The sequence below is a fragment of the Hevea brasiliensis genome, chromosome 11, assembly GCF_030052815.1.
Source record: "Hevea brasiliensis isolate MT/VB/25A 57/8 chromosome 11, ASM3005281v1, whole genome shotgun sequence".
NCBI classification, from domain to species: domain Eukaryota; kingdom Viridiplantae; phylum Streptophyta; class Magnoliopsida; order Malpighiales; family Euphorbiaceae; genus Hevea; species Hevea brasiliensis.
Window position 1 is genome coordinate 76,329,016 of NC_079503.1, and position 54,889 is coordinate 76,383,904.

At 36.4% G+C, this 54,889-nt stretch overlaps 1 protein-coding gene across 1 annotated transcript; it reads right to left on the reverse strand.

Annotated features, from left to right (window-relative positions):
- Window positions 1-44,446: 44,446 nt before the first annotated feature.
- LOC110631904 (probable LRR receptor-like serine/threonine-protein kinase At3g47570) lies at window positions 44,447-49,794 on the reverse strand. The gene is made up of 3 exons (XM_058129348.1): window positions 48,888-49,794; window positions 44,942-46,948; window positions 44,447-44,837 (listed from the first exon to the last, which is right to left on the reverse strand). Exons 1-3 carry the CDS (start codon window positions 49,792-49,794, stop codon window positions 44,473-44,475), a joined length of 3,279 nt encoding a protein of 1,092 aa, XP_057985331.1. The 3' UTR covers window positions 44,447-44,472.
- Window positions 49,795-54,889: the final 5,095 nt, after the last annotated feature.

Genomic DNA, 54,889 nt, shown 5'->3' on the forward strand with positions numbered 1-54,889 from the left:
TTCCATGTTCTGTTCCTGATTCCTAAGCAGAGTAATTATGTTTAAAGATGCAAAATTACTGCGTCCCCATAAATTTCCAACTATGGATTTATCTTATTGCTCTGCTTGAAATTGTGGGTCTGTCTTAATTAGTTCCCCTTCTGCGTTGGCCCATAATGCTTGTTCCTTAGACTTATCAGCAGTGTGGTTAGTGTTATAGTGGGCCAAGTTTGCATTAGAAGCTAATTTGGCCTTAAGGAGTTAGCCCATAATTGAGAACTTGTGAGAAACCAAATCAACCATTTTGTCCAATAGGCATTTGCTTTTCTCTTTATCCTCTTTCATAATCCATTTAGCAAGCAGAGATGCCAATGTTATCTACAAGTGTCCAAGGAGAAAAGGGAAATCTGCAAAAAAAATTTCTGTGTCAACGCCTTTGATCCCTACCATATTGAGGTAATTATTAAACAAATGGGGTATTTGAGCTTGCAATATAATAAGATCTAAGATTGAACTGCCCAATGAGTCTCTTGTCTTCATTATCTTTGTATCCCAAAAATGGTAAATTTCCTTTAACTTTCCTTTCTCTTTCTATTTGTTATTCAAAAGTGGTTGAGTGGGTGTTATAATGGCAACTTAGGATTTGAATTATTCAAAATGTATTCAAATACAAACTCCACCTTATCTATACCTTCCCATATTTTGTGTAACTAATGTAGATACCTTTACAGTTTGATGATGTATATTTAAACACTTCCATCACAATGAAATATACAACTTCTGTCCAACTCTTATATGGTGTCAGAGCCACTATTGGCCATCAATGGCATCAAACACCATCGTTCCTACCTCTCCCTTTTCCTCAATTCCAAATGTTTCTCAACTCTTATCAGTCAAGCTCACCTCCATAAATTATCTTATGTGGAAAGCACAAATTATTCCACTACTTAATGGATATAATCTTACCTCTCACATATCTGCCTCTGTTGCTGCTCCTCCTTCAACCCTTGATGATGGACAACCCAACCCAGAGTATGAATGATGGTACTGCCAAGATCAGTTACTCCTAACCTGGCTATATGCCTCTATCTCCAAACTGCTTATAGCAAAGGTTTTTTGCGGTCGCCTGGACGAGTTCTCATCGAAGTGGGAAAAGTGAGGAGTTACCACTTTAATTTTGGAGGAAATTAAAGAAAACCATTTGTAAAGGTAAATTAAGAAGAAACCACTTCAAAAATAGAGATTCTAGGTTCGAGGTCCATATACGGGTGGGGAAGGTGTTAGGCACCCCACCTCGTCCCTCAACGAGGGTAGACAGATTTAACATTATGCTCTTTATAAATTTAAATTGGCAAGTGGGGGGTTGGAGTGGCGATGTTAATCCTTCATAAGGATAAAAGGAATATTTGATATTCCACTATTCAGGGCTGCCAAAGAACATGAGTACATGAGATGACCCTTAGTGAGTAGGTATCGGGTAGCAGATCTTTATTTAGGGGTTATTTTGTGTATTGAAATTGTGATATTTTAATTTGGATTTTAGTTAAAAGAATCCGGATAAGCAATTTCTCCCGATCCTTTGATGTATTTTGTTAAGAGTTTGAGCGGGAGATTTTGGATAAGAACTCTCCTCCAATCTCCACATATTTTATTAAGATTTTTTACTGAGAATCGGGTAAGAACTCTCCCCTGATCTCTTAAAGTATTCTGTTTAAAGTTTGAGTGAATGATCTCGGATAAGGACTCTCCTCTGATCTCCACATGTTTTATTAAGATTTTGGATGAGAATCGGGTAAGAACTCTCCTCCGATCTCTTAAAGTATTCGATTTAAAGCTTAAGTGAAGGATCTCGGATAAGGACTCTCCTCCGATCTCCACACGTTTTATTAAGATTTTGGATGAGAATCGGGTAAGAACTCTCCCCTGATCTCTTAAAGTATTCGGTTTAAAGCTTAAGTGAAGGATCTCGGATAAGAACTCTCCTCCGATCTCCACATATTTAATATTTTGGTTGAGAATCTGGTAAGAACTCTCTCTCGATCTCTTAAAGTATTCTGTTAAAAATTTAGATTGAGTTCGGGTAAGAACTCTTCCCTGAACTCTTAAGGTGTTTGTCAGAATCGCATTCTATAAGAACTACGAACTAAAGATTCTGGTGACCGATGGCGCAAAAGAAAAATGTCAAATTTTTCTTGACCCACTAAGCCTTATAACTAAAGAGTGGATGCAAAATCGAACTTCTCACTGATTTCCTATGTGATCGCCTTATCAGAATTCTTTGATTGGCGATATCCAATCCCTTTTAATCACTTAGTCAGGGATCCGATCCTATCTCGATTCCCGCTTTATTATGTTATCACCTGGGCTCGTTTCGTAGCCCGACCTTATAACTTATTTATTTGACCTACTGTTCGACCCTTTGTTACACCTATCCTTTTGTTATTTTTTATTGTAAACTCTCATATCGAAATACCCCTGCCTACGTCTTTTGAGTATTTATCAGTTACCTACGAGTTGAACGTCTACTCTTAAAGGAAATGAAAACTAAATGACAATAAATGAAATTTGCAAATGAGATAGAAGACACAAGAAATAACTATTGGCTTGAACAATCTATTTTGAAATTTTAGCACGACTGAATATAAAAGAAGTTTTAAGAATAAAAAAAAGAGAAAATAAAACACGAGTATTCGACAAAATGATAGTCTAGACACTTACCTATGAGAAGTTGAGGAGACTAATGAGCTAATTCTAGTGTCCACAAATCTTATAGAGGTAAGAGCCGACGGCCAAAAGACTAGTGCTCACTCGAAATAGCGTGAACCAGGTCGGAATGAAGTTGAGCTTTAGAGAGTAATGTACCAATGTTAGGGTGGTGAGAATGAAACTGAACAAAGAAAATGGCCTTACAGAGCAATGAACAGGCACTAAAAATAAAAATTTCAGGGTTCAAAACTCCTTCAATGCAGATACTTAAGAAAACTGATTTCTAAAGTTTCTCGAAAGCTCAGAATGGCAAAGCAGCAAGACTGAATCAAATTTCAGAGTCTTTCTGCTATAATCACCACCACCTTTTTTTATCCGTCCCCTCTACAGTATTGCATGCAGGTATTTATAAGAAATGGGTGCTCATTATGGAGGGTCAGGATCTCATCAGGGGAGACAGAGGGTTTAGATTCAAAAGGACATAATCCGATGTCTGAAAATTAAAGAGAATCAAAATGGACGGTTGGGATTCCATCCAGAATATCCGTCCTTTCTTCTTTTAATCCAACGACTTAGGGTATCGCCTTACAAGATGAATCCGAAGGCTGGGAATAAAAAGCACTAAACTTGTCGTCTGCTTTTTTATCGAAGGGCTCTAGGTCCATCCTTACAATTGCGATCATCGGTGGAGATCGAAATGTATAGGACTGCCATAACTATTTTGGCGTCTGTCAGCTAGGTAGGCGTTTCTGCAGATGAGGCGTGTGGTGAAGATTTGATCACCCCTGCAACGCTTTAACTAACTCAGCTCTGATTATGAAGAGAGTTTATTGAAAGTCATTCAATCTCTCTGATCTCTATTTCTTCCAATCTCCCTATTATGACCCTCTCCTTCTCCGATCCCTCTCATATCGGGTCTTCTCTCATTTCCCGATCTCACCCCTTCTAGATTTTTCTTCTTTATCCGATTTGCTTTGGTCAATCACAATTAATTCTTCAGTTACCGATGCATCCGCTTCAGTTTCTGTATGTAATAAATGCCCAGGCTCTATATATATGCACCAACGGGGAAATCCCCTTCAAACTTCACTTTTCTCCTTTAATTTTTTTTAATGCTCTTTTTCTCCAATTCAAAATTCTCTGGTAAAGATTCTGATTTATGGCTGCCTTGGATCTTTTCCTGACTATTTTCTTCACCCTTCACCTAAAAGTTTATGACCCTGGTGATCGGAGAACCATCAGGACATTATCCGATGTCAGTGATGGAACTGGACTAATTTACCGATCAAGATCGAAAGTGATGAATGTGCCGATCTCGAATCGGTTTACCGGTATAATCGGTGGACCGATCTCGGGCAAGAGGACTGCTAATTTCAATCTTAATATCGGTGACCGCCTTTTGAAGTTCATTTGGCCCCTCACCACATCGGGCGTCCCGACTGCAGCTTGGTTCTGGTCGATGACATCGGCGATGACTCCGCTCAATATCATTAGAGTCATAGTCACCCTATCTGAGCTGCACATCTATCCAATACTTGTATCTGGCTTTCTGATCAAACACATCTTTTGATTCAGCCACAAGACTAGGCTTTGAAATAGGCCATTATTAGGTAAGATGTAGTGCTAATCCTTAGAGATCGCCCAAATGATGTAATTCGATCTTTAAAGATTTCCCTAATGATGTAATCCAATCTCTTGAGATCGCCCAGATGATGCAATCCGATCTTTTGTGTGACACCCCTTACCCGTCTACAGTGTAGCAGAGCAAGATATGCCACACAGTGTGCCGGAGCACCATATCTTATTTCATTATAGTTTACTCTTTCTTAATTAATTTATTTATTAGTCACTAAGTGAAATTTATGCCATTTAATTTATTTATTGAAATTATGAATTAATTTAAGGTTCCAAAAATTTTTCAGAAAATCCAGCAGAGTGCCAGCTAAAAATGGAGAAAACAGTTCTTCGGAACCTGTGAAACACATTCCAATAATTGTTCAAATCACAACTCCAATTCTCACATCAATTTACAATAATTTCTTAATAATTCCTCCATTTGTCATTCATTCATTTCACATCATCATCATGCTCAAATCATAAATAAATTCACATATGTTATTTATAAACACAAAGTTACAAATACTTAAATTAATACAAAATTATATTACATATGTTTCAAATATACATGATAAATAAGAGTTTAATTATAAAACTTACAAAAATCACAAAATACAAAATGGGACCTAGTGTCCTACCAATGATATTGTAGTCTGTGAGATGACACGGATATTATGCAGAATTGTGAACGGCCTTACCCAATCTGTGGTCTACTAGCCCTCTATCCAAATCTTCAGTACCTACGCGTTGCAAAAGTGACGCACTAAGCATAAAGCTTAGTGGTGCCAATAACACAAGAAAATACAATATGCAAATAAAAATAATAATTTCCTAGTTATTATGTTAAAAAAAAAAGAATAATTACTAACTTATTGTTTAGTCGAGGCTAACTGTATTTTATAATGTTAACTTCTTCATACATTTTGTTAATTATTTTCTTGATGATTTTGAGCTTCTTTATTTTATTATAATCATTCTTGATATTTAATTTCAGTATTTTCTTTAATAATCAGTTCAATTACAATTATACTTTTTTATGCCCAAGTAACCTATACAAATTGACCGGACTAGATAAATGAGTAAACTAGCACTGGGTACCAGGTACCTCGAGTCGTCACATCATTGGTCATAATGTGTCTCCCGGTATGCAAACAGAATGGCTAATAAGCCATAAAAGCAATAAGGCATAAAGCCAAGTAAAACATCATAATCAGTATAGCCATAGGCTATCACATCACAGAATGGCAATGAAGCCATACATCATACGCAGTACTGCATCAGAACCCTATTGGCATGCCAACCTATCCAAACCAATCACATTAGGCCTACTAGGGTATATTAAAAAGTCATTTCTTGAATATTTGTACTTTACGTGTAAGGTTACTATTTATTTTATTAGTCAACTAAAATATTGACTTTTGCATTGACAATAGGTATATTGGTTTTAATATCCCCAACATACCACATTTTGCATTTTAAAGTTATTGGCATTGGTTTCCAATTCCATTTCAAAACTTAATGTTAGTTATTCACAATTTTTAGATTTCAAGCATTATGTTTACTGTTCCATTGGTCATTTGTACAGTAGGAATTTGGCAAAGTTGTCTTCATGAAAGTTGTTTCTTATTGTGTCTAGTTATATTTCTTTTTTTGAATCACTCTATTTGGAGTTTTGTAACTCAAGTTATGGCCTAAACACCATAACTTGAGTTACAAACACCATAACTGGCCGGATTGCAAATTTTTCAGATTTTCTAGATAGAACCAAATCTACAGTGTTTTGTACACTGACTGCAGGTCAGTTTTTGAGCATGTTATGATCAAAATTTGGGTTTGGTTTCTTCATGAAAGTTGTAGGTCTATGTCTCAGCTTTCTACTGGTAAAAGTTCAGATCAATTAGACCTTTCTACACTGAGTTATGATCAAATGAATGAACACTGTTCATTTGGTCATTTTGCCCAGGCAGAATGCAAGTCACCCGGATTAGGGCAATTTATAGGTCAACTTAGTTTAGTTTTCTGAGCAGGGTTTCTTCACCAAAATTGTGCCATTATGTGTTTAGTTTCATGTCCAATTGGCCTTGCACCAATTGAACCTCTACAACTCCATTTATAGCTACCCAAACTTGCCAGACTCACACTCAGTCTTGCAGGTGAGCCAAGGCAGCTCACTCAAACTCAAATACCAAGCCACAACTCACTTCATTTCCTCCTCACACACATTCAAAAGGTCACTAATTGACCATTAAAAGGTTAATAAACCATCACATGAGCAAACCCTAGAATTGTTTAAGTGTCCAATTTTTTTTCATTTCATACATACATAATTCTTGTATTTCATTTACTTAATTATGTTCAATCCCTCATCCACTACCAAAGGCTGCTCATAACCATTTTTCTACCAAGCAAAATCATCAAACCCTAGCTGCCAAAATTTGTAAGGTGCACACACACACTTGTTTGTTTTATTTTCTTATATTTCCTACACAATTCGTGCCATTGAATATGAATTAAAACAAATGGAACAAGCATTGGACACTTACCTTTGTTGGAAAGTTTTCTTACACTTGCAAATCCTCTTTGTTTCCTTTCTTTCTTTGCTGCCTCAAATCACCCAAGGTATAAGGAGTAGTTTTTGTGAAGAAGGCAAGGGATTTTATGGAGTAAGTAAGTGGTAGATGCAACTTTGGGTGAAGAAAAATGGTGGGAGGGACCTCTAATGGCGGAATCTCGGCAAAATGAAGGGAAGAAGAAGAAAGAGCAGATTTCTAATTATATTTATCTCTTTTTAATTGTTTTTTAATGGCTTGTTTAAATATGATTGGTGGGAGCACTTTTAATTACATCATATGATGTTATAATTCCCTATTTCTTTCATTTTTCTTTCCTTTTCTTTTCTACTCATTTTCAATTAAATTTTTTGCAATATTTATTCATATTTTATGTCATAATAATTATTTACTTAACTGGACAAGTTGGCCAAAAATCACCTCTGAAAGCGAATTGACCAAAATGCCCTCCGTTTGGCTTAACAGACCAAAATTGTCTGTACCGATTGAAAAATTTTTCTAAGCATTTTCTTGGCATTCTAATGTCATAGGAACCTCAATGACCCTTCTCTGGAGTCCCAAAAATTATTTTATGAATTTTTCCCCTGGTCTAGGGCTCCTAGTTGCGAGAACTGCAACTTCCTACTGAGTTACCAATCACTTGGGCACCGGCTCATTTAACTTGGTTGTATTTTATTTCTAAAATTTTTCCTAAAATTTTCTTATTAATATTTGAGTTAATTATGGTTCCTCACTTTAGTTTAAATATTTTTCCAGATGTTCTAACTATGCAGGTGACATCGTCACCGAATAAGAGAATGTACGGAGTTGCTACAGGGAGGGTGTTACAACTCTTCCCCTCTAATTTAAATTTCATCCTCGAAATTTACCTGACTTAAGTAATCGTGGAGTTGCTACCTCTTTGCTTCTTCACTTCCTTGTATCGCCTCATCAATGTCTAGGTTCGGCTCTTCCTGAGCTTCCATAGCATATACCTGTGATGCCACCCTGACTTCGGGCCTTTCAACTATCTCAGAAATAATCTTTTGTGAAATGTCAACCGTTTCTGCTCTACCCGATCTTTTACCCCTTTGAATTGTAGGGACAGGTCTATCAACTTATACTGGAGCTATTAAACCACTCCTCTAAGGGCAATCTCTTATGAAATGATCCGTAGCCCCACACTTGAAACACTCTCCAGTTAACAATCGATACTCCCCTCTGTGTCTCCTACCACAGTGCATACATTCAGACACTAGGGTAATTTCCCTTGTTACAATGCCTGGGGAGCTAGCTATAGATATTCCAATTTGGCCTCTCTGGCCCTGTGTTTGATCTTGTGAATCAGAACCTTTAAACTTCTTACTATTAGTAGGTATACTTGACTGCCCTGGTCCAAATTCCCTCTTATGCTACCTATCTTTCCTATTCTATTCACTTACTCTGACCCTTTCCACTTTCAGTGCAGCTTCAACTAATTTCATGAAGTTCATAATCCCCAAGGCAGTGATCATTATTTTAATGTTGTCATTTAGCCCTTCTTCAAACCTTCTGCACCTCTCTGCTTCTGTGGAGACTATCTCTCTTCCGTAGCGGCTTAGTCTGACAACTCCTTCTCATACTTTGCTACTGATAGCTGTTTCTGCCTCAGGTTAATGAATTCTCTCCTCCTGCCTTCTAGGTACATACTTCCCAAATATTTCTTCTTAAATTCAGCAAGAAAGAAATCCCAAGTTATCAAATCTGGCTGGACCTCACTAGATATAGTGTCCCACCACTGATAGGCATCATCTTGAAGTAGGGACACAACACTTTCTAAGTTCTGCTCTAGGGTGCAATGCAGTTGCTTCAATACCCTTATGGTGCGGTCTAGCCAATTCTCAGCCGCCACCGAGTCATCTTCTTTCTTACCAATGAAGTCCACAGCCCCAAATTTTCTCAGTTTTTCCAGATGGGATTTCTACTGTGGAGGTGATGGTGGTGGCATAACCCCAGCCATCTGTCTAAAGAATTCAGCCATTTCTTTGAAATATAGTGGAGGTCGTGCAGAACCTTCTTGGTCTTTGGTAGAGCAGGTTCTCCCTGGCCCCCAATCTCAGCTGCAGGTGGAGCACGACTCTCCACTTCCTCATCTAGTGCTCTCTGTGATGTGGGGTCCATATCCTAATCAAAATAAGAAAGACAAATAGATCTGCATTAGTGTCACCTCGACTCTTACAAATGCAATGCATGGTATGGACTCTATCTACAACCAGAAATGCCTAAACCGTGCTCTGATACCACTAAATGTGACACCCCTTACCCATCTACAGTGTAGCCGAGCAAGATATGCCACACAGTGTGTCGTAGCACTATATCTTATTTCATTACAATTTACTCTTTCTTAATTTATTTATTTATTCATTTATTAGTCACTAAGTGAAATTTATGCCATTTAATTTATTTATTGAAATTATGAATTAATTTAAGGTTCCAAAAATTTTCAGAAAATCCGGCAGAGTGCCGACTAAAAATGGAGAAAATAGTTCTTTGGAACCTATGAAAAACACTTCCAATAATTGTTCAAATCACAACTCCAATTCTCACATCAATTTACAACAATTTCTTAATAATTCATTCATTTTTCATTCATTCATTTCACATCATCATCATGCTCAAATCATAAATAAACTCACATATGTTATTTATAAACACAAAGTTACAAATACTTACATTAATACAAAATTATATTACATATGTTTCAAATATACATGATAAAAAAGAGTTTAATTATAAAACTTACAAAAATCACAAAATACAAAATGGAACCTAGTGTCCTATTAATGATACTGTAGTCTGTGAGGTGACACGGACACTATGCAGAACTGTGAACGGCCTTACCCAATCTATGGTCTACTGGCCCTCTGTCCAAATCTTCAGTACCTACACGTTGCAAAAGCGACACGCTAAGCATAAAGCTTAGTGGTGTCAATAATATAAGAAAATACAATATGCAAATAAAAATAATAATTTCCTAGTTATTATGTTATAAAAAAAAAGAATAATTACTAACTTATTGTTTAGTCGAGGCTAACTGCATTTTATGATGTTAACTTCTTCATGCATTTTTTTAATTGTTTTCTTGATGATTTTGAGCTTCTTTATTTTATTGTAATCATTCTTGATATTTAATTTCAGTATTTTCTTTAATAATCAGTTCAATTATAATTATACTTTTTCATGCCTAAGTAACCTGTACAAATTGACCGGACTGGATAAATGGGTAGACTAGCACTGGGTACCAGGTACCTCGGTCCGTCACACCATCGGTCACAATGTGTCTCCCGATGTGCAAATAGAATGGCTAATAAGCCATAAAAGCAATAAGGTATAAAGTCAAGTAAAATATCATAATCAGTATAGCCATAGGCTATCACATCACAGAATGGCAATGAAGCCATACATCATACGCAGTACTGCTATCAGAACCCTACTGGCATGCCAACCTATCCAAACCAATCACATTAGGCCTACTAGGGCATATTACAAAGTCATTTCTTGAATATTTGTACTTTATGTGTAAGGTTACTATTTATTTCATTAATCAACTAAAATATTGACTTTTGCATTGACAATAGGTATATTAGTTTTAATATCCCCAACATACCACATTTTGCATTTTAAAGTTGTTGGCATTGGTTGCCAATTCCATTTCAAAGCTTAGTGTTAGTTATTCACAATTTTCAGATTTCAAGCATTATGTTTATTGTTCCATTGGTCATTTGTATAGTAGGAATTTGGCAAAGTTGTCTTCATGAAAGTTGTTCCTTATTGTGTCTAGTTACATATTTTTTTTTGAATCACTGCATTTAGAGTTTTGTAACTCAAGTTATGGCCTAAACACCATAACTGGCCAGATTGCAAATTTTTCAGATTTTCTGGACAGAACCAAATCTACAGTGTTTTATACATTGACTGCAGGTTAGTTTTTGAGCATGTTATGATCAAAATTTGGGTTTGGTTTCTTCATGAAAGTTGTAGGTCTATGTCTCAGCTTTCTATTGGTAAAATTTCAGGTCAATTGAACCTTTCTACACTGAGTTATGACCAAATGAATGAATATTGTTCATTTGGTCATTTTGCCCAGGCAGAATGCAAGTCACCCGGATTAGAGCAATTTATAGGTTAACTTGGTTTGGTTTTCTGGGCAGGGTTTCTTCACCAAAATTATGCCATTATGTGTCTAGTTTCATGTCCAATTGGCCTTGCACTAATTGAACCTCTACAACTCTATTTATAACTGCCCAAACCTACTGGACTCACACTCAGTCTTGCAGGTCAGCCAAGGCGGCTCACCCAAACTCAAATACCAAGCCACAATTCACTTCATTTCCTCCTCACACACATTCAAATGTTCACTAATTGACCATTAAAAGGTTAATAAACCATCACATGAGCAAACCCTAGAATTGTTCAAGTGTCCAAATTTTTTTCATTTCACACATGCACAATTCTTGCATTTCATTTACTTAATTATGTTCAATCCCTCATCCACTACCAAAGGCTGCTTATAACTATTTTTCTACCAAGCAAAATCATTAAACCCTAGCTAACCCTAGCTGCCAAAATTTGTAAGGTGCACACACACACTTGTTTGTTTTATTTTCTTATATTTCCTACACAATTCATGCCATTGAACATGAATTAAAATAAATGGAACAAGAATTGGACACTAACCTTTGTTGGAAAGTTTTCTTACACTTGCATATCCTCTTTGTTTCCTTTCTTTCTTTGCTGCCTCAAATCACTCAAGGTATAAGGAGTAGTTTTTGTGAAGAAGGCAAGGAATTTTATGGAGTAAGTAAGTGGTAGATGCAACTTTGGGTGAAGGAAAATGGTGGGAGGGCCTCTAATGGTGGAATCTCGGCAAAATGAAGGAAAGAATAAGAAAGAACAGATTTCTAATTGTATTTATCTCTTTTTAATTGTTTTGTAATGGCTTGTTTAAATGTGATTGGTGGGAGCACTTTTAATGACATCATATAATGTCATAATTCCCTATTTCTTTCATTTTTTCTTTTCTTTTCTTTTCTACTCATTTTCAATTAAAGTTGTAGCAATATTTATTTATATTTTATGTCATAATAATTATTTACTTAACTAGACAAGTCGGCCAAAAATCACCTCTGAAGGCGAAATGACCAAAATACCCTCCGTTTGGCTGAACAGACCAAAATTGTCTGTATTGATTGAAAAATTTTTCTAAGTATTTTTTTGGCATTCTAATGCCATAAGAACCTTAATGACCCTTCTCTGGAGTCCCAAAAATTATTTTATGAATTTTCCCCCTGGTCTAGGGCTCCTAGTTGTTAGAACCGCAACTTCCTACTGGATTATCCATCGCTTGGGCACTGGCTCATTTAACTTGATTGTATTTTATTTCTAAAATTTTTTCTAAATTTTTCTTATTAATATTTGAGTTAATTATGGTTTCTCACTTTAGTTTAAATATTTTTTTAGACGTTCTAAATGTCCGGACCGACACTGGTCACCGGAGTAGTAGAATGTATGGAGTTGCTATAGCTTCGTGTTACATTTTGGAAATGAAATGAAATTTTATTTGAAGGTTTTTATTTTATTATTGCATTAGTTATTTTTCCTATCTCTGATATACAAGTCCGATATGATCATTAGCCGATCCATGATTTTCGGAAGTTTGTTCGATCCGAAGACCTCAGCTAACCGATCTCATTTATTAGATTTTCATTATGTTTCTAGAACCTTCTTACGACGTGTAGAGAAAGCGGCCAGTTCTGCTAACCGATGTGTCGCTTGGGACTTCACGAGCATTTAATGCTTAGACGGGTATAAATAGAGGCAAGGTGAGTCAGTCATTTCCTTATGTCATTTTCAGAACCTCTCTAGCAATCCCAGCGTCTTCTCTCATTTTCTCAAGTTTTTCCCGCACCGATCATATTTCGGTAAGGATTTTGATTCTTTTCTCGATTAATTTCTTTTGTTTTCCTGAAAATGAGCGGCGTCGAGGGTCAGAGAGCTGCGAGCCCACCTTCTGTCTATGTTTCATGGACTTTAGAAGAGGGCGATGTGATTAGGTCAGGCGGTTGGAGCAGCACGGCCATCGTTCCGGTTACTGGTTCGGCTACCAAATCGAAGCGAGGAACCTTTTCAAGGAGGGAAAACCTACTAGTTGATGAGCTACCATCCGTTCTGAGCGAAACTAATCTCTAGTCCATAAGTCGGGAGTACAACCTGCGGATCGACTCTTTCGAACTGATCAAGTGCCATGGTGACCATCGGGCCGATCACTTCTTTGATGAAGGCGATCTCCTCATAGTATATGAAGAACAGCTGAAGGCCAGACTCTGTTTTCCTTTGGACGAGTTTTACATGGCCTGTCACACCCTACTCTCCTGTAAGATGTAACATGATCCCGTAGTATACCTAATGAACTACCGTACTTCTCCTACCGATAATCCATTAAATATACTACAAGGGATTTTAAAACAATTTTCGGGAAATTTAAGTCATGGATTAAAATCTGGTGTTAAAAAAATCTTTTCAAAATTTCGGCAAAGTGCCGACTGTATTTTGAGAAAACAGTTCTTCAATCCTGCAAAAGAAAATGTTCCCAATATGTTTTCTCAAATACAACTTCAATAACTTCATTTCAATTCATAATTCAATTTTCAATAAACAATCAATTCATTTTCAAACTATTCTCATCATAAAGAAACATTTCATTGATTACAAGACTCAAAATTTATAATACAAAACTATTCAAGAAAATGAAATCTCAAATTTACATTTACAATAATTTACATTTAATTACATACCAAAATATTTTACAAGAGTTTTTATACAACTGCTCAAATAATTTACATACATATTATTACATGCATACATCAAAACCTATGTACATGGGTATACCTATGATATACCTGGAGCTGATCTGAATGTATCCTCAAAGAAATTTACTCACTGCTCTATGCTCTTCTTACCTGCGACAGCATACAAAGCTATCGCTGAGTGGTGAACTCAATGGTGCACAACTATAATTTAAAACATAATACAATATACATTGACAAAATTTACAGTAAATAATTTGGAAATTTGAATACTCATCAAATTCCACAACTCAAAATATTCATTGCTAATAATGTAAATCATTTGTCTAAATGACTTTGATCACAAAATTCAATTTATCAAATCATGACTATCCATTTAAGTAATTCCAACAAAATCAATTATACATAAACCATAATTGAAATCACAATTCCTTACCATTCAAAAGCCATTCTGTATCTCAAAAATCAATCTTTATCTCAAAAATCATTATGTATCTCAAAAATCATTATGTATCTCAAAAATCAATCTTTATCTCAAAAATCATTATGTATCTAAAAAATCATTATGTATCTCAAAAATCAATTTTTATCTCACTAACTATGCAAGACTAATCCGAAAGGGCCATATTCGATGTGATTCTAACTCCCTATGGTCGGGGAGGTCGAATCAGATTCTAACTCCCTATGGTCGGGGAGGTCGAATCATCGTGCACAGTACCATCACAATAATGAATCTTCCGCAAGGGCCATAACGATAAAATAAACTTAGATCTAACCTCAAATCAGAGGAAAATCTAAGCCTGTGCACGTACCATGGTAATCAAAACACAACTAACTTCATTGTCTTCTCAACAAATGAGAGAGACGGGTAATAACCTAGTCAAGCATCTATAGTGAGATATAAAACAATATCACAATCCTTTTAGTGAGCATAATTCACAATATAATTCGATTCAAATTCAATTTCAATATCCAATACTTTTTTTTTTTATGCTCATCAAAATTCAAATAATAAATTTACATTTTTCCATGAAAATTACCATCACAATTCAAAACATGTTCTATCACAATTTTCCAAAACATAATTTATTCAATCCATAACAATGCTTAATACTTGTGGAAATACCATTTCACAAAGCTAAATTCATACATACTATAACAATTTTCAATTATCATTGAATTAAATCCAATGCTTGTTAAACATAATACATAAGAAAAGTATGTCATTTAATCATATGAAATATTCAAACAAAATCAGTTAAAAACTAGTTGTGCACAAACCTCTGATGACTGTCTCCTAGTCTGGACTCAATGTTTCCTTCCCTTTTCCTGAGTCCTTGCTAACTGAGAAACTCAATTTGAAGTGTTTCAGTACTAAATTAATTTGTCTCTAACGATAATGTTCAATAAGTAATTCACTGAAAGTTATTATTTGCTTAATCACCTAATATACCGACCCTCGATGCGTTCTAGGTAAATTAGGTTTTAGTGTCACTAATATGTCACATTCGATAGTATTTTAGGGTTGGTACGTTTTACCAAACTCATTTCCTTGTTTAGTGCATTTTATTGCAACTTGCTGGATTCTGGGATACTAGTTTGACCTAGCCGGACGACCTAGTTCTCTCGATTTTTGGGTTTCGGTCAAAACTATAAACTTGTAGATCTATGTCTTATGGAACACGGGGCAAAATTTTAGGTCATTCTGAGTTAAGTAGACCAAGTTATGGTCATTATACTATTGCTGGTCAAATGGCATCAAATTAGGTCATTTTAGGTCAAATTTGGTCAACTTTGGTTCGGCCAGTTTTTGGACCCGAATTTGTGCAAGCTGTTTGACTTGCTTATGGTCATTTCTGGGCTTTGGTGTCCTCATAAGACTTGTAGGTATGGGTCTTAACTATTTATGGTTAAAATTTCAGGTCAATTGGACCTGTTTTTCGTGAGTTATGGCCTAAACACTAACTGCTGCCCAATTGGTCAGTTTTCAGGTTTCAATTGCACTTAATCCGAATTGGTCATTTTTCATGTCACCTTGCAAGCAGAATTTTGGTATGCTTTCTTAATAAAAGTTGGCACATTTTGTGCCTAGTTTCACCTCCAATTGGTCTCATACCAATTGAAGTTACACATTTAAAGTTATAGGCTAAAAATGCATACTGCCCTTAATTACCTTGCTTAAACATACATCAATTACACATTTACCTTACTCTAAGTTCACTTCCCTTACCAATTCTGTTTTGGTACATTACCAAAACCATATACCACTTCATTTTAAAGTCACTTTGGGTAGATTATAAACATCCTCAATACCCCAAATAAGACTCCAATTCATAAAGTCCAAATACAACCATAATTACACATAAACACTACTCATTATTTCATACAATTTCCACAACTAATTTATATACATATCCATCAATCCTCAAAGCCATAATTCTGCCAATATCTTCATGAACTCATACATTTATCAAAGAGTTCCAAGGCTGTCGAATTGTTCCACAATGCCAAAGTGTCCTACAATTCATCAATTTCCATTCCAAGTGCACAATTACCATATACATGTGGAATTAATTTACTTGGACATTAAATCACCCTAATCAATATAATTTCTCATCAAATATATGTATAAACATTTCATTAAACATATAACTCCATGGCTGTCCAAAATGGACATATCAATAACTCCTCAAACTTGAAAATTTTCTTTATAATTCAAACACCCATAACAAGTATACAAAGTTTAACAAAGCAATGTTCAAAAATACAAACTTACCTTTGGTTGGGACTTGTTAAACCTTCACTAAACTTCTTGAAATTGGTATCAAACTCTTCCTTGTGATGTGGGGACAATTTTTAATGAAGCAATCTAGGTGATTGGAGGTAAATTGAAGGAGTGCATGAAGCTTAAAGAAAAATGGCCATGGAGGTTTTGAGATCTTTTCATTCACGGCATAGATGATTCTCAAGCTTGAAGATGAAGTGTTTAGTGGAGAAATCTGCCCACTAACACATATTATAATCCTTAGTTTATTCCTTAGTGGTCCACTCACTTTAGTTTAATCATTTTATATGTTAAATGTGTTATTTACATAATTTTCACTCCACTTTTGGCTATTTACATTAGGTACCACCAAATTAATTTTTCATTTTATTTTCTAAGTGTAATATTATTTATTTTTAATGGAAATTTAGGTCAAAAGACAATTCGGGATGTCAAATGACCATAATGCCCCTGTTCAGGTTGCATTCCCGATTTTTCGGTAACACCGGGTTTTGTCCTTTTTTCGATTTCTCACTTTTCTTTGTACTAATTATTTAATTTTTCTTTGATACTTCTAATGATATTTATACTTCAATAAGGGTCTATTTAAGTTCTAAAAATATTTTCCAGGGTTCCCCGCAGTCCAGGGCTAGTCAACGGTCCACACCGTGACTTCCCAGTGCGGTCACCCATCGCTAGGGTTCCCGGCTCGCTTAACTTGGTTACATTTCTTTGCTATTATTTTTCCTTTGTTTTTCTTGTATTTTCTCTTCTTGTATTTCATTATTTTATGTCTCCTCACTCATATTGAAGTGTAGTTCTAGGCATCCTAGCTGTCCGGACAACACTGGTCACCGGAACAGTAGAACGCACTACCGAACATAGGGGTGTTACATGGCCATCCTAAAGTTCCACCACGTCTCGGTAGCTCAAGTGCATCCGAACTCTTAGCAGATTTTAATAGCTTTTCGGGGCCTCTACCGAGCTAAGGGACTGGAACCCATGGCTAAAGTTTTTGCCGAGCTACATAAGCTTGCCCGAAGGAAGGATGACGAGTTTTGGTTCTTTCAGGCCAAGCCGAACTGCTCACTCTTTACCGATCTCCCTTCTTCATTGAAGAATTGGAAGGACTGCTTTTTTATATTGAGGAGAAAGATTTCGAACGGCTTTGAGGGTATCCCATGGAGGTTGCAACACTTGGTCGCCCCGATCTCGAAGAAGATCACCTTAAATAAGGACAAAGATACCATGGTGAAAGAGTTAAAGTCTCAGGCGTCCACCTAGAAATTCTCTTGCTTAGACGCGGTGATGGCCGAACTGAAGTATTGGATGATGCGGCTGATCACTGATGAAGACTACGAGCTTCAGCTCTGTGACCTCGGCCCTGGTACTATCCATATCTCTGGCCTTTGAATCTTAGCAAACTCATTAACTTTTTTTCTGTGCAGGTATAGCGGGCGGCGACAATTCCAATGAGAGCTACAAGCGAAAGAGAGAGGTCTCCCGAAAAGTGCCGGCGATGAAGGGGGCCACCATTGCTGATGCTCAGACCCCTCGTCATGAATTGGTAGAGGTGCCGAGCTCTCCTCCCCAACCTCATGAGCAACCGATCCCAGAGGTAGAGGTCGTTGCTCCTGCTCCTTCGCAAATCGAACTTCTACCTCCCCCGCCTCCTTCGATCTCTTCCAATGTGGAAGGGGAGTCTTCGGGTCCTATGGTTAGGATGCTTTCCTAGGGCGCTCAACTCCTAGTCCAATCATTAGAAAGGAACCGCTCTGCAAGAGGAAATCCCGGCCTGGCCAAAGTCATGGGAGCTTCCATCTGCTTCCAAGAAGATCGGAACAGGTTGGCAGAGGAGAGCATCGGTGACATCTTAGCTCAGACAATGAGCTTGGGCTTGGAGGCCATCACGAATCAACACGTAATCAGAGAGAAGGCCCATGCCTTAAGGAAGGAAATCCTTAAAGCGGTCTAGGACACCTAAGCTGTACAAGCTCAACTCTGCTCTGCTAATGACTACCTTGCCAGAATGGAAGATCGAATGAAGCATTATGAGGAGAGGATAGCGGAGGTAGAGAGGGAACTTGAAAACTCCTGGGCTGGTCGATCTGCCGATCTCGATCGTTTTGCTAAAGACCTTCGGGCGAAGAAAGAGGAGCTCCGAGCCAAGGAAGAGGAGCTCCGAGCCAAGGATGAGGAGCTCCAAGCTAAGGAAGAGGAAAGCACCACAAAAGAGGTCGAGGCTTATGTGAACGCCCATAATGACCTTCTGGCCGAGCTGAGGAAGCGGTATCCTAAAGAAGACTTCTCCTGGATGAATGAGCTCGTCCCAGAGGCCGAAGAGGAGAGCGACGAGGAGCCAGAGAGAGAGAGAGAGGAAGAGAATCAGAGAGTGGAGGATGTACCTAAGGAGCAGGCTGGGGGTGACCCACCTGCTGAGTGACTTGTAAATTATTTTTCTTTGAAATGAATGAAAATCTTTTTGTTTAATTTCTTGATGAGATCGGTAAGTGTCCAAATTGTATGAGTTACTTAGTTGTTTGAACGTATTGGAACTTGAAAACAACCATTAACCCAAGTATAAGAGATCGAAAAAACATCATACGTAAGCATGAGATCTGGCTGAGTCATGACCAAACATCGGGTAAAACTTTAGAACCTTAGAATTGGAAAGACTTGAAATTGATTTGGATTCTTAAGATCGAGATCGTCATTAGATCGGATAGAACCTTAGCTTCGTTTTAGGGAATATCTGGGGCATTCAAGTGAGAATCCCGATCATAACATTAGTGAAATAAAGTTCCACAATATTTGTAAAGAGAGATCAGAGGTAGGACAGGATGGTCTGGAAACCCAACATTGATTCAAACCCATCTGATAAGAGATCGGAAAACAATTAACTAAGTGTGGGATCAGTTTATTCTATGGCCGAGCAATCGATGAGTTCGGAAAAGTCATTTGTGATTGAAGGACATCGGCTGAGAGCGGATGATAAAGTCGATTTTAAAGTCCCTTGACTTCGGAGCTCGGCCAAAATATGATGTCGATAGCTGCCCCTCTTTACATAATTTCTATTGAAGATAATGAAATTCTCTCGTATAGGAATTATGTAAAGATTCAGACCTATATTTTGGGCGGTCAGAGTATGGAAGATTAGAACGCTGAGAATCAAAATCAACTTGGATCTAGGAACCAGTGGTTGATAGCAGGAAATTAAATGCTGAAAAATTAAAATCAACTTGGATCAAGGAACCATAGGTTGATAACTGGAAATTAAATGCTGAAAATTAAAATCAACTTGGATCAAGGAACCAGAGGTTGATAACTGGAAATTAAATGATGAAAATTAAAATCAACTTGGATCAAGGAACCAGATGTTGATAACTGGAAATTAAAATGCTAAAAATTAAAATCAACTTGGATTAAGGAATCAGAGGTTAATAACTGGAAATTAAGTGCTGGAAATTAAAATCAACTTGGATCAAGGAAGTGCTAGAAATTAAAATCAACTTGGATCAAGGAACTAGAGATTGATAACTGGAAATTAAATACTGAAAAATTAAAATCAACTTGGATCAAGGAACCAGAGGTTGATAACTGGAAATTAAATGTAGGAAATTAAAATCAACTTGGGTCAAGGAACCAGAGGTTGATAACTGGAAATTAAAATGCTGGAAATTAAAATCAATTTGGATCAAGGAACCAGAGGTTGATAACTGGAAATTAAAATCAATTTGGATCAAGGAACCAGAGGTTGATAACTGGAAATTAAGTGCTGAAAAATTAAAATCAACTTGGATCAAAGAATCAGAGGTTGATAACTGGAAATTAAATGTTGGAAATTAAAATCAACTTGGGTAAAGGAACCAGAGGTTGATAACTGGAAATTAAAATGCTGGAAATTGAAATCAACTTGGATTAAGGAACTAGAGGTTGATAACTGGAAATTAAATGCTGGAAATTAAAATCAACTTGGATCAAGGAACCAGGGGTTGATAACTGGAAATTAAATGCTAGAAATTAAAATGCTGACAAAGCAAGGCAAACCTGACACACAATGCTCCTCCAATTAAAGTGTACTTAACAAGGTCTCGAAGATAGATGACTAATGGAGAAGGTCAGAATGGATCTCCTAGGTTTGGCCTGCAATTTCCGTTTCTTACTGACTTCTCAGGATGTCCCTTCTGGTTTCCCTTCCTTTCTTATTTTGCCAAAAGCGCCCTTGCGAGTTTTCACTTTCTCATCTGCATATTTTGTTAGGAGCGCCCTTTCGAGTTTTCACTCTTACATTTTTTTTTTGTTGCCCTCGTTCATTCCCTGCAAATCTCATAGCAAAGTACATGAGGTTATCAATATTGAAATCCTGATCTTATGATAAAGTTTTAGCGAATTAATAGCGCATAAAGAAAGATAAATTATAGTGAAGGGATGACTTTATTATGGTTTGAGAACAAAGGTATAGTTTCAAAGGTAAAGGGTACAAGGATAAATCTCACAAATTCCTTGTAGCTAACTTTGAACTCACTTAACTGCCATTATTTCAAGTAATCCTTCGATGAACGTTCGTGCCATGGTGACTTATTTCCTTTCCTGGTCCCGTGCTTCCTTCCTTATTTCTCCGTCTTATGGTTCTAGGGGCGCCCTTTCAGGTTTTCACCCCTAGATTTTTGTTTTTTTTTTTAATTTTTTATTTTTATCATTTTTCGCTCGCTTTTTTAGGATGCCTTTTCAGGTTTTCACCATTCACTCATTTTGCAGAAAGCACCCTTGCGAGTTTTCGCTCTCTTTCGCACATTTTGCTAGGAGCGCCCTTTCGGGTTTTCACCCCTACATTTTTTTTTAGGCATAATACCTTTTAACAGCATCTGCATTCACGGGTCTTGAGAATTCTTCACCGTCCATATGGGTCAAGATCAGTGCACCACCAGAAAATGCCTTTTTAACCATATAGGGTCCCTCATAAGTTGGTGACCATTTGCGCCGGGAATCATTTTGATTTGGGAGGATCTTTTTCAAAACTAGATCTCTCGGTTGGAATTTGCGCGGGTGAACGCCTTTGTTAAATACCCTAGCCATTCTTCTTTAGCACAATTGCACATGACACGCTGCTGCTAGGCTTTTCTCATCCAGCAAATTCAGTTAGTCCAACCTGGATTGAATCCATTCTAACTCATTGATTCCCGACTCTCTCAGAATTCTCAGGGAAGGAATTTCTACCTCGATAGGCAAAACATCCTCCATTCCATAAACCAATGAGTATGGAGTTGCCCCAGTTGATGTCCTCATGGAGGTCCGATAAGCATGAAGGGCGAAGGGAAGCATATCATACCAATCTCTATAAGTAATGGTCATCTTCCTGATTATTCTCTTGAGGTTCTTATTAGTGGCTTCTACTGCTCCGTTCATTTGGGGATGATATGGTGAAGAATTGAGATGCCGAATTTTGTACTGGTCACATAAACTCTGGATCTTTGAACCATTCAAATTTTTAGCATTGTCAGTGACAATTTCGCTAGGGAGGCCGTGTCGGCAGATGACATTATTCTTGAAAAATTTGAGGAACGTATTCTGTGTGATATGAGCATATGATGTCGCCTCAACCCATTTCGAAAAGTAGTCAATGGCAACCAAGATGAACCTATGCCCATTGGATGCCTTGGGGTTGATTGGACCGATTACATCGATGCCCCACATCGCGAAAGGCCAAGGCGAGACAAGATTAAATAACTGAAGAGGCGGGACGTTTATCGGATCAGCATATATTTGACATTTATGATACTTCCGAAAGTACTTAATGCAGTCTTTTTCCAAAGTAGTCCAGAAGTATCCTTGTCTCATGATTTGCTTAGCCATCATATGCCCATTAGCATGAGTAGCGCAATTTCCCTCATGAGTCTCAAAAAGGATCCTCCTTGCTTCTTTTGCATCCACGCATCTCAACAATTCGCCATTGGAGCCTCTTTTGTACAAAATTTCCCCACTGGGGAAGTATCCCAGTGCTAGTCTCCTGATCATTCTCCTTTTATTTTTGCTTGCCCCTGGAGGGTATTCTCTGGTCTTGATGTAGGCCCGAATATCATGATACCAGGGTTTACCATCGGTTTCTTCTTTGATCATGAAGCAATAAGCCGGCTCACTCCTTGTTTTGATTTGTAACACCTGTGTTGTCTATCCCTCTTCCATCTGAGCCATGACAACCAGAGTACCTAAGGCATCAGTAAACTGGTTCCTATCGCGATTGAGGTGAGTGAAGGAAATCTCTTCAAATTTCTTAATCAATTCTAGGAGGCACTTTTGATATGGGATTAGTTTCGGGTCTTTAGTTTGCTATTCCCCTTTGACCTAGTAAATGATCAAGGCTGAATCTCCATACACCTCCAACTTTCTAACTATCATCTCGATGGCAGCCTGTAAACCCATCACACAGGCTTCATATTCTGCAACATTGTTGGTGCAGTCGAACCTCAGCTTGATAGCTATCGGGAAGTACTTTCCATCAAGGGATACCAATACAGCTCCAATCCCATTACCAGACAAATTGACTGCTCTGTCGAAATACATTTCCCATACACCAGTTGATTATTTGCCCTCGCTGCTGACCTCATTGACATGCTCATCAGGGAATTCAAAATCTAAGGCTTCATAATCTTGGATCGGGTTTTCTGCCAGGAGGTCGGCAATCACGCTTCCTTTTACTGCCTTCCTGGTCATATAGACGATGTCATATTGAGAGAGTATGACCTGCCATTTTGCTATCCTCCCTGGCATGAATGGGCTTTCAAATACATATTTGATGGGAACCATTCGAGAAATGAGCCACGTTTTATGATTCAACATATAGTGTTTGAGTCGATTTGCTATTCAAGCTAATGTGCAATAAGTTTTCTCTAGGGATGAATACCTCGACTCGCAATCATTGAATTTCTTACTCAAATAGTAAATGGCTCTTTCCTTTCGCCCCGTGTCATCATGCTGCCCCAAAGCACAACCTATCGAATTCAGCTGAACTGCCATGTACAGAATCAACGGCCTTCCCGCAACTGGAGGAACTAATATTGGCGGGTTTGACAGGTATTACTTAATCTTTTCAAAAGCCTCTTGACAAACTCGATCTCATCGAGCGGTGTTATTCTTCCTGAGTAGCTTGAAGATGGGCTCAGCTCTAGCAGTGAGGTTGGAAATGAATCTCGAGATGTAGTTCAGCTTTCCCAGAAAACTACGCACCTCTCTTTCTGTCTTTGGGGATGGCATTTCTTGAATGGCTTGAACCTTGTCTAGATCGACTTCTATTCCCTTTTCACTTACTATGAATCCCAATAGCTTACTCGACCTGGCCCCAAACACACACTTTGCTGGGTTCAATTTTAGTTGATACTTCCTGAGCCTTTCGAATACCTTTTTCAACACTTATACATGACTTTCTCCCTCTCTAGACTTGATAATCATGTCATCCACATACACCTCCACTTCCTTGTGCATCATGTCATGAAATAATGTGACCATGACATGTTAGTAGGTAGCTCCAGCATTCTTTAATCCAAATGGCATGATTCGATACCAGAATACCCCCCACTGGGTGATAAAAGCAGTTTTGTCTTTGTCTTCATCATCCATGGGGATTTGGTTATATCCAGATGCCCCGTCAATGCATGAACATCTACCCAATCCTGCGGTGTTGTCTACCAGCACATTTATATGAGGGAGAGGGAAATCGTCCTTCAAGCTTGCTTTGTTGAGATCCTTATAATCAACACACACCCTGACTCTTCCATCCTTCTTCATTACTGGACAACGTTGGCTATCCATTTAGGGTATTTGAAGACTTTCAGGAATCCAGCATCATACTGCTTTTTGACTTCATCCCTAACTTTGAGCAGTATGTCGAGGTTCATTCTTCTTAACTTCTATTTAACTGGAATCAGAGGGATCTTGTGCATTACTATTTGAGGGTCCAATCCAGGCATATCATCATAGCTCCATGAGAATACATCGATGAATTCCTTGAGCAAGCTGACCATACTCTCAAATTCCCCATTATTTATGACTTTAAGTTCCCTCTTTATTTCTTCAGTGCCTAGATTTATGGTGTGCGTTTCATCCCCACAAGGCACCATGGAAAGCTCATCTCTTTCACTCCGTTCTTCTACAGGTTCCTCTTCAGAATCACTTGAAGTAATGGCAGTTATGGGAGTTTCAAAATTAACATAAGGAACTTCTGAGTCAATTGAATTATTAAGTGTGAGTCGGTCAATAGTCCTGAAGAAATGAAAGTGGAGTATATTAAAAGAATGGATTTTAAGGAAAAGAGAATTGGATGCAAAACGCGCTATTAATTCATTAATTCATTTATCATAAAAAAGGGTCCATTTACAGCACTATACTTGTCACCATGGACAAAATGATCAAGTGTTGATAACAAAATACACTTTACTCAAAATTGAGCACAGGAATGTCCTCTGCTACCCAATTTTCCAGTTCTTGCCCCTCAGCAATCGGTGAGATCAGTGCTTCAGATAGGGAGTCCAGTTGTATGACATCGACAGATGCTTCTTCAGGAGATTCTTCACCTTCCTTTGGATTCTCAATGGTGAAAACATTTGTGATTTTCGGGACAGTTTTCATTTTCCCAACTCTCTGGTCAAACCTTTGATCCCAGAGCGTGTTCCTCATCCAGAACCTCCCATTCATGAGAGCATCTTCCTCATATCCCAGGCCGAAGCGATCGATCTTCTGAAAAGTCGGTGTGGGTTCAACAATTCCCTACAACGCGGAGCCCAATCCCTTGCCCTTCTCGTATCCGCTCTTAAGCATCACCTTTGCAACCATAGTTGCAGCCCCTTTCATCCCTCACGGTAGTTTCTTATAACTCTAGTGCTTGGAAAGAACTTTCCAAGGACTTTTCAGTTATTTCCACATAAGGAACTGATTGCGGCTTAGTGACTAGCATGGCTTCCTCCCCTCTCACTGTGATGATTTTGCCGCCCATGATGTATTTAATTCTCTGGTGCAGGGTTGAAGGCACAGCGTTTGCCGAATGGATCCAAGGTCTCCCTAATAGCATGGTGTATGCAGGCTCGATATCCATCACTTAGAAAATGACGTTGAAGGTGCATGCTCTAATTTGCAATGGCAAATTGATGTCCCCAAGTACTTCTCTCTTGGTACCATCAAAGGCTCTTACCACCATAGCACTCTGGCGGATAGTTGATGAGTCAACAGGTAGTCTTGCCAAGGTGGCATTAGGCAAGACATTAAGAGTTGATCCTTTGTCAATCAGAACCTTAGCAACTATACATCCTTTGCATTTGACTGTCACATGTAGAGCCTTGGTGTGCTTCAAGCCAGCCGAATCTATCTCGTCTTCAGAGAAAGTAACAAAACTGGATGCCTAAATTTGTCTCACTATTTTCTCAAATTACCCCGGTGTGATATCGCGGTTCACAAAGGCCTGATCCAGAATCTTATGCAAGGCTTGGCGATGCACTTCTGAGCTCAGAATCAGTGACAGTAATGAAATCTGAGTAGGCGTCTTTCTCAATTGCTCGACAACGTCATACTCACTCTGCTTCATTATTTGTAGCAACAATTCTTCCTCTTCCTTTGGTTCAGCAGGTTCCCCTTTCTCAACTCTCACAGCCCCATCCTCCGTATTCTCTTGTGGCTCTCCCATTTTTACTTTCCCCTTCTTCTTTTCCCTTTCATCATTTCCTTAACATCTCCCACTTCGGGTTATAAATTCTACCTCTTTATCTGGTGGGGAGGAGTTAGTGGTCATGACAGGTTTTGGGTTTGATTGGGGAGTAGCATCGCTGGAGGGTCCGGCGTAAGTCATTTTAAAATGCTCGTGGGGAGCGAAGCATGGTTTAGGAGGGGTTATAGGTTGAGTATGTGTATAGTTGAGGGTAGGAGCTAAGGTGCTACTGGATGCCTCTTGAGTGAAGACTTGGAGATTGTAATTCCAAGGCACTGCATGGGTGTTTGTGACTGGGAGTTGAGGAGGGGTTCGAATGATTGTTATTGGTGGTGGTGGTGTTGGTATGCTGGGAGCAGAAAAGGTTAATCTGGGGTGGGGAGTGGAGGCATTTCGGCCAAACTTGGCTGTGTTCACTTCGCCCTCTAACCTCAGTCTCTGCTGACATCTCAGAGTTTTGAGTGACAGCATCCTTCGGACTTCCTGCCTGAACTCCTCACAGTTTTGCAGCTCATGGTTAGCCGCTCCTCTGTGGTAGGGGCATCCTGTACCACTTTTCGATTCAGACATCTGAGGGCATAGATATCCCTCTTTTACTTCCATAGTAAAAATTTTCTCTAAATGAGGAATCAGCCGATCTACCTCTAAAATTGAATTTTCATCCTGTGGCTCTATCATGTTCACGCCATTGCTCGTACCATGATTGAGCAATGGATTTGAAGTGACATTAGGGAAAGAACCATTTCCTTCAATCTTTAGCCACCCGTTTCTAATGAGGGCATGTACTCTTCCACTGAGAGCTCCACTGTTAACAGTTGAGTGCCCGAGTGCCCCGCCATGATATTCACATCGGGCATTGGCGTTATACCACCTGGGATATGGTGGCTGAATCGGGTCAAGGGGGATAGGCACTATTTGATTTATACTGAGTAAGTACCGATATATTTCACTGAGTGAAAGAGGGAGAGGTGGATCAGGGTTCCTTTATGGTCTCGGGTTGGTTTGGGGAGGAGGTGGTCTAGATTGATTTGGTTGGGCGGGTGGCCTGGGGTTGTAAGTTGCTTGTGGTGGATATTGTGGGCGAGGGTGAGAATAATTTGGGAAAGGGGGAGGAATGTTTGCTACTATCAGGCCTTGGTACGGCTGAAAATTATTTTGAGAGAATGGAGGTTGGGTTTATCAGGTGATGGAGTGCACCTCACCTTCTTTCTTCTTTCCAAAATTGGCGGTCTTCTTTGCAGAGTTCTCAGTCAACTCCTGTAGTCTCCCTAACCTAAGGTTAGCTTCAATTCTTTCTCCAGCTTAAATGATGTATGAAAAGCTGTTAGAGGTGTTTCCGATCATTAGATTGAAGTACGGACCCTTCAATGTCTCAATGAACAGAAAGCAGAGTTCATTGTCAGTAACGGGAGGATATACCTCCGCTGCTTTCTCTCTCCATCTCTGGGCATACTCTTTAAAGCTTTCCCTTTCTCTTTGCACCAGATTTTGGAGGTCTCTCCTTGTGGGGGCAACGTCAAAATTAAACTTGTACTGCTTCAGGAAAGCATCGGCCAAATCTTTCCAGGAGCGCAGTTTGCTCCTATCTAGTTGAATGCACCATCGTAGGGCTGCCCCAAAGAGACTCTCGTGGAAGAAGTGGACCAGAAGCTTGTCATCTTCTGCAAGGGCAAACATCTTGGCAGTGTAAGTGGCCAAGTGAATACGAGGGTCTGAATTCCTGATATATTTGTCGAAATCCGGAACTTTGAATTTGGGTGGTACCACTACATCTGGTACCAATATCAGTGACGACACATCTACTGAACCATACATGTTCAGACCCTCTATTGCCCTTAATCTTTCTTCTAGAGCAGTAAACTTCTCATTTTCTATTGCTCTACTTTCTCCTACTGCATGAGGCATTCCCCAGTTGGGAAATAAGTTGTAGGGTGGACAGGAGGGATCGGTATGGAAGTGTGTAACTCGATATTTGAGATAGCCAGATTATAAGGGAAAGGTAAGTTATTATTTATGAAGGTCGGATTGATAGTGATCGTAAGATCGGGGATAGGAGGTTGAAAAGTGAAAGAGGTTGAAGCTTGATGGGAATCAACTGTTGTAGGGAGTGGGGGAGGTAGTGGCAAATTTGGTTCTAATGCAGGTTTATTTTGAGATATCTCCTTCATCAGTTTCATGAGCTCTAAGACTTGGTCTCTCAATTCAGAAACTTGTCCCTGTAGATTCTGGACTTGTTCTTGGTCTTCCATTATCTTCTTTGTTCGAGACTTTGTTAAGTACACTCGTCTTGGTTAAACTGCTTGCTTGGTCAGGCTTGCTTTGCTTGGAGCAATGTTGATTTCCTGTGAGAAGAAATTTTAAATTAGTTTGAAATTCTATTAAAGTTAGGGATCCTAACTGGGCAAAGGATACGGTGGCCTATAATCGCCAAAAATGGAGTCTGTAGAAAGATAATTGTGTCAACTTTATCATGGCATTGCTCGATAGTTCAACGGTGAATGACTGGATCGAATGCATATCTATGATACTTGTTCATATGATACATTTGTCTTTTCATACAACCCTAGCGAGGATAGTTCCTACGAGAGTTATACTATTCATTCATATTTTGTTAGACAATGGTCCAAAGTGATTCATTAATCAAACAACTCATACATAACATTCTTTACAATTGCCTAGGCTCAGGGAGACTCTTTAAAACACAATGACATCTTTTGAGGTACTCATAGAGTCTTTCTTCTTGTCTGGCGGGGTTGAATATCCTCAAGGCATATTCAGATTCTAATAGGAGCTCTTGTTTCCCTTGTGCTATCATTCTTTCTAGCTAGTCAACATTTTCTCTCAGCTATTGATGAAGGGTTGCTTGTTTTTCTTTTTCTCTTCTTTCTTTAGCACACTCTTTCAACATATCATTGATAAGCTGTGCCTATTCCTTTAGTTCAAGTTTTTTCTTTTTGCTTTCTTGTTTATACTCTTCCATGAGTATCTCCTGGATTCTATTTTCTCTTGCAACTTGCCATTTCGAACTCTTGCCTCTCTTATTGCACCCTGGAGGGAAATCTTTTCTTTTTCCCATCGTGTTTCTTATTCCTCGAATTTCGCCTTTTCTGTCGTCGCTTCTTCCCTGAGCATTTTCACTTCCTTTTTCAAGATTTGCTGTTGGTCTTTCAATTGCCTTATCTGTTCTTGTAGTTATTGGTTCTCGGCATTCGAATTCTATAGAGAGTTGACCAAATGGGCATTAGTTTCTTCTGAGAGATTGTCCCGATGAGGCACGCTCCCCTTAGGTTCTGCTGGTTTAGGGACTGGGTACCCCTGATCTCTGCTTGCCCTCCATCTGAGGTAATCTTCCGTGGTACTTGGCCCTTTGGGCGATCGTTCCATCATAGTGACGCCCTCCTAAGATTTGTGTAATGCTTTCAGTTCTTCCTCTCCACTAAGTTCATGGTAGAAATGAGTTTGATGGAGTTCTTCAACATTGAGCGCGAATTGGGTTGAACCGAACTACCTCATTACTAAAGCTGGGGTGTAACTTGTGTATCTGGTCACTTCGATCAAAGGTACCAAGTGATTACTCCCCATACTGAACAAAATAGGCTGACCCACAGTCCATAACTTCCTCCAGTAGTAGTTGTGACTATTAAAACATAGAATCTATTCTTGCCATTGTAGCTCATTCTTTCGACTTATTGTCAGTCTAGCCATTTTTTCGATAAGTGGCTGGTTAGGATACCAAGTTAACCCCTTAGTTTCCAGGGGACACATGTGACTGAGGATCCAAAGATGTAGCAATTGGGAATAGCACTTGATAGATCCCTAACCTTGCCGTCTGCAGTAGGTAAGAGTTAAAAGGGTCTCTGAAAGGATTGCCGATATTGGGTTGACATTTTGCTTTTCTACTACCCAGAACATTTCTATAACGCCGCAAGTTATAATTTCCAAAGGCCCGGGAAATAAGATCAGGCCCTAAATCCCCAGAGCTAGTGCTATCGAAGCCTACTCCCATTGTTTGTTCTGAATGTGCAGATCCAAATGCTTTTTGACGTAAGTCCAATACCACCAACGTGTGGCTCCCTTGACAGTTTCCTTTTCCTTTGCTTCCTCAATAGAGACTCCCAATATATATGCGAACTGTTTCCAAGTCTGTCTATGCTCGAGGTGTAGGTAGATCCAATTCTGGGCCGCATAAGGGATTCTAGCAGCGCCTGATATTCTTCCATAGTGGGAGTCGTATCAACATCGTTGAAGGAGAACACCCCATACTTGGGATTTCAAGTCGATAGCATGGCCTTTAATGCCAGAACTTATATTCTGACCCGTATCAAGGTTGCAATCCTTCCATACTTTTCCTCAAACTTTGCCTTGACGTGATCGGGAAATGATTTCCAACTGCTGGATAGATCCTCGAGACCGGTCATTTTGATTTCAACCTTGCTTGGATCCAATGGGGGTAATAGGCCCGTATCTGCCCGAATGCCATCAATCTGAGAGGATTTTGAACTATGACGTGGTTCGGACCATTGTCTAGCATTCCGTTCCTACCTTGGAACTTCTTCTGTTGATTGACTCTAGGATGCCATATTAAAGTTTTCGTTTATCCTTTTACAGATCCTAATTTATAATGCGTGTGAGAGAAAATTTGTTAGCAGAATAAATTTAGGTAATTTTGAATTATACTGCTGGCGTGGTAATATCTATTCACCTATCTAAGTAGGAAGGTGTTTAGATCATCCTAATAGTATGATTCAAAATTACTCTCATGTTAAATTTAAAAAAATACAAACAGAATAAGGTAAAAGCAAGTATGTCCCTTTTGTCCTAGAATAGGGAGAGTCCTAGTACCGGGTAAGTACTATCTAATTGGATAGTTTTATCTTATGAGGTAGTTTACTATGGTTTTCAGCTACTATGATAGTTTAGCTCAAGGTCTAATGTTTTAAATCCACAGGTTCCCAAATCATCCCTACTGTAAGCAGTAGAGCCCCATTCCACCACCATGATACTAACGGGAGAATTCCACGGGTATCACAGTAGATGGAACAAGTTCCAATCTGAGCAGAAGCCTTCACAGATACTAACGGGGTAAAACCCACGGGTACCGCTACATGACTCTCTCCTATTTCCTAAAAGGGTAAGAAAGCCCGAGTATAGGGCTGAAGTGTGTGAGGACATTGTGTGAGTATTCAATGTGTGAAGGGACATATTTACCTCTTCCCTGTATGGGGGAATTTTTTCTTCTCCTTTTTTTAGACGAAGAGTACTGTGAGAAATAAGACAATCAAAACGGTTAGAGAGAATGACAATAATTAACACATTAAGACTTTCGAATTTTGTAAGTTAAACCCCCTAATTATGATTTTAATTTACAAGAGTACAAAATTAAATCCACTTTTGGACCTCTAAACCAGGGTCAAGGTGAAAACACCAACTCCCCAGTGGAGTCGCCAAGCTGTAGCAAAGGTTTTTTGCGGTCGCCTGGACGAGTTCTCACCAAAGTGGGAAAAGTGAGGAGTCGCCACTTTAATTTTGGGTAAAATTAAAGAAAACCATTTGTAAAGGTAGATTAAGAAGAAACCACTTTGAAAATAGAGATTCTAGGTTCGGGGTCCATATACGGGTGGGGAAGGTGTTAGGCACCCCACCTCGTCCCTCAACGAGGGTAGACAAATTTAACATTATGCTCTTTATAAATTTAAATTAGCAAGTGGGGGGTTGGAGTAGCGATGTTAATCCTTCATAAGGATAAAAGGAATATTTAATATTCCACTATTCAGGGCTGCCCAAGAACATGAGTACATGAGATGACCCTTAGTGAGTAGGTATCGGGTAGCGGATCTTTGTTTGGGGGTTATTTTGTGTATTGAAATTGTGATATTTTAATTTGGATTTTAGTTAAGAGAATCCAGGTAAGCAATTTCTCCCCATCCTTTGATGTATTTTGTTAAGAGTTTGAGCAGGAGATTTCGGATAAAAACTTTTCTCCGATTTCTACATATTTTATTAAGATTTTTTACTAAGAATCGAGTAAGAACTCTCCCCCTATCTCTTAAAGTATTATGTTTAAAGTTTGAGTGAAGGATCTCGGATAAGGACTCTCCTCCAATCTCCCCATGTTTTATTAAGATTTTGGATGAGAATCGGGTAAGAAATCTCCCCCGATCTCTTAAAGTATTTGGTTTAAAACTTAAGTGAAGGATCTCGGATAAGGACTCTCCTCCGATCTCCACACGTTTTATTAAGATTTTGGATGAGCATCGGGTAAGAACTTTCCCCTGATCTCTTAAAGTATTCGGTTTAAAGCTTAAGTGAAGGATCTTGGATAAAAACTCTCCTCCAATCTCCACATGTTTAATATTTTGGTTGAGAATCGGGTAAGAACTCTCTCTCGATCTCTTAAAGTATTCTGTTAAAAATTTAGATTGAGTTTGGGTAAGAACTCTTCCCTGAACTCTTTAGGTGTTTATCAGAATCGCATTTTATAAGAACTACGAACTAAAGATTCTGGTGACCGATGGCGCAAAAGAAAACTGTCAAACTTTTCCTGACCCACTGAGCCTTCTAACTAGATAGTGGATGCAAGACCGAACTTCTCACCGATTTCCTATGTGATCGCCTTATCAGAATTCTTTGATTAGCGATATCCAATCTCTTTTAATCACTTAGTCAGGGATCCGATCCTATCTCGATTCCCACTTTATTATGTTATCACCTGGGCTCGTTTCGTAGCCTGACTTTATAACTTATTTGTTTGACCTACTGTTCGACCCTTTGTTACACCTATCCTTTTGTTATTTTTTATTGTATACTCTCATATCGAAATACCCCTGCCTACATCTTTTGAGTATTTATAAGTTACCTGTGAGTTGAACGTTTACTCTTGAAGGAAATGAAAACTAAATGACAATAAATGAAAACTAAATGAGATAAAAGACATAGGAAATAACTATTGGCTGGAACAATCTATTTCGAAAATTTAGTGCGACTGAATATAAAAGAAGTTTTAAGAATAAAAACAGAGAAAATAAAGCACGAGTATTTGACAAAATGACAGTCTAGACACTTACCTGTGAGTAGTTGAGGAGACTAATGAGCTAATTCCAGTGTCCACAAATCTTGTAGAGGTAAGAGTCGACGGCCAAAAGACTAGTCCTCACTCGATATAGCGTGAACCAGGTCGGAATGAAGTTGAGCTTTGGAGAGTAATGTACTGATGTTAGGGCAGTGAGAATGAAACTGAACAAAGAAAATGGCCTTACAGAGTAATGAACAGGCACTGAAAATGAAAATTTCAGGGTTCAGAACTCCTTCAATGCAGATACTTAAGAAAATTGGTTTCTAAAGTTTCTCGAAATCTCAGAATGGTAAAGCAGCAAGACTAAATCAAATTTCAGAGTTTTTCCGCTATAATCACCACTACCTTTTTTTGTCCGTTCCCTCTACAGTATTGCATTCAGGTATTTATAGGGAATGGGTGCTCATCATGGAGGGTCAGGATCTCATTAAGGGAGACGGAGGGTTTAGATTCAAAAGGACATAATCTGATGTCTGAAAATTAAAGAGAATCAGAATGGAGGGTTGGGATTCCATCCAGAATATTCATCCTTTCTTCTTTTAATCCAACGGCTCAGGCTATCGCCTTACAAGATGAATCCGAAGGCTGGGAATAAAAAGCGCCGAACTTGTCGTCTGCTTTTGATCCAAGGGCTCCGAGTCCATCCTTGCAATTGCGATCATCAGTGGAGATCAAAATGTACAGGACTATCATAACTGTTTTGGCGTCTGTCAGCTAGGTAGGCATTTCAGCAGATGAGGCGTGTGGGGAAGATTTGATCACGCCTGTAACGCTTTAACTAAATTAGCTCTGATTATGAAGAGAGTTGATTGAAAGTCATTCAATCTCTCCGATCTCTATTTCTTCCGATCTCTCTATTATGACCCTCTCCTTCTCCTATCCCTCTCATATCGGGTCTTCTCTCATTTCCCGATCTCACCCCTTCTAGATTTTTCTTCTTTATCCGACTTGCTTTGGTTAATCGCAATTAATTCTTCAGTTACCGATGCATCCGCTTCGGTTTTTGCATGCAATAAATGCCCAGGCCCTATATATATGCACCAACGGGGAAATCCTCTTCACACTTCACTTTTCTCCTTCAGTTTTTTTTTTAATGCTCTTTTTCTCCAATTCAAACTTCTCCGATAAAGATTTTGATTTATGGCTGCTTTGGATCTTTTCCCGACTGTTTTATTCGCCCTTCGTCTGAAAGTTTATGACCCCAGCGATCGAAGAACCATTAGGACGTTATCCGATGTCAGTGATTGAATCAGACTAATTTACCAAACAAGATCGAAAGTGACGAACGTGGCAATCTCAAATCGGTCTACCAGTATAATCGATGGACCGATCTCGGGCAAGAGGACTGCTAATTTCAATCTTAATGTTGGTGACTACCTCTTAAAGTTCATTTGGCCCCTCACCACATCGAGCGTCCCGATTGCAGCTCGGTTCTAGTCGATGACATCGGCGATGACTCTTCTCAATATCATGAGAGTCATAGTCACCCTATCTGAGCTGCACATTTATTCAATACTTGTGGCTGGCTTTCTGATCAAACACATCTTTTGATTCAGCCACAAGACTAGGCTTTGACATAGGCTATTATTAGGTAAGATGTAGTGCTGATCTTTAGAGATCGCCTAAATAATGTAATATGATCTTTAAAGATTTCCCCAATGATGTAATCTGATCTCTTGAGATCACCCAGATGATGTAATCCGATCTTTTGGAAATGAAATGAAATTTTATTTGAATGTTTTTATTTTATTATTGCATTAGTTATTTTCTCGATCTCTGATATACATGTCCAATCTGATCATTAGCCGATCCATGATTGTCGGAAGTTTGTTCGATCCGAATACCTCGGCTAACCGATCTCATTTATTCGATTTTCATTATGTTTCTAGAACCTTCTTGCGACGTGTTGAGAAAGCGGCTGGTTCCGCTAACCAATGCGTTGCTCGGGACTTCGCGAGCATTTAATGCTCAAACAGGTATAAATAGAGGCAAGGTGAGTTAGTCATTTTCTTATTTCATTTTCAGAACCTCTCTAGCAATCCCAGCGTATTCTCTCGTTTTCTCAAGTTTTTCCGGCACCGATCACATTTCAGTAAGGATTTTGATTCTTTTCTCGGTTAATTTCTTTTGTTTTCCTGAAAATGAGTGCCGCCGAGGGTTAGAGAGCTGCGAGCCCGCCTTCTGTCCATGTTTCATGGACCTCAGAAGAGGGTGATGTGATTAGGTTAGGCGGTCGAACCAGCACGGCCATCATTCCGGTTACTAGTCCGGCTACCAAACTGAAGCGAGGAACCTCTTCGAGGAGGGAAAACCTACCAGTTGATGAGCTATCATCCATTCTGAGGGAAATAGATCTCCAGTCCATAAGTCAGGAGTACAACCTGCGGATCGACTCTTTCGAACTGATCAAGTGCCATGGTGACCATCGGGCCGATCACTTCTTTGATGAAGGTGATCTCCTCATAGTATACGACGAACAGCTGAAGGCCGGACTTCATTTTCCTTTGGACGAGTTTTACAAGGCCATCCTAAAGTTCCACCACGTCTCAGTAGCTCAAGTACATCCGAACTCTTGACGGACTTTAATAGCTTTCCGGGGCCTCTGCCGAGCTAAGGGACTGGAACCCACAGCTAAAGTTTTTGCCAAGCTACATAGGCTTTCCTGAAGGAAGGATGATGAGTTTTGGTTCTTTCAGGCCAAATCAAATTGCTCACTTTTTACCGATCTCCCTTCTTCATTAAAGAATTGGAAGGACCGCTTTTTTATATTGAGGAATAAGATTCCGAACAACTTTAAGGGTATCCCACGGAGTTGGCAACACCTGGTCACCTTAATCTCGAAGAAGATCACCTTAAATAAGGACAAATATGCCATGGTGAAAGAGTTAAAGTCTCAGGCGTCCACCCAAAAATTCTCTTGCTTAGACGCGGTGATGGCCAAACTGAAGTATTAGATGATGCGGCTTATCACTGATGAAGACTACGATCTTCAGCTCTCTGACCTCGGCCCTGGTATTATCCATATCTCTGGCCTCTGAATCTTAGCGAATTCACTTACTTCTTTTCTGTGCAGGTATAGAGGGCGGCGACACTTCCAAGGAGAGCCGCAAGCGAAAGAGGGAGGTCTCCCAAAAAGTGCGGGCGATGAAGAGGGCCACCGTTGCTAATGCTCAGACCCCTCGTCTTGAATTGGTAGAGGTGCTGAGCTCTCCTCCCCAACCTCAGGAGCAACCGATCTCAGAGGTAGAGGTCGTTGCTCTTGCTCCTCAGCAAATCAAACTTTCGCCTCCCCTACCTCCTCCGATCTCTTCCAATGTGGAAGGGGAGTCTTCGGGTCCTATGGTTAGGATGCTTTCCCGGGGTGCTCAACTCCTGGTCCAATCACTAGAAAGGAACTGCTCTACAAGAGGGAATCTCGGCCTGGCCAAAGTCATGGGAGCTTCCATTTACTTCCAAAAAGATCAGAACATGTTGGCAAAGGAGAGCATCGATGACATCTTAGCTCAGACAATGAGCTTGGGCTTGGAGGCCATCACGAATCAACATGTAATCAAAGAGAAGGCCCATGCCTTAAGGAAGTAAATCCTTAAGGTAGTCCAGGACGCCTCAGCTGCACAAGCTTAACTCTCCTCTGTTAATGACTACATTACCGGAATGGAAGATCGGATGAAGCATTATGAGGAGAGGATAGCAGAGGTAGAGTGAGAACTTAAAGACTCCCGGGCTGGTCGATCTATCGATCTCGCTCGTTTTGCTGAAGACCTTCGGGCGAAGGAAGAGGAACTCCGAGCCAAGGAGGAGGAGCTCCGAGCCAAGGATGAGGAGCTCCAAGCTAAGGAAGAGGAGAGCACCACAAAAGAGGCCGGGGCTTATGTGAATGCCCATAATGACCTTCTGGCTGAGCTGAGGAAGCGGTATCCTGAAGAAGACCTCTCCTGGATGAATGAGCTCATCCAGAGGCCGAAGAGGAGAGCGACGAGGAGCCGGAGAAAGAGAGAGAGGGAGAGAATCAATGAGTGGAGGATGTACCTAGGGAGCAGGCTGGGGGTGACCCACTTGCTGAGTGACTTGTAAATTATTTTTCTTTGAAATGAATGGAAATCTTTTTGTTTAATTTCTTGATGAGATCGGCAAGCGTCCAAATTGTATGAGTTACTTAGTTGTTTGAACATATTGGAAATTGAAAACAACCATTAACCCAAGTATAAGAGATCGGAAAAATATCATACGTAAGCATGAGATCGAGCTGAGTCATGACCAAACATCGGGTAAAACTTTAGAACCTTAGAATTGGAAAGACTTGACATTGATTTGGATTCTTAAGATCGGGATCGTCATTAGACCGGATAGAACCTTAGCTTCATTTTAGGGAATATCTGGAGTATTCAAGTGAGAAGCCCGATCATAACATTAGTGAAATGAAGTTCCACAATATTTGTAAAGAGAGATCGGAGGTAAGACAGGATGGTCCAGAGACCCAACATTAATTCGAACCCATCTGATAAGAGATCGGAAAATAATTAACTAAGTATGGGATCAATTTATTCCATGGTCGAGCAATCGATGAGTTTGGAAAAGTCATTTGTGATTGAAGGACATCGCCTGAGAGCGGATGATAAAGTAGATTTTAAAGTCCCTTGACTTCGGAGCTCGGCCAAAATATGGTGTTGACACAGCTATTGCCACAAGTAGTTGGCTCTCTCACTGTAAAGGATGCACGGGTGAAGTTGTAAACCATTTTTGCATCGAGCACGAGAACACAAGTAATTTAATTGAGGAAGCAATTGCAGCACAAGAAAGGGAATGAATTTGTTGACTCTTAAATGAGAAGGGCCAAGACAATTTTCTATCAGTTGGCTGCTTATAAAGCTCCTGTGACTGAAGACTCCTTAGTTAATGACATATTAGATAGCTTGGGTACTAAATTTTGGCCATTCACAAGAATAATTAAAGCCACTAGCACTACACTAAAATTTGATCCACTCTACGCCTTATTGCTTAATGAAGAAAGCAATCTGAAAAGGGAGACCAAATCTGTTTTATTTGTTATACCACCATTTGCACATCTTGCTACTGCCAATGCATCATAGATGCGTGGTAACAAATGAAATTTTAATAATAGATCAGCTGCCACTAGTGGACCTTTAATTTGCCACAATTGCCATATGGCTCGACATGCCCATCTTCAAGAAATCAGTTCACCTCTACCACATCATGTTCTCAAAATAACACTACTTCAACCTGTGAACCTCAAACATATTTTGTCGCAACCCCACCTTCAGATACTCAGCTGTGGACTCTGGAGCTAATTACCATGTCATTGCATCGAATGGAAATATCACCCAGCCTGAATCCTTTCTTGGTGGAGAAACAATAAGAATAGGCAATGGTAAAAATCTTTTTATCACTAGTTCTAGTAGTTCAGTCATGTCCATTAACGATACTCAATTTTAGTTTGATAACATCTTGCTTGCTCCTGACATTCACAAAAACTTACTTTCCGTTCATGCTCTAGCATCTCATAATAACATTTCTGTTGAATTCTTTGCTGATTATTTTTTGACAAAGGATATCCACATGAGTCAGTTTCTTTACCACAGCCAAAGTAAGGATGGACTATATTCTCTTCCACTTCAGCTTGTGTCTTCGGTCTCTCCTCAGGCCAATTCGGTGGAATTTAAGACTTGGCATGAATGTCTAGGTCACTTAAATAATCGTACTCTTTCTAGTGTTTTGTCTTTCGATAAGCCGTCTTATGTTGATAAAAATAAAAATACATGTCATGCTTGTTATATTAGCAAAGGACATAAGCTTCCTTTTTCTCCATCTAAATTAGTTATTTCGCAGCCATTAGAATTGATCTGTTATGATGTATGGGGACCTTCTTCTGTCCCATTAGTTGATGGATATTTATATTATGTCATTTTTTATGATCATTATATTCATTATACATGGATTTACTTTTTCAAACATAAGTCTGATGTGCTACCTGTGTTTATTCAATTTTAAAAACTAGTGGAGAAATATTTTTCATTGCCAATTAAAAATTTTCAAGCTGATTAGGGGGAGGGGGGGGGGGGGAGGAATTCCAAGCATCAACTAAACATTTACGAAATCATGAGGTTTCTCAATGAGTTTTATGTCCTTATACACCTGAACAAAATGGGTATGCTAAAAGGAAATATCGTCATATTGTTGAGACTGGTAGGGCCCTTTTACACCATGTTAGTGTTCTACCATAATACTAGATCTATGCCTTTGACACCACAGTGTATGTTATAAACTGTGTTCCATGTATTCCCACCAAAACCACTACACCACATGAAATTCTATTCAAAACACCACCTGATTATACATTTTTACGTGTCTTTGGCTCACTTTGTTACCCATGGTTGAAGCCCTACTCAAAAAATAAATTGGATGCCCTTTCCTCACAGTGTTTATTTCTTGGATACAACAAAATTCACAAAGGTTATATATGTCTTTATTTTCTAACCAAAAAGAAATTTATCTCACGACATGTGAATCTTTGTGAGCAGGTATTTCCATTTGCTAGTGACAAATCACAAGTGCAAATGTCCACAGTACCTACATCAAGTCCATTTTCCCTTTAACCTCCACCAATTATACTTTCGCAACATACTACTAGGGATAGAATTTTAGGAACTCGGCCACAACATTTGCCAACCCACACTTCATTACCTCGATCCAGTCCAAATACTGGTAGTCCACTGACTTCATGGGCTAATACTACTAGCCCACCTTCACCACCCATCTCCTCGCCTACACAATTTCCCACTCCCATATCACAAATAGGTCCCTCACTAAGAACAATTGAAGTCACCTCTCCTATTATTCACCTTGATCCTTCACCAAATCCACCCCCTCCACCAGCAAGAACCCATCCAATGACTATAAGGGCTCAAACTGGCAGCTTAAAACCCAAGGTTTAAATGGTGCAATCTCAATTACCTTCCATTATGACTTACTATTCAAAGGCCATTCTTCAAAAAGAAAGGCGCCATGCCATGGAAGATGAAATCAATGCCCTTATGAAAACAGGCATGTGGGATTAGGGATGGTAACGGGTCGAGTTTTTGCGGGTACCTGATCCGACTGAACCCTAGTATGATGGGTTTGGGTAGTATATAATCGGGTTTGGGATGGGTTCGGGTTTGAAATTTAATACCTGTGACGGGTTCTGGTTGGGTTCGGATTTTATATGTTGGGTATCCATTATCCGAACCCGTTTATATAAATATTTAATTAAATATAAAATATATATATATTTTAATAATATTTATAAATTTTATAAATTTTATTTTATATAAAATAAAATTAAAATATTTTTTGAAATTATTAAATTTTTAAAATATAAATTATTAATAAAAATAATTTTTTATATAGATTATTAATTAAATATATAAAATTAAATGGGTTCAGATATTTTTCGGATAATAACAATCAAGTTTGGAAAGGGTTCGAGTAGTTGAGAATAAATTTTAATTAAATTTGGGACGTGTTCAGATTTTAAGAATATTAATCGGATTCAGATTCGAGTAGAGTGATTTTCATGGGTATCCTACCTTTGAAATTTAGTGCCTCACGATGATGCTCAAAATGTTATCGGGTGTAAATGGGTTTTTTGAATTGAGCAAAAAGCTGATGGGTCCCTGGATAAGAACAAAGCCCGTCTTATTGCTAAAGGGTTCATGCAGCGTCTAGGAGTCGATTTTCAGGAAACTTTCTCGCTCGCTTTTAAACCGGTAGCAATCAGAGTTATTTTATCCATTGCTATTTCGCGCTCTTGGCCACTTTGTCAATTGGACGTATCCAATGCATTTTTGCATGGAGACTTGGATACAACAGTTTTTATGGAACAGCCCCCTGGCTTTTTTGATCAAGAAAGGCCTGATTATGTTTGTGAATTGCAGCGTTCGCTATATGGCCTACGACAGGCTTCCCGGCAATGGTATAAGAAGCTAGTTTTAATTCTGGTATCTTGAGGTTTTCAAGTCTCTGTCGCTGATTCATCACTCTTGCATCATCATTCCAATGGCAATCGCATGTTTTATTTAGTGTACGTGGATGATCTCATTCTAACCGGCAATAATGAGACTTGTTTAAATCAGCTCATTCACTCCTTGCATGATGACCTCATGTTGCATGACTTGGGTAAGCCTGGTTATTTCTTGGGTTTAGAAGTTCATGAAACACCTGATGGCCTTCATTTATCTCTGGGCAGGTATATTGGGGAATTGCTTGAAAAGGCTAACATAGTGGTTCCTTCTTCTTCATCCGGGAGATTACCATTTAGGCAGAATTTGCTCAAGTGTCCAACAACTTCGTAATTATAATATAGACATGGTAGTCTTTCATATTGCAAATTGATCCACTGTAGTTCCCCATTTGGTTTTTTTATTATAGAATCCAGCAAGGAATGGTTTGTTCAACTGCATGTCCACTCCGATATGCAGAAGTTACGGATAGGCTGTGACCCCTTTGTGAGATAAATCAGCTTCTAAGAATTGACCCACCAATTCCCTATGAGTTGAGCATTATTCGCATTGATTTGGCTTGGGGGGTAAGCAATAGACCTGCAACCAAAAAGGAAAGTTGTTGAAATTTATATCGTCGAAGGACATATCCAGAGGCCATTCTTGAATGTAGAGATATTGATTTTGGACTGTCCAAGGATGATTTCAAAGGATTTGCTAGCGTCCACTTCAAGATCAAATGTGAACTGAAAGGTCTTTATCCTTTTATTTGTGACTTGAAATGGAAAATGAGTGTTCCATGAATTGATCAAAATAGCTTTCATGGTGCCCACACTAAAGGCCTCGTGAGAAATCACTTTTCCCATTGGAATTCTTCTCTATCAGGAGGTGTTTTGTTCAGGTGAAGTGGTTAGTTGTAGGACCTTATCTTCATAGTTTAATTTTACAGTTTTATTTATGAGCTCAAGAACATTGTTTTCGTAGTTTAACATGACAGATGGACGACAAGAGGAAGAGAACCAAAAGATTATGATAGGCAAGGAGAGGAAGGGAGGGAATGGAAAGATTTGAGGGGACGAAAAATGAAAATAAGGACACTAGGCCTAAATGTCAAGGGTCTTTAACCCACGTGAAAGGGTTTTCCCCCATAACAATCTCTACTCTTCTAATCTCCTATAAAAAAAAAAAAATCATAACTATTTAGAAAAACTTCAATTGCAAAAACTAAACTGTAAACTTAAATTCATAATAATAATACCTATATAAATCTATAAATGCACATCTCATATTTTACAAAAATCATTTCAATTAGGAGAGGAGATGTTGAAGTGGAAATGTAAAATGTTTGAAGATCCAAGAAGAAAAGGCCCATAAGGTTAGGGTTTTAGCAGACTAGATCATAGCGTTTGTAAGCATAAGAAAGACACACACCATGGTTTTTTTTTATCAGACAGACACCATGGTTGATCTTTTGAAAAGCTGGAATTTTTGTCTCATGGGAAAGTCTTTAGCCTTAGTCCATTGTCACCCATTTTCCACGGGAGGTAAATATCACTATCCACACACCATGAAAATGACCTTCGATCACCGCTCTAACAAAAGCAGTGCAATGAAAAGCTTTTTCCTGCTAAAATTTTCTTCAATAAAAATCTGGGCCAATTTTTACCTTTCGGTCACTTTCTCTTTTCTTTCTGCTAGCAAGAAACCAACGTGTGAAAAGGGTTAGTGTTACTGTGAACATAGCCATGTGTAGGGTGGTGTTTGGGTGTTCGCATGGGCGTGGTGGGGTTGGTCTGAGTCGGGCGTAATGGTTTGTGGATGCGGCAAAGTCAGAGATGGTTAGCGTGCTCGCAGCTCTTGCTCAACTCTGATTACTTGATTAGCTCAATTGTCAGATCCTCCCTACGATGCTCGTACAGTAAGGTTATCATCACCACTAACATAGTGACACGTTTCAAGCATTTTAAATTGATTTTTTTTAATAAAAATACAGAATTTACTCATTAAATTCAAATAATATAATTAATATGGGAAGGATAATTTGATTTTAGGTATAAAAATCTGTTGCTAAATTTTATTTTTGTTATTTAATTTTAATTTATTATTAAAAATTTTAAATTTTAATTTTATTTAAAAAAATTTCTTTAACCTCTATATATATATATATATATATATATATATATATATATATATATATTTTAATTTATTATTAAAAAAATTTCTCTAACATGTTATAATGAATTTATATGTATCACATGAAAATGTAAAGAATTTAATATATATACTCATGGGTTGAGCTCATGGGTTGAATTTAATAAAAAATTCTTATGTAAAGAATTTAATATACTTTTTTAGCTAATTTCTCTAAAAGATTCAATATCTTATGGGTTGAGCTCTCAACTTGCCCAAATGTGATGTTCAGACCTATGTCTGCCTTGACTTAATGTGGGTTGCCAATTGATAAAAGACCCAATCCAATTGGATTTGGGCTCAACCTCATAAATGATCATGAGACATGAGAACAAACAAACAACTGGAACCTTCAGGTTTAAATATTCTGAAGCCTCCGCATGATCGATCCCGATGGCCAGATGGATCTATCCCAGAGGATGATGTTCTCATAGGAGAAGATGAGAAGGTGTTAGGGTAGCTTGAGTGGAGCTTCTCGTTAATGTTCTGGCGCATCTGAAAACTAATGGCCACATGATAAGGAAATTGATTCGCGTTGAAATTCAATCCCCAGAAGCACGCACAGGTAGTTTTCTACACGTTCAAATCAATTTCTTTTCCTGTGGTGGGTTGGCTACTTAAGTATATTTGCCTGCAACAACATTAATACTAGTTTCCATTTTGTTAACCATAGATGAAGTTTTCAAATACAAGCTTTTAGAAAACATCACAGATAGGGCTTGATGAAGAGCTTGTCATGAAGTTCTATAGCTTGCTCTGTGCATTTCTCTGGCTGTAACAGGAAATTTTTTTCTGAATCTTATACCATCAAACAAGCATATACTTTCTTCAGTAGGGACAGGAAATTGTCATTTGTAAGGGAAATGATGAAATTAAATAAAATTAGCTAATCCATGGTAGAAATTCTTGACAAGCTATCATACACTAGCATGCTCTATTGATATCATTATTTGTATACAATGATTATTATATATCTTTATCCTTTTTGCATACATGATGCATCAGCAATTTTATTCAGGTTATCTTTATTATCAGGGAAGCTAGTATGATGTTTTAAAATGATCAAACAAGGCCATGACGCTGTTCAGTATCTTTCAACTTCAATTGGATCTTTTTAAGGTTGGCAAGAACATCTTTCATGCCTACCCTCTCCTCTGGCGAATCTGCAGAACATTCAAGAGCCAACTTCAAAATGGAAGTTATACATTCTTTATTGGCTTCAGAACGTTCTTCATTGCCAATTAGTAAGTGAACATCAGCAACTTGAGTGAGTGCATCAGGTAAAGATTGCTTGACCCAATTCTTCAAGTTCATTTCCCCGGAAAACATTTCATCTGTAGGCTTTTTCCTTGTAAAAGTCTCCATCAACAGTATTCCATAGCTGTAAACATCACATCTTACTGATACAATTCCTTTTGATCCAAACTCTGCATTTTAAATTTTAATTCATAGTTTGATAATATTGTTTTGAATTTCAATAATAATCAATTCATATGGACATATGTATAAGAAATTAAAATATGAACATTACCTGGTGCCATATAGCCGATAGTGGCTAGAGTCATGGTTTGTGTCATTGAATCCCCCTCACCAAGAAGCTTTGCAATGCCAAAATCACCTACATGTGCAACCATATCTTCATTTAAAAGGACATTGCTGGGCTTTAAATCACAATGGACCACAGGCATAATGTAGCCATGATGGAGATATTCTAGTGCTGATGCAACATCTATCATGATGTTTAACCTCTGAAGGATATCCAGAAAATAGTTGTGAGAATATAACCACTTCTCTAAGCTCCAATTAGGCATGAACTCGAGTACCAAGGCCTTAAAATCAAGGTTACAACAACTAGTAATGATCTTGACAAGATTTCGATGACGAAGATTTCCTAGCAATTCACACTCAGTTTCAAAACTCTTGAATGCATCTTCGATTTGCAAATTGAAAACCTTTACTGCAATTGTTAATCCATCTGATAAAGTCACTTTGAACACTGACCCAAAACTCCCTTTACCAAGCAAGTAGCTTTCTTCAAATCCATCTGTGGCAAGCTCGAGTTCTCGGTATGAAACTCTTCTCCATTCTTGCAAAGGTAGCAAATATCCTTGAACGGAAGACTTTGCCTTCTGTTTATAGCGTCTTATGAAGATGATAATAGTGGCAAGCAACAATATTGAAAAAGCAGTTGTGGGAAATATATATTTGAATAGAAAGATTCCTGATCTCTTGGATCGCTGATAACTGTTGCTACCTCTGCATGGTGGGACTTGCATTTGAGCTGAACCACACAATGCTTCATTTCCCATGAAAGATTGAGGTGAGAAGTTTGCAAATTGTCCTCCATTAGGAATCTCTCCTTGTAATTGATTAAAAGACACGTTGAAAACTTTGAGATTCAAGAGTTTTTCTAAGGACTTGGGGATAACTCCAGAGAGATTGTTACTTGATAGGTTTAAGAATTCCAAGCCTATCATGTCACCAAGCGATTGAGGAATATTGCCTTGCAATCTATTTCCAGACAAGGAGAGAATAGCTAAAGTTTTTAGATTCCCAATGCTGGCTGGGATATCACCTGATAGTTGATTGCTTGACAAATCTATATATATTGGAGCCTTCAAATTTCCAATCTCTGACCGGATAGAACCACTTAGAAAATTCAAAGACAAGTTTACTTTCAACAAATCCGTTAGCCTCCACAAGGCCAGAGGAATTGTTGAGGTTAACTTGTTAGAGCGCAAGTAAAGTTCTCTTATAGACGTAAGATTATATAAGCATGAAGGCAATGATCCAGAAAACCCATTTTCTCTAAGAAATAAATAGCCCAATCTCTGCAGATTACATATCTGATATGGGATGTGTCCTTCTAATTGGTTGTGAGCGACAGAGAAATCTTGGAGATACTGTAGTCTTCCAATTTCAGCAGGAGCAGTTCCAGTCAATTCATTCTTTTGTAGGATTAGGCCTATCAAATTGCTTAAATTCCCAATCTCTCTCGGAAGATAGCCCTTAATTCTGCAATCAGTAACATAAAAGTACTGCAGAGAAGTAGATAAATTCCCAACCGAAATTGGAAGACTACCATTTAATGGGTTTCCATCAAACCGTAAGTACTCCAAACGCTTACAACTCGTCAAAGATGAAAAAAGGCTTATTTCTGTAGATGAAGACTTGCTGGTCAAGAAGTTATTAGCCATATTGAGCTTCAGCAAACTTCTTAAGTTTCCAAGCAAATCAGGAACAAAGCCAAAGAATGAGTTGTAGGATAAGTCCAGAACAGTAAGTTTTGAAGCATTGGTGATAGAGTCTGGGATAGGTCCACTGAGTTCATTTTGCTGAAGGTCAAGCTCCTCAAGATTTGGAAGCCAATGGGCTGTGTTTAATGGAAGATTACCTGAGAGTTTATTAGAAGCAAAGTTGACTCTTTCCAACTTTGAGATATTGAAGAATGCTGCAGGAATGGAGCCAGTAATACTGTTAGATGCTAAATTAATTTCTTTTAGATTGTATAGGCTGCTCATTTCATTTGGTATTGTACCTGCAACAACCAGAATAATTCTTAATTAGAACACAAGTGACAAATTTATAACACGCTAGGATTTGGTGGGCTCTAATGAACTTTAATTCAGTAATATTGAGTAATGTTTTAAATTCGAGTTCTGATCAAAATCAATTATAATGGGATGGGATGGGGAGGGAAAGGGGAAGCATTATGTATACCGTGTAAGCTGTTGGCCTCCAAGCCCAACCTCTCCAAACTGACAAGCTGCGCCATCTCGAGTGGAATTTCACCTGATAAGAATGCCAATGTTAGTGATGGCCTGATGGGAAAATTTCGATTTGAGAAATAAACTGTTAAGCAGCGGTAATAGGCCAACATGATCGATAAACAAATTAAGATAATTATTATTTAGTATTTATAATTTATCATAGTTAAAGAATTATTTTATATGAAGTGGAATGTCGAGAAAATGGATTGAGTCTAATTTCATTTTAAGAGTTAACTTAAATGAAAAAGATTTGACTAAGTCTTATATATAGTTCAACATGAAAACTCAATAATTTACCTTTTATAGTTTAATTAAGGAATTGTATGTGATTTTCCATGTAATTAATAATGATTTTAATTTATATATTTTTAATGTTAATATATGAAAATAAAATAACATTTTATATATATTATTAATTATTTTTTTATTACTTTTTATATATTAAATTTTTTATTTCTCAAAATTTTTATTGAAAATTTTATAATAAAAGAATAAAAAAAAGTATAGTAATATAACAAAAATATTGATTAAAAATATATAATAATTTGATATTATTAAATCATATGATATTATTATCACTTTAAAAAAATAAAAGTTTTATATTCTCTTAATATATTAAGAAAATATAATTTATTCAAATATTATTTTTATTTAATAATATTAATATTATTCTAAAAATAATATTAATAATCTGAAAAGCATAGAAGTAATGGAAAAAAAGCTAACAAAATTACATTATTATATACTTTATAAAAGTATAAGTATATAAAATAAATATATATTAATATACTATAACTTATTATTATAGTTACTTATTATAATATTAAAAGGGTAATCATTAAATAATTTATAACTTACATATACATAATTAGAAAATTAATAACTTAATCATAATTTAAAATAATTAAATAATTAATTAATAAAAAAATTTAATAAAATTAAATAAATTTTCACATGACATAATTTCATAATCCTATGTAGTGGAAAAAGCTACGTACTTTATATATATATATATATATATATATATATATATATATATATATATATATATATATATATATATATATATATATAACTTAATTAATAATTTTACATTAATTAATTATATAGGTTACTGCATATATTAATATTAAATATAATTTAAATGATTAAAAAAATATAAATATGATAACATTAAAGAAAAAAGTAATAATTAAAAATTAGCAAGCTAAGTTTATTTAAGTTTATCTTAGAAAGCATTATGTGGCTGCTTCAAGACAAAACTTTTGTTTGCAATATATATATATATATATAGAGAGAGAGAGAGGCCTACAATTGCTTACAAAATATTTGTATATAAATGTCAATTAACGAAAATATTTGATCTTTTCTGTTCAATAGACTTTTTAAAAACAATTTTAATTTGTTTTCTCTGTTTAATTTTTTAACTATGAGATATATGAATATTATATTCTTTAAAAAAATTTTAAATTAAAAAATTATTTTCTATTATTGACACTAAACATATTTTTTATATTTCTTTTTCTTTTAATGAAAATTGTAACTAGGACTTCTTTTATAAAATAAATAATTATTTTTTATAAGTAAATATGCCTTAATATTTTCTTTTTTAATTTTTTTTTTTTATTTCGGTTGAATTTGATTACAAAACCGAGCAGTAAGATAGAATTTCTGCAAAATCTATTGTACAATTTGGATTAATCGTACCTGTCAAGTTGTTTCCACCAAGAAATATCTCCATAATCTTGGAGAGATTGCCAACTTCTTTGGCTATGTTTCCAGTGAACTTGTTTCTTTCCAGACTCAAAACTCTTAGCTCCTTGCATTTGTACAAATTGGAAGGAATATGACCTTGCAACCGGTTAGAACCAAGATTAAGGACTTCTAGCTTGGAAGGATGACTGCACATATCCACTTGAAGGCTGCCAGATAAAAGGTTTCCTTGGAGATTAATGAGCTGCAGAGAAAAAAGGTTGAAAATCACAGGAGTAATGGCACCAGAGAACTCGTTATATCCCATGCTTAGTATCTGCAGGTTTGAAAGGTTACCAGTCTCCTCTGGAATACTTCCCTCAAAGAAATTGCTCTCTATCATCAACATCTCAAGTGTTGTGATGTTTGTAAAGAGAGATGATGGGATAGTACCTACAAGACTGTTATTATTGAGAAGCAGGTCTTGAAGCTTTGACAACATTGAATAACCCGAAGGGATCTCTCCATTGAAGTTGTTGCATCCGAAGTTAATGTTTTTCAAGCGGCGCAAGTGAGCTAATTCATGTGGCAGATGGCCATGAAAGCTATTGTTACTCAGGTTGATAGAGATTAGAAATGAGAGATTTCCCACCTGAGGAGGGATATTGCCCTCAAGCTCCAAATTGGCAAGATTTAAAGCTGTGACTCTTTGGTGGTGAGCACTGCAAGTGACTCCAAACCAATTGCAAAAAGAGGTGGCTGCGGACCAGTTTTTGGCTAAGATGTCATGGGGATCAAAGGTGATGTGGGTTTTGAAGGCCAACAGTGCTGATTCATCCGCAAAGTTGCTAGGAATTGCCAAAGAAATTATCAAGCATCTTATCAGCAACACGAAAGCGAAAACCACCCGACACATGGACATGTTGTGATATCTTAGTCCCACTTGCACGGTATAATAAGTTCATTTAAATGGTGGTGTATTTATAACTTATTTATTGTAATTTTATTTTGTAAGCTCTATTTATTTTAAAAAAAATAATTTATATATGTAAAATATTTTTTATGAAAATTATTTTTTAAAAAATAAAATATTATTTTTTATTATTTAATTATAATATTAAATTAATAATATATATTTATATCATACAGATATAAATATTTTTATATTTTAATAAATTTGTTAAACTTTAAAAAATGACTTTCTATTTTCTTAAAAATAGCTCTAAGAGGAAGTTATATTTCTTAAAAATAATTTTATTTTCTCTTAATAAAAAAATATTTTTTGTTAATATATTTTTATAAATGTCTAGAAAATATTTTTTATAAAATAAATAAAATTATAATATTATATATATTTTGTGATGGGACCTTATATTAAAATAAGTTTGCCACTTATAAGTTTTCTTTTTGTCTTTTCAGTGTTTATTATTATTATTATTATTTTTTTATTTTAATGGTTAGTTCTGTTCATTTGTCCAACTTGTTGACTGTGGTTGATTTGGTTAAAAAATAATCAAGTATAAATTGACAACACTAATATATTAACCAAAATGGATACACATGAAAACGTTATTAAACCTTTTTTTATTAATTGATATGATGAACCATTAATTGATATTTATATAATCAAGGTCTGATTTATTTTTTTTTAAAATACTCCATTACTTTTTAAATTTAATAATTTTTTCTATAACGTGTATTACATGTTATTGTTTTCGTAATACATATTCATAAATTAATTTTTTATATATGATTTTCCATTAATTTCTTATAAATGATATAATATTGTCATATTGTTATAATTATTATATTTAATTATTTAAATTAAAATATTAATTTTAGAACCTGTTTGGTATTACTGTTAAAACTATAATTGAGAATTTTTTTTAAAAAATGTATTAATTAAAAAATGTTAAAAATAATTTAAAATGTAATTTGATAAGCTTTAATCATAAGAATACTAAAATAATAAAATAATTTTTTTCAAATCATTTTTTTTAACGGCATCTAAAATGGTAATTTTGTTCAGAAAAGCAATTTCAACCATTTGAATGCCATGCCAAACAGACACTTAATGTTATTGTAATTAATTATATAAATAAAAATATTTTTTAATTTAAAAGTATTATACTTTCTATTGAATCATATTTTTATGAAAGTCATATGTTATATAAAATAATAACATGAATATAAACTTAAATGTAATTTAATAAATTTATGTGTGTGTCTATATATATATATGAGAGGAATATTGAGATTTTTTAAAATACCCATAGTAATTTAGTGTCATTAAATTTAATTGGCTGTGTAATTTAACATTAATTATAATAATAAATGACTAAATTTAATTATTTAATGAATCTAAAATTAAATTTAAAATAGGTAAAATTCTCTTTATATTATTTATGATATTAGAAAATTTAAAAAATTTAATTAAACTATAAATTCGTTGAAAAGAGAAAAATAAAAAAAGTTCTTTTTCTATTAAAATTCTATTTTGAATTTATAAGTATATATATATATATATATTTTTTTTTTTGAAAGAAAAGAATAGATATATATAATAAAATATATAAAATTAGAAAATAATAATAATAATAAAATAATTTTATTTAAGAAAAATTATATATAATTGGTATTTTTTTTAATTTATTATATATGAATATTTTTTTAATAAATAATAACTTATTTTTATAGATTTAGTGATGAAAATTCTTCACTCCTTACCTTTAGCGACAACGTCGCTAATACTATAAGTATCTTATATAAAGTTATTGCTAATAAATTTTGGTGATGACTTCTGTGTCACTAACCCTTTCAGCAGTGAGATCTATTTTATACAAATTCGTCGCTAATAATTTTTAGCGATAAGGTAATCATGACTAATACTTGAAGTTATACAATACAAATTTGCCGCTAATAATTTTTAGCAATAAGGTAATCATGACTAATATTCGAAGTTATACAATACAAATTTGTCGCTAATAATTTTTAGCAATGACTTATTCATTACTTAATTTATAAATAATTTTAATTTTTAATATTACTATGATTAATATAAATTAATATTTTTAATATTATTTTAATAATAATTATACTTATACTAAAATCCTATTATAATTTTGTAATCTTAATCATATAAATATTATTAATTCATTAAAAATTAGTTAGTTTATTAAAATAAAAATTAATAAACAACATTAAAAACTGAATCTTACTTATACTAATTTATTTTTTTAACTATTCTAAATATTTACAAATTTATAATATTAAATTATAAAATTAATGGTAAAAATAACTATTTAATTAATATAATTATAAAATTATTATTAAAAATTAACTATTTAATAAATAAAAAAAATTACATTTATATCAATATATATGAAATTTTAACCCAATTCATTGAAAAATATTTTATTTGTTATGAATTTGTAGCTATTTTTTTTAAATATTAGTAACGGATAATTTTACACATTCTATTTTCGTATAATAAAACTCAAATTTAATTAATTTTGACTTGTAATGTAATTTTTTTTCTTCATTATATTTTTATGTGTTTTTTTTTCCAACAGACAAAATCTATTTATAAGTTTTTAAATTTTTTAAACTTTTATATGTCATAGTTATCTTTTTTACTAGGGTAGTTGTACATGAATGTAATTATTAGGATTTTGTTATTATTGTTAATATTAAATAAAACTAATATCCTTGCAAATTTAATAATATTTATATATGTTAAGATAGATTGATTTCTTTTTTATATATTTAATATTGATGCATTCTATAATATTTAGGATGATTTATATCATTTTTTCATAAAAAAAGCATTTTATATGTGATTATATTTTAATTTTCTTATATTTATTTAATTTAAATATAGATTAATTTCAATTTGTTAATATTCTCATGTTCATGAATATATTTTTTATTTTTAACTTATTAATTAATCTTAAAATTATTCATTTAATTTAAATATAGAATAATTCCAATTTGTTAATATTCTCATGTTCATGAATATAGGTTGTTAACTTTGACCATAAGATTATAAGAAAACTTAATTATATTTTTGCATATATCTATGTAAAAAGATATTTAAAATAAAAAAAATGAGATAAATATTTAAAATAAAAAAATGAGATAAATATATTAAAAGAAAAAGAAGAAAAAATTGACTATTGGGAGTATTAATTATATAATTGATAGGAATTAATTAAAAATACATTATTAAGTTTTTATTTATATTTTAATCTATAATATATGTGACACCCCTTACCAGTCTACAGTGTAACCGAGCAAGTTATGCCACTCAGTGTGTCTGAACACCAATTCATGTTTCAATTTCAATTAATCCCTTTTTATTCATTTATTTATAATTTTTGATAAATCTAAATTTTTCCTCAAATTTTATAGAAAATCCGGCAGAGTGTCGGCTATAAATTGGAAAACAGTTCTTCTGAACCTGTTTAAAAATACTTCCAATATAATTATAATCTCAATCTCAGTCAACCACCAACATTTTTCAACAATTTTTCAAATCAATTCAGTATCTCAAAATTTACATTCATCTCATATCACCCCCAATTCAATGAGAAATACTCATATTTATTTCTAAACACAGCTCATAGGTAATTACAGTAAAAATATGATTACATGAGTTTATAATATACATAACAAAAGTTTACTGATGCATACATTTTGCATAATCATTTAGGTTTAATTTCATAGCCATTTTATTTGATTATTAGTCACTTTTAGCTAATTTCATTAGTTATTTAGTTAGTTTTTCATAATTGTCAATTTTGGATTAATTTGTAATTTTTACTTTGTTTTGTAGGAAAAATGGTATTTTTGAAGGACTGAAAAGAAATTTTGCCATTGAGAAGTGACTTCTACAGCCAAAGATGTCAAAAACAAGTTTTCAAGTTGAAATGTGCATTGACCAAATTGCGCATAACTTGCCGCATAAGCTATGCAGATCTGCATAAGGAGAAGAAACACTGTTCCAACACCTGCCGAATTGTGCATAAGGAGAGTGCATAGCTTATGCAGATTCACGCCTCCCTTATGCAATCTCACGGAATTGTGCATAACCTATGCGCCAAGTCATGCAGTTTCGCATAAGTGAACCAGAAATAGCCGAAAACTACATAAGGGACTGCATAACTTATGCAGTCCACTTATGCAGTCCCAGAAAGGTTTCATTAATGAGCTGGCAGAAGATTCCCTCAGAAAATTCCTCCTAAAACACACCATTTTAGGGCTCCATGTCAGAAAATGCTATAAATAGCCCCATTTCCCATTTTAGAGGGGGAAGGAAGCAAGGAGAGGAAGAAAAGGAATAGAGCAGGAGCAGCTGAAGAGTCACAATCATTTTCCACACCATTTCCAACCAGATTTGGGGATTTCTTTCTTTTCTTACATTTTTCCTACATTTCTAGTGTTTAATTTCTTGTTTCTTAGCTTAGATTAAAGCTTTATTTCCTTATAAACTCAGAATATATTGTAAACATTATGGATAGTGAGTAGTTTTATTTTGATTCTGGAGTAAGGGATGTAATATTTGAGATATTTTGTGGATTTTGATTGGGTAATCCATATTTTGTGGTCTTAATGAGTTTTATTCATTTCTTGTGTACTTAATGACATGCTTAGTGTAGGATCCCATTAAGTGATGTTCTTAATCCATGGTTGAGGCACCGAAAGGAGAAGGCCTTGTGATAGATAATCAAGAAATTGGACTTAATTAACTTAGATCTAGAAATAGACTAAGGATTAAGAGGATTCACAGATTAATTAAAGAACCTAATGGGTCTTAATTAACTCTAACTCCACGAAAGTAGGATTATATTGATTAAGGCACTCTTTGTCTCACTCGAAAGGGTATTCAAAGGATTTAAGAATTAATCTCCTTAAAACCCGTAAGTTCCACAAGATTGGATAACCAATTTAAAATTCCAAAATAGCTTGAATATGAAATCCCGAACTCCGGAATCGCCTTTTTATCTTTGTTAATTTTC

Excerpts from the sequence above, each read along its gene's own strand:
- LOC110631904 (XM_058129348.1), bottom strand. The coding sequence starts at position 49,794 with ATGTCCATGTGTCGGGTGGTTTTCGCTTTCGTGTTGCTGATAAGATGC. Across the intron at positions 46,949-48,887 it reads TGGTGGAAACAACTTGACAG|GTACAATACCAAATGAAATG; the intron begins GTACGATTAATC and ends TGGTTGTTGCAG. Across the intron at positions 44,838-44,941 it reads TATCGGCTATATGGCACCAG|AGTTTGGATCAAAAGGAATT; the intron begins GTAATGTTCATA and ends TTTAAAATGCAG.